At 31.9% G+C, this 71,763-nt stretch overlaps 7 protein-coding genes, 1 long non-coding RNA gene and 1 pseudogene across 31 annotated transcripts in view; 6 read left to right on the top strand and 3 right to left on the bottom strand.

Annotated features, from left to right (window-relative positions):
• The first annotated feature begins 872 nt into the window (after nt 1-872).
• On the top strand, nt 873-3,601 carry LOC107913248 (uncharacterized). The gene is made up of 2 exons (XR_001688438.2): nt 873-976; nt 3,186-3,601. It is a non-coding gene; the product is annotated as an uncharacterized lncRNA (long non-coding RNA).
• Nucleotides 3,602-14,839: 11,238 nt separating this feature from the next.
• LOC107913249 (uncharacterized) lies at nt 14,840-16,341 on the bottom strand. The gene has a single exon (XM_016841772.2). It carries the CDS (start codon nt 16,226-16,228, stop codon nt 15,029-15,031), a length of 1,200 nt encoding a protein of 399 aa, XP_016697261.2. The 5' UTR covers nt 16,229-16,341; the 3' UTR covers nt 14,840-15,028.
• A 10,302-nt stretch (nt 16,342-26,643) lies between these two features.
• LOC107913250 (CLK4-associating serine/arginine rich protein) lies at nt 26,644-30,923 on the bottom strand. Of its 2 annotated transcripts, XM_041103923.1 has the most exons (13): nt 30,606-30,923; nt 30,483-30,521; nt 30,242-30,390; nt 30,000-30,075; nt 29,075-29,357; nt 28,882-28,991; nt 28,744-28,791; nt 28,460-28,663; nt 28,090-28,191; nt 27,848-27,981; nt 27,536-27,674; nt 26,929-27,057; nt 26,644-26,841 (listed from the first exon to the last, which is right to left on the bottom strand). In XM_041103923.1, exons 1-13 carry the CDS (start codon nt 30,800-30,802, stop codon nt 26,817-26,819), a joined length of 1,635 nt encoding a protein of 544 aa, XP_040959857.1. In that variant the 5' UTR covers nt 30,803-30,923; the 3' UTR covers nt 26,644-26,816. The 2 variants fall into 2 exon arrangements, with proteins under 2 accessions (XP_040959857.1, XP_040959858.1); XM_041103924.1 differs by lacking the exon at nt 26,929-27,057.
• Nucleotides 30,924-36,957: 6,034 nt separating this feature from the next.
• Nucleotides 36,958-40,670, top strand: LOC107913251 (uncharacterized). Of its 21 annotated transcripts, none has more exons than XR_005920366.1 (5): nt 37,042-37,337; nt 37,468-37,625; nt 39,547-39,696; nt 40,231-40,296; nt 40,394-40,670. XR_005920366.1 is itself a non-coding variant. In XM_041103922.1 (5 exons), exons 2-5 carry the CDS (start codon nt 37,506-37,508, stop codon nt 40,395-40,397), a joined length of 336 nt encoding a protein of 111 aa, XP_040959856.1. In that variant the 5' UTR covers nt 37,044-37,337; nt 37,468-37,505; the 3' UTR covers nt 40,398-40,670. The 21 variants fall into 21 exon arrangements, 3 of the variants coding, with proteins under 3 accessions (XP_016697264.2, XP_040959856.1, XP_016697265.2); XR_005920364.1 differs by having other exon boundaries at nt 37,043-37,337; nt 39,547-39,676; nt 40,231-40,292; XR_005920368.1 differs by having other exon boundaries at nt 37,043-37,337; nt 39,547-39,676.
• A 7,379-nt stretch (nt 40,671-48,049) lies between these two features.
• LOC107913252 (uncharacterized) lies at nt 48,050-50,605 on the top strand. 3 transcript variants are annotated; one of them, XR_005920354.1, is made up of 4 exons: nt 48,050-48,698; nt 48,803-49,235; nt 49,577-49,637; nt 50,447-50,605. XR_005920354.1 is itself a non-coding variant. In XM_016841779.2 (4 exons), exons 1-4 carry the CDS (start codon nt 48,266-48,268, stop codon nt 50,545-50,547), a joined length of 657 nt encoding a protein of 218 aa, XP_016697268.1. In that variant the 5' UTR covers nt 48,050-48,265; the 3' UTR covers nt 50,548-50,605. The 3 variants fall into 3 exon arrangements, 2 of the variants coding, with proteins under 2 accessions (XP_016697268.1, XP_016697269.1); XM_016841779.2 differs by having other exon boundaries at nt 48,803-48,864; XM_016841780.2 differs by having other exon boundaries at nt 48,803-48,864; nt 49,567-49,637.
• A 1,884-nt stretch (nt 50,606-52,489) lies between these two features.
• LOC107911108 (U2 small nuclear ribonucleoprotein A'-like) lies at nt 52,490-55,227 on the bottom strand (annotated as a pseudogene).
• A 7,448-nt stretch (nt 55,228-62,675) lies between these two features.
• On the top strand, nt 62,676-65,221 carry LOC107913254 (red chlorophyll catabolite reductase). The gene is made up of 2 exons (XM_016841781.2): nt 62,676-63,168; nt 64,539-65,221. The coding sequence occupies exons 1-2, from the start codon at nt 62,830-62,832 to the stop codon at nt 65,157-65,159; spliced, it is 960 nt and encodes a 319-aa protein (XP_016697270.1). The 5' UTR covers nt 62,676-62,829; the 3' UTR covers nt 65,160-65,221.
• A 108-nt stretch (nt 65,222-65,329) lies between these two features.
• LOC107913255 (caltractin) lies at nt 65,330-66,933 on the top strand. Its single transcript, XM_016841782.2, has 7 exons — nt 65,330-65,486; nt 65,820-65,934; nt 66,025-66,061; nt 66,144-66,171; nt 66,266-66,418; nt 66,503-66,605; nt 66,758-66,933. The coding sequence occupies exons 1-7, from the start codon at nt 65,484-65,486 to the stop codon at nt 66,820-66,822; spliced, it is 504 nt and encodes a 167-aa protein (XP_016697271.1). The 5' UTR covers nt 65,330-65,483; the 3' UTR covers nt 66,823-66,933.
• Nucleotides 66,934-67,666: 733 nt separating this feature from the next.
• LOC107913256 (pentatricopeptide repeat-containing protein At4g19191, mitochondrial) overlaps nt 67,667-71,763 on the top strand; it is a 4,901-nt gene continuing 804 nt past the window's right edge. The window contains exon 1 of the mRNA XM_016841783.2: nt 67,667-71,763. This exon is cut by the window's right edge and continues 804 nt beyond it. Coding sequence (XP_016697272.2) covers nt 67,866-70,772 — 2,907 coding nt within the window. The 5' untranslated portion in view covers nt 67,667-67,865 and the 3' untranslated portion in view covers nt 70,773-71,763.

Genomic DNA, 71,763 nt, shown 5'->3' with positions numbered 1-71,763 from the left:
GGAACAATTTTGAACGGTTGATAGTTGTATAATTTAGCTTAATATTGAAGTAATGATAGATATATATATTTAATGAAATTTTAGCTATGCAAATTCGGTTGCTAATTGTAAGAAATTGGCATATTCTATAACTGTTTGGTTGATGGTTTTGTTTTGGATCTAAATAACAAAAGAGAGGATTGATTTAGGTATGCAATGGTTAAGTATGCTTATAATATATACTTGAATGATTGAGTTTTAGGTACAACTCAAGATGAAAATGGAATGAATTGCTTTTGGAGGTTGGATGTGATGACCGATTATGTGGTTTGGGATTGGTTATAGGTTTGTATCTTAAGCATGCAAATTAGGTGTAAATTAGATGTTATAAGTGTACATAATGGTTCAAGTTAACATGGTCACATGCGCACAAATTGGTAGTGAGAAAATAGATATATTTTTGTGTTATAATTTGATGTACTTGCAAATTCGGCTATAGATAGGTAAATTGAAACTATATATATGTAACAGCCCGATTTTGACCCTAGTCGGAATAGTGGTTTTGGGACCACGAATCCGAGTTAAAAAAATATTTTAAAAAATTATTTTCTGTGTTTATTAGGTATGAATTTACTTGTGTGAAAATTTCGTGCTTTAATTTTGTTGTTTGAGTGTCCGATTGAATAAAAGGATTAAATTGCGTAAAATAAAAATTTAGTGGTTATTTCAAAAAGGGTGAATAGTGGTTGTTCTTTAATTATAGGGGTTTTATGTTGCAATTTGACCATTGAAAAGATAGTGAACGGCATTATGTTTAAAATATATAGTTTTTATATTATTTATAAAGGTTATAATAATAATTTATATATTATAATGTTATTATAATAAAAACAAAACATAAGAAAGTGGCCATATTCATTATCTTTGTGCCGAATGAAAAGAGAAAGAAAATAAGAAAACCAAGCTAGGTATTCGGCCCTTGCTCAAGCAAATTAAGGTATGTTTCGGTTTCAGTTTTTGATGATTTTTATGTTTTTGAGATCGTTGTTTCGAATACTATTCGACCCATGCTTAAATTTTTGAATTTGATGATGATTTTGTGTTTTGCCATTGTTGAAAGCTTGTAATTTTGTTGTTTAATGATAGAAAATAAAATATATGAAATGGATATATATATGTTGAAATTGAATTTTTGATGATTTTGAGTAATTAAGGCTAAATTGCAAAAATAATAAATTGAGGGACTAAAATGTGAAATAAATGACATGCATGGATTTATATGAGCTTAGTGCATATTCAGCCAAGCTATTGTGCAAGGAAAGTTTGTTTATTTTGTATTTTTGTAAAATAGGGACTAATTTGTGAAAAATGTGAAATGTTAGGGGCAAAAGTATAATTTGCCCATTTATGTGTTTTTGGATTTTATTAAATGAATATGTGATTAAATTAGTTAAATTTGAACTTATTTAGATCAAGAACAGAAGAAAACGGAATTAGATCGGGGAAAGTCGAAAGTAGTCGACTATGTCCGTCGATATCCGAGGTAAGTCTATTAGCAATTTAAAAGTTAATAAATCAATATTTATACATGTATATCGATTGTATACTTGATGAGCTGTAATTAAATGTTTATAATTTGAAGTATAAGTATAAATTTTATATAAGTATCTGATAGTTTCGAATATACAAGTATAATCTTGTATAAGTTCATGAGTTAAATTATAGGTTTAAATTTTATATAAGTAAAGGTGAGATTCAGATAGGCATGTATATATATGAAAATCTATTGTAATGAAATTAGGTAAGAAATTATACTTGTATATGATAGATTCAAAAATATATGTAATAGCATGAATAAACCTTGAATTTAGATAAAGGTATGAATATATGTATATATATTTATAATTATATACATAATGATCGAATATATATACATATGTATATATATAGTTAGTTTTTGAATTTAGTGGAAGTATGAATGTTGTATATGTATAAATTCTTGGTTTTAATCCAAGGTAAGTATGATATATACATATATATGTATATTAGGTCCGAATATATGTATATAAATATATATATATGTATAAACTCTTAGATTTGATTAAGATATGTAACTTATATTTGTATATGTGAGTTGGTAATTATATATATATATTATATTTGAATGATCAGGTATACATACACGTATATGATTTTATAGTGAATTTAGGTATGACAATTATACAAGGTTACATGAGGTTCGATTATGCTAATATGCAAGTATATATTCATGTAAAGTTCTTGAATAGCATTGAAAGTATGAAATTATTAATTGCATTATTAAAAGATGATCGAATATATGATATTAGTAGTAGATTAATGCATTAAGTTATATATATATATAGGTTTGGATGTATAATTAAATTATTGAGCTGGAATTGATGTTTGAACTTTATACATCTATGTTATTTAAAGATAAAGTTTATAAATTATTGAGATGAATTTTATGTGGATTCTATATACAAATATGAGATACAACTTCTGTGAATTGAGATTTTTTTTAAAGCTTAGTACCAATCAGATTAATTGCCGGTGAAATATTTTGGACTTTACGTCTAGCAGGCTAAGTGCCGGTGAACTGAATCAGGCTATAGGTGAACTGAATCAGGCTATAAGCCTAGCAGGCTAAGTGCCGGTGAACTGAATCAGGCTATAAGTCTAGCAGGCTAAGTGCCAGTGAACTGAATCAGGCTATAAGCCTAGCAGGCTAAGTGTCGCTGAACTGAATCAGGCTATAAGCCTAGCAGGTGAAGTGCCAGTGAATCTGTTTAAATTAAGTGATTATATGCATTGGGTATATATATATATGATTTTGGTTATATGTAATGGATAAATATATGAACATTTGTTTCAATGTATTTGATGAGCATATAAACGTTCGGATCTTTGTGATTAGTGAGTATGTACATATATTGGTTGTCATGAAATTGTTGGATATATATATACATTCGGCCAAATGTTAAACTTATGTGTATTTGGTTAAATATGGATTTGATGTATAGTACGTGTTTGATAAATGTATTTTTTGATTATGGAATTGTATACGAATATTGAAAACATGATTTGATTTTGTTGTAACTAATTAAATGTTGTTAAGTTATCTATTTGCTTATGACTTACTAAGCTGTAATAGCTTACTCTGTGTGTTTTTCTTATGTTTTTTTTAGAGTTCTAAAGACTTGCTCGGGTTGGAAGACGTTGGAGTCATGATCACACTATCCGGTTATGGCTTCGGTAAATTAAAGCTTTTAGTTTTTGGTTATGTGGCATGTATAGGCTAGTTTTTAATTTAGTTTTTGTATATATATTTAGCCATGCGAAAATGGCTTGATCTAATGCTAATGATCCAAGGTTTAAGTAATTTTGGTCATAATAAAGGCGTGGGTATGCTTGGTATATGAATTTGATAAGACGTAATGATTATATGTGTGTGTGTGTGTGTGTGTGTGTGTGTGTGTGTGTGTGTGTGTGTGTGTGTTTGATAAGTTATTTGATAATTCGGTATGTAGAGGACTAATGGTTTTAATGCTTGAATTACAAAATGTGTTATATGTATACATAGTGGTATGATCGATTATGGTAATTGACTTATTATTGTAAGTATGAAATATTTGCATTGGGTGTGTATATGAAATTTTGATATGATTTATATTGTATGGAATTGGCATGTTTTGAATGGCTAAAGTACTTGGAAAATGGCTAATGTTAGTCAAGTGAATAAAGTATGTATTGGTTTTATATGTATTTTAGGCTTAATAATTAGCTTGCGAATTGAGTGTAAATTGTATGGTTAGTTTGCTAGCCAAATAGAAGATAAGATGAATGGCAAAGCATACACATGTTTTGTACTTAAATGGGAAGTTAGGCATGAATGACTTATTAGTTGAGTTTAAAAAAAATGGTGCATAGTTGATAAGGTTAAATGCATTAGTGGCTAAGATGTTTATATGCTAAACTTGACTATTTGGTGAAATTGATTATGTTGCATTTTCTAATGGACAATAAGCCGAGCGATATGGATTGTTTGGTTTTATGCACATGAATAGAAGTATGAATTGATATATTTAATATTCAGCTTAAGAAGTAAAATATGCTTGGATGTCTTAATGTATGTGCATGGAATTTGTAATGTGATGAGTCATCTTATAATTTGATTTTTGAATGATATGAGTAAGAGGTATATATGTTTCGAATGATGGGATTTTAAAGCATGTGTAATATGACTATTTTGAGCCGTGTTTTATATGGTAATGCCTTGTAACCTTATTCCAGCGATGGATACAGGTTATGGGTGTTACAATATATGCTTGTATGTCATGGTTGCTAATGTACGGATTGTTGGCTAATATTAGTTAGACGAACTGTGCATGAATTAGGTATGGTCGACTTATGGTAACAGTTAGCCGATTTGAAGAATGAATAAATGACAATAAGTGTTCATAAATTTTGTTTGGATGGTTCATATAGCTGTGGTTAAATAAGAATAAGATTTATTTATTTATTTTTAATGAAATATGCTTGATCATATTATGGAGTGATTAATGCCGCAATTGCTTGAAACTTTAAGCCGTGTATAAGCATGTGTAGAACACTGAAGTAAGGTGTTTAATTTATGCTTGGTATTCGAATATTATTAAGGTGATGTGCATATGATTCGAGTTATGTGTTTTGTAAAATATATCTATTGTATGGTTTTTGAGGCATGTTTATTTGTTTGAAAACATGATTATATTCATGGTATGGATTCGGGTAAATTTTCTGAGGTTTTGATTTGTATTTGTAATATGAGTAATAATGTATGTTTAACCTTTAATTAGTTATATGCTTTATATATATATGAATATGACTTGCATAAATGTTCGAATCTGTATTTGGGTTCGGTAATACCTCGTGACCCAAATCCGGCGACGGATATGGGTTAGGGGTGTTACATACAACACCCTTACGACACCCCGAACCGGTTTAGTCCAGGTCAATGATGACCTATCCGGTCTAGTCTAGCCACTGGTTGGACCATCGGCTCGATTCACATACCGAGCTTGGTTCGACCAGTTTTTGGGTCTTGGTCTCAGTTTTGGGCTCCCGGACCCAATTTACGGTCTCAAGTCCAATTTTCAAGTTCAATTACCCATTGGGTCAATTGTCTGACTTGAAAATTAACTTCCAAAAATATCATATTAATTTTAATTGATTTGATTAATTTAATTTTACTTGATCAAAATTAATTTTTCCAAAAATCACTTAGATTTTCCAAATTAATTTTTCAAGAAAATTCTTTAATCAAATTATCTAGTTGAACAATTCTCATGACCACCTAATTTAATTTCACATTGAATAAATCGACTCAGTTAAATTATTCCTAAACTCTTTAACTGAGATATGAATTTCACTGTTGCTATTAAAGCCATGCCATATATAAGTCATTTACCCAACATACCGGCTATGGGCTCGATCATCTTTAGAGCATAAGCCTCCACTTATGTTAAAACACATGAGTTGCATATGCATTGTCAGTGACTAACTCAGGATTTAGGTAAATCACACTATGAACGTCACAAGTGAATTAATTCACAAACGGATTCAAAATTAATTCATCTTGGGTCCAGTCCAATGTATCATTCTACCAATGAATACATCTATGTCTCTACTCATAGAGTCATCTGCTCTGATAGCCAAGACTAGTCATCTCCTCAATTGGAAATGTAGTCAACATAATAATCCTTCTAAGTATTTGAATCAAATGGCCACTTTAATTCTTTTACGGGATTACAGACTCATTTAGATTATCTATTGAATTAAATTATCTTTCTTGCAATGTAAACAGTATTTACAATGTCACTTATCTTCAGTTTAAACTTTAGACAATCAATGAACTAATGATTGCTTGTTACAATTTCGCTACGCGTGCAAAATATAAAATACATAAATACAAAAGACATTATAGTGAAATGTGAAATTAACTTTATTTATTTATTCACCATTTAAATAAATAGAAAACAATTGCACATTTAGGCTTCGTTTGTTTCACTGAAAATGACTTTCGGAAAATGATTTCTGGAAAATGATTTGCTTTTTTGGAAAAGCTAATCTTTTCTGGTGTTTGGATGAATCTATGTAAGATATTTTCTGTAGTTTGGTAGATTTCTTAAAAATATTTCATAAAAATTGTTTTTAATGAAACAAACATACATTTGACATTTTCTTATTTTTTTCATTGTTTAATTGAATTTATTTTTATATGTAATTTTATATTTTACATTATTTTTGCATATATTAAAAATATTATGTTAAATTCAAGTTCATTACAATGTCATTTTTTAATTACATGACTACCAAGTGAGTATTTTTTATTTAAAAATGTGACATTAATAAAATTGACAAAAAAATTTAACGATGTCAACAATTGGACTTGACTTTCAAATTTGAAAAGTAAATAGACTAAATTCTTGAAAATAAAAGTACAAAAACTAACTTGCAAATCTATGAAGTGTATATAGACTTATGACATATTTTAACCTTGATACTACAAAACATTTATTATTAATATATGTATAATTGTAATGAATATTTATTATTAAAATATTAATATTGAATATTTTCAATAATATGCGAATAATATTATTTAAAATTATCATTTTTAAAATTTATTATTACAATAAAATTGAAATATTAAATAATTTATTAAAATAATAAATTATATTTGTTATAGTAATAATTTATTATATGACTAAAAATGTGTACCTATTGTATCTATGGATTAAGATAGAGGTTTGGGCATGAAATGAATTTTCAAACTTGTGATTTTTGACTATCTGGATAAAAGTATCGATACCAAATGAATAATATTTTCAAATTTGCAGAATGCCAAAACAATATCGATACCTACAATAAAAGTATTGATATTTATTCCGTTGGTATCGATATCAAGTTCTAAATTTTTAAAAATTTATAGTTTGGTCCTTTTTCATGCCTGAATCTAATCTGTTGTATTTTAAAGCTCGATTTAGTTCCGTTTTCATTTGTAATAATTAATGTGTATTAATATAATCATTCAATGTTTTAAATTGCATGTGATTGTTCCAAAATTATTCAAAACATCTTGTAACTCGGATCCGACGATCAGACCGAGGTGTTACTCCAAAAGTGTTTTTGGAGCCATAATTTTGGAGTTATAAACAATGCTAAATAGACAGTTTTTGAGTTCAAAGGTGCTTTTGAACCCAAAAGCAAAAGTATTTTTGCCTAGCCTTTGCTTTTTTAAAAGCATTTTGGAGTCAAAGGGACATCTTTAATTTTTATTTATACTCTAAGATATTTTATATAATATTTATATTAAGTATATAATTATTTTTCTATTGGAATTTATTCCAAGTATATAAAATTATATATTTAAATCTATAATGGTTATACGTTAATAATTATTAAAATATAAGTTATATATTAATTAAATTTTACAATAACTTATTATTTAAATTTTTACTAAAATATCATAATATTAACGAATTTATTTTTTACTTGACAGCATTATATTTAAAATAAACATTTTATTTCTCAAAAATACTTTTTAACAATAATACTAAACATTTAAATTTTACACTAAACTATTTAAAATTATTTTCTATAAGATTTTCTATAATATTTTTCAAAAACAATGAGAAAATAATCCTAATTGGCTTAATTGGTCGAGAGAGATAAAAGTTACTGCAAGTTGGAACACAAACTACTCATTGTTTTGTCTCGTAAATGCTAAACAGGGAGAAGCTTTTGGCTTTAGGCATCAGTTTTTCTTTTGCGTCCAAACTGAACATCTCCTTCCCCCTACTTTTTTTTTCTCTAAAATTCCAAGAAAATTATAATTTTATATTTATATTTTAATATTTCAATATTATTACATGTGCTAAATTTTATTTGTTTATTTTAAGTACAATTAAATTTATATAAATGATACAAAATCATAACTTTGACATTTTCTTAATTGATTTGCATGAAGCAATAGTTAAGTCACTTATTAGACACTCATTTAATACAGATTCAAACTATATTATCCCATCTCTCATATAAAATAAAATAACCTTCTATCTAACCTTTTAAATTCAAATATATTCATAACTTTTTTAATTAAAAACCTTTGAAATATTCAAACTTGAATTAAAAAAGATTTTCAGTTTTATGTATTTTTGGTTCAACACTAAATATAGGACTAAAACATTACAAGCCATAACACATTTAATCACATTTAAATATGAATATTTTACAAATAGGTTGAAATATATTAAAAAAATTTAATTGCAATTAATATTAAAGGTAGTTATAATATTTTTCATTTAAGTTGACATTATTTTTTGTAAGCCACAATAATTTTCTTGCTCTTGAAATCAATTTGCAAACAAAGAAAAAAAAAGCATGCATATATAATCTAAATTTTATTTGCAAAAAAAAAAAACCATCTAAGCAAAATGGAATAGTATCCTATAAATGTATTAGTATATATATACACCCCATAGATAAAGGAATAATAATTAAATCTATGTTGTATTTTTAATCTAAAACAATGAATATAAATTGGATTTAAATATTTTTTTAGAGATAAAAGATAAAAGGATTGAATTTATTTTTATAAAATTAATAAGATAAAAGTCGTAATACATAAAATTCGTAATTCGATGAAAACTATTTAATGCAACGAGAACTTTACCCGTTGAAGACGCTCTCCAATGCAATTCTAGAAGCATCCATTTCAATAAAATTATGATTTTATTACTGTTGAAATACAATCAAACCAAATAAACAACACAGTTATAGTAAACAAAGTCTTTCAATTCTGCATCTCTCTTTGGCGATGAAGAAGAAGATGAAGACAATGAGCTCTTTTTGCTACTTCTCCACCTCTAGAGACGTGTTAAATGCTTTGAGGGTTTTATTGTAAATTAAAATTTCACTTTTTATCTTTTATTTCTTCCCATAAATTTAAACATTATTTTCTAAAATTTCAGAACCCAAAGAGTTCTTGTTAAGAACCTAGCAATTTATATTAAAAATTCAAAACCCAAAATTTATTAAACATAGTAACTTAGAGATTAAAGCTTCTTAGGGTATTAAAAACACCAGATCTTCAAATGGGAAAGTTTGTAATAGCTAAAGGGACGCAAAAATGAGTAATCAAAATTTTATAACGGTAATTACACATTATCAAGAGATTTGATAGGAGATACGAAAATGAGTATTCACTAAAGTAGAAAAGGCCTTAGAAAATAAGGCTTCAATTGTGTATGGGAAATCTTTTTTATTTTTCTGGGTTTTGTAAAATAGGGAAGAAAGTTTTGTAAAAAGTTGATTTTTGGGTTTCGACTCAAAACTCTGATAAAAATTTTTAAGATTTATTTAATTTTTTAAAGATTTTTTAAATATATATTTTGAATTTTTAGAAATTTTTATTTTAGAAAACTTTTAACATATTTCTACTAATTTATATTTATTTATTTTAAATATTTAGAATTACTGTTAAGAATATTTAAAAAAATCAAAATGATATTTTAGCTAGTTTAGGGACCAAATGAGTAATTACCATTTAAATTAACGTTCCATGTCATCTTTTAACAGATAAAATTTAATGGATGAGCAAATTTGCATGTTTTTTCAATAGAAAGGTTGAAACGCAATTCGACCCTAAGTGCAAGGCCTTACCTTGTACTTTTACCACCTAAAACGTTATAAAAGTAATTGTTAAAATAGTTAAAATAAGAGGAAAAAATAAGATATTTTTTATCATGGGAATAAAGCACATTTCATGACCAGTCGTTTACCTTTTCAGAGAGCACTCGCGACAAGAGGATTAGTTATTGTTACATGCAATGGATACCCTAGTTACGACAAAAAAATCATATAAATACCATTTTACCTTATAGAAAGTTCTCATGATTTTATAGAATATTCCATTAACACATTAAATCATATAAATGAAATATATCTATAGTCATCATAATAAAAAGTGTAACTCTATAACTCATACCTAATTTATGTTAGATTTGGTGTCCTAAGTGTAATATATTCATTTGTAAATTTGTATTATTTTAGAACATATTGCTTAATAAAATAATTCATGGATTACATTAATATTCTTTATATAATGTCTTCATGTGGTTTTTGCATGCAAAGAAAAATTGAAGCAAATATTGGCTCACTGGTTGTCTAATGTTTAAACTAATACTTAGCGGTATTACGTGGTCGGATCATAATAGGAAAGACAACTTGTACTAGTAGACGAATCTAAACATGTCCTTAGTCTAATTGGAAATGAGTAAACCGATTGAAAGACTAATATGTTGTCTATCAAGTCTAATTAAGGAGATGCATTGCCTTGAGCATCGGAGTGGACGACTCTGAAGATGAAGACATAAATGTGATTGACTGAACTGACAGTACATCAGACTGGACACAAGAAAAACAAATTTTGAATCTATTTATGGATTTATTCACTTGTGACATTCAAAGTGTGACATTTATTTTGGAAAATAGAAAAGCATTTATTGGGTTGGAGTGAATTATAAAGTGTTGAGTTAAAAATCTAGGAAGCAGCTATAATTGGACCCAATACAGGAGAGGCCCAAACGCCCCTCATGTTAAACACAAGGGATGATAAACCCTAGTATATTTAACTAGGGTTGTCACACCTCTCTATCCCAATTCAACTGGGAAGTTGTTTTTCTATTAAATACTAATTTAATTGGAGTTTTACTTTTTTTTCCCTATAAATTGATGTAACCGGTAGGGCTAAAAAAATAAGCTTTACGCAACTTTGAGATGTTATTCTGCTCAAAATAGTGATTAAATTTAATTACTAGTCATGTACTATGCGTACAATTGTGGATTTAGTCTATATTTAAGTTTGCAAATGAATAGACCATTCGATGAACAGTTCATGAAAATTTTAACTTCTATTCATTTATGAAGTTAAATAAACGAAAATGAAAAAAATTTTGAAGCTCATTTATAAAACGAACTAAACACGAAAAAAGCTTGTTTAGTTCATTTATGTTCTGAACAAGGTTATTTATGTTCATTTAAGGCTTCTTTTGTAACAGCCTGTTTTTAGTGATGTCAGAAACAGTGGTTTTGGGACAACAATTCTGACGATTAAATTATTATTTTATTATTTATTTAATTTTTATGAGATTATATTAAGGTCATATTAAAATTTCGTTGAGAAATTTTTATGTTTAAAAGGTTAATTAAGTAAAAAGAACTAAATTGTAAAAAGTGTAAAAGTTGAGTTCTATTAGCTAAAGGGGTCTAATGGCTTTGAAATCTTAAAATAAAAGACTTGAATGATAAATAGACCATTTAATGAGTTAGTGGATAGTTATGGACATGATTTTATTGAAATTTTGATTGTTTTTAAAAGGTAAAATGGTAAATAAAGTTAAAAACAAATAGGCTAAAATCATCATCTTCCTCACATTTGTTTCTTCTTAACTGATTCTTCAATGGATGAATAGTTAGGGTTCGGCCAAGCATTTTTTTCACTTGCATGGTATATGTTCAAGCTTCATTTTTAATGATTTTTATGTTTTTGAATCCGTTTTAGCTTAATCTAGCTAGCACGAGGATTAATTTGCAAAATTGTTAAAGGTTGAGAAACTTGCCATGGATGTTTTTGAATGAGTTTTGATGCTAGTTGATAGATTATGAATCCTTGTTGAAAAATAAACATGTTCTGTTAAATAATTTTTGATGAATTTTAGAATTAGGAATTAAATTGTTAAAGGTGTAAATCTATAGGTTTTATTGCAAATTTTTGATAAATATGAGTTGCTTTGAGGTTCATTGTAACATGGGTTGAGTTGGAACTAAGTTGAAATGGTTAGATTCTAAGTTATGAGCTTAAGGACTAAATTGTAAAAAGTCAAAATGTTAGGGGTAAATTTATAATTTTATATAAATATGAATTATGGATTAAATTAAATTTTATAAGTACTTAATTGAATGGAATTATTTATTTAGATCAGGTTAAACCACCATTAGACCTAAATCGAGGAAAAACTAAAGCTTCAGATTAGTTCGATATTACTTCTATGCCCTAGTTATCGAGGTAAGTTCATAAGAACTGTAATCGTTTTAGTTTTATCAAAATTGAATTTTTATTATGTCATTTTAATGTGAATGAATCAATATATAAATGTCTCAATGCTATGATGAATTGACGGATATCGAGTCCCGGTTGAACCTTAAGAATTCTTAGGATACAAATGACATGTCATTAGGGATTTCATGTTTTGGGTGTTGGTCTTAAATGTCCTACCGATGGCTGAGGTCCTGCATTTTTTGCGGATTCTCTGCAGCTTGTGTGAGCAACATCGTGTAGCTTACATTTCAACCCACAGCTCGTGTGAGCAAGCCCATTTCACAGCTCATGTGATCATTGATGTAAAAGAAAGGTTACGTTTATATGTAAAGTTAGACTATGTGTGAGCTCAAACTATGTGTGAGCTTTCCCGAGTATCCGATATAATTTAGATGGTTCAACGGGTAAGAAAAGGAAATAAAATGGTAAGTATGTAAATGGATTAAATCATGACTTGTGAAAAGGATTTATGAGCTAAATGATGTATTTACCTATGGGAATTTACATAACTTATGGTTGATTTCATTTGTGTCATGGACAAGTATACTAACTTGTGAGTTGGTGATGTTGTATAGGCTTTTACTAAGCTTATGGCATTGGTGATGATTTATGTTTAATCTTTGAATTGTATAATGACATGGTAAGTTATGTTTTGGTTTATATTAGCTTACTAAGCACTTGTTGCTTACGTAGTTTCTTTCCTTTCTTTTATAGATTATCGGAAGCTCGATTTGGTTGGAAGCTTGTTGGATACCTATCACACTATCCATCAATCATTTCGATAGCTTTTGAGTATTTTGGCCAAGGTTAATAATGGCATGTATAGGTCTTTTGTATTGGTAGTTCATGGATGTGTAATGGATGTTTTTGGTATGTTTAAACTTTTAATGTTATGTTTGATTGGTGATTTACAATGCTTTACCAAATTGTGTCATTTTTGTCACTTATAAGTGTTTGTATATAAGGCTCATTTTTGGTATGTTTATGAGAGCTTGAAAATGGTCAATTGAGACATGATTTGGTAGATGTTTAAACCAAGTTATTATGCTTGAAATAAGGTAAAATTGACATGTTTAGGTAAACGATGTTTGGATGCAATTGTTGTGTCTTTGAATGGTATATTAGTTAGGTGAATTAGGTTGTTGAAATGACATGATTATGTGTAATTGAATGATGCTTTAGTCCCTTGAAAGTGTGCACAAATGGGTTGGTTAGTTATGCATGAATTGGGTATGAAATGGTTTAATTTTAGGTAAATTTTGGGTTCACACAGCCTGGGACACGGGCTGTCACACGGCCGTATGTCATTTGAAATTTCTTAAGGTTCTAAGTTAGTGAGTTACACGGCCTAACACACGACCTGGCACATGGGCGTGTGACACGGCCATGTGACCCTACTGAGTGAGTTACACAGGTAAGGACACGGGTTGAGACACGGTTGTGTGTCCCTTGTTCGAAAGTTACATGGCCTAAGGTGATTTCACACTGTTTGGCCAGACGGCCGTGTGACCCCTGTTTTCTAAATTTTGCAACTTTTTCTAAGAGCTTCTGTTTTGTTTCAAATTAGTCCTGAATTGCTTCAAAGCTATTTTAGGGCCTCGATGGATCGATTTAGGGACAAAATGCATGTGATTGAATGGATTATAATATGTTTAGATTATTTAAATGTTAAGATGTTAAATGTTTTCGGTTGTACTGTAATGCTCTGTAACCCTAATCCAGCAATGAAGACGAGTTAGGGGTGTTACACATTTAACAAATTATTTAAAGCTTGTTTAAAACTCATTTATTATTCAATTATTATATATTAACACAATTATTTTTATTTTTTGTGTAGTTTATTTTATTTATTTATAATATAGTTACTGTTGAGGATCGACCCGTATAAACAATGAATAAGAACGAAGAAAATTGAGCACAAAAATATTTATGTGGAAAAACTGCTCCGAAGAAGAGGATAAAAAACCACAGGCAAAGAAAACTTCACTAATCGGCAAACCAACGAATAGTACAAGATGAAGAAAGTAAACCCTAAAAGAGCAAAATCCAAAACCATAATACAAAGCTCTCTCAAAAACTCTCCATCAAATCTCACATAAGAGATATTCTATCAACTCTCTAAAATAGAATTACAAAGACCCTTTAAATAGGTTAATAATATGACTACAATATTCCCAGATTAATTAGAGTTTAACTAGAAAAATATAGCAGAGTTTAACTAGGAGAAAATACATGGTTTATGTGGGAACATGTCGCCTCGATGTCCACTCTGTTTCGTTCAAAATGCGAGCCACACTCCACAATTACTATTAATATTTAACTATTTTATGTCTAAAAATTAAGATATATGATTATTTATTGTTTGTTTGTTTATTGTTTATGAACATATTGAATTATATTTTCACAAACATGGTCATTTAATGTTCGAGAACATGTTCGTTTAACTTAAATAAATGGATATGGGTACGCATAAATTTGAATAAATGAACATGAATAATTTTGAAATTCTGAATGAGCACTAAACAAAAACGAACAAGCTTAAAAATAAACCGTTCATAAACAATCCTTGGATGATTTTAGAATTTATTCAAAGTTAATTATCCAAGTAGAAAGGAAAAGAAGGTTAGGTGTAGTGCAGTGGTGCGGATTTAGAGAACAGCGCCAGTTCAGCAAACATTTGTATGGAAAGAAGCAAGTGAGTTGCAAGCAAAAGAAAATACCTATTCATTATTTGATATTATGAACAACAACAATGTGATTTAATTTTTTTACACTTCCTTTCTCTTCTTCTCTGTTTTTCAAGGTACAACGGGGCACCCCATATTTTTACTATTTTTTATCTTAATCCAAACCCCCAGGAAATTTTTATAACACAAACTAGAAGCTGTGTCATGACCGGGTAACCGATTCAGCAAGTTTCCCAATTTTTTCTACTAGCTGAGGGGATAATTTCTTTGCAGGTTTCTTTTCCTTCTCCAGTCGGTAATCAAACCCCAGTGCATCCGAAACTTCTTCGGAGCTCCATCCGGCTTTTCGGAGCGAATCTGAGAACCGATCCACTTTTAAAAGAAGCGCATCAAGAACAGCTTGATTATCCAATAAAACCATCTCTTCTTCGAAGAACCCAGATGCTGACACGTGTCTGATTTCCGCTACATCACATTCCGCCCACCCGCCTTCTCTAAGAACACACCCGATTTGATCAATGTAATCGTCGACCCATTTCGGGATTTTGGTTCTCGGCATATCCAAGTACCTGTCAGGCGACGAATTCGACGAGGACGACGACGAGAATCTCCGGCGCCGATCAACCGCGGCGTCGCTCCAGAACTCGACCCATCTAGGGGTTCTCGTCCCGGTTACCAAACCCGCATCCAAACTACGCCTTGAAAAATGAGTGGACGACCCAGCTGATTTTTCACTAACCGATCTCTGCTTCTTCAATGATCCCGGGTCGGGTTCGGAACCTCGGAACAAAGATTCCCTCTCAAAAAAATCAGATAGATCGAATCCGCAACAGAAAACCCGGGTTTCGTCAATGAAGAAAATTGGATTACCGGCTAAAGACGGATTGCAGGGAATATAGCAGTGATTAAAAATGGGGATCAAAAGGGGAGCTCGTTTAAGGGCATTCCTTGCGACCCGTAAAGCTTTCTCGGGGTCAGAGGGTCTGGGCCCCCAAGATTTGGACCATAAAGTGTTGCGCGCTATTTGAAAGGAAATTGCAGCGATGGGAAGATCAAACGAAGCCCGAAGATGGAGTCGGGCTCCAACAGATCGCCAATCGGGAAAACCAGGACCCACAGGTAACCCGGCTGATAATATGGCTCGGAGGTCAGGTGGGAAAACGAAACCGAACTCGGCTTCGGCTCGGGCGAACTCAGCGTCCAATAAACCTGGCTGGACTTGGAAACCCGAATCTCGTAAATGGGTTATAACTTTATCAGCTAGAGAAGAGAGAGACTGAAGACCGTTGCGAAGAGGAAGAGAAGTCGGAGTTGAAGGAGCGGAAGCACGAGCAGAGAGACGGCGTAAACCAGCTACATGAGCCGGATTCAGACCGGACATCCGCCGGTCGACGTCAACCATTGTTGCTTTAGTAACAAACAATCTGTGACTGTTGTTTTGATTCACTGAAAATAGAGAAAAATGAAGAAGAGGAGCAGCAGAGTTAGGGGAGCTTAATTACAACTTCGAAAGAGTAAAGGGACGATACATACTTATAGCTGTTTCAAAGTGGAGCCCAGCTTGGAGATACTGGTAATGTTTTACTCCATCAATTTCTTTAAACCTTTTTGATTATGACAACTCACTTTGAAATGCCTCACCAACAACAAAATTACATTGGTGCCCTTTCTTCAAATATTACCAAAATTAAATCATTTAAATAAAAAGTAAAAATCATTCAATATTTTCTTTAAATTATTCACCTAATTCCAACTCTAAATTACTTATCATGCAAAATCCACTTTAGTGCCGGTAAGTATTTAACTTTTCTTTTGGCATTAAGAGTTGATGGTATCTTTTTAATTATATTTTAATGATAAATTTGGTCACTAACGTTTTTATGTTTTGTTAAAATAATTTTAATTGTATTTTTTTAATCATTTTTTACCATCAACCTTTATTTTTTTAACAGATTTGATAAAAGTACCGTTAAAAACGTTAGCAGGATGATGTAGAATTTCATATGTGGAATGTTTTTAATGACATATAATTTATTACTTAAATAACCCAATAAAATAATTACATGTGGAAAATAATACAATAAATAAATAACTCATGAAGTTAAAAAATAACTCTTAATTTAAAGAAAATAAATGTAATTATCTAAAAAAAATTTCAAAATGAATGCACACACTTAATATTTCCGGTTTGATTTATTGAGAAAGGATGGTTCCTCTTTTCCAATAAGAGAATTACAAATCAGGTTTTTTTCTCCTGATTTTCAACCTTTTTCTCTTGAAAAAATTTAAATTCAACTAAAAATGCTAAAAACCAGGAAGAAATATTTGATTTGTCATTCTCCTATTGGAAAGGGATAAGGATCATGAAATTAAGAGATCTTTTTGGAACCTCTCAGTAAACAAATATATGCATTTATTTTGAAACATGTTTTTAGAGAATTACGTTTATTTTTTTAAAAATTAAGAGTTATTTTTAAATTTTATGTATGATTTATTTATTTTATTATTTTTCACATGTAATTATCTTATTGGGTTATCTAATTAATAAATTAAACCTTATTACAAATATTCCACATCATCCCTATTAATTTACTTTCATCAAATTTGTTAGAAAAAATAATTTGAAAAAAAAAACAAAAATTAATGATTAAAAAAGAAATAGGATTATTTTGACAGTGGTCAAATTTATGATTAAGTGTTTAATCATCAACTAACTTTATGGAATTCCGTAGTAAAATCATCAATTTAACCCTTAAATAGCAAAGGTGGGTTTGGTTTTAGGTGGATAGAAGGCCAATTTGGGGTCCCATTAGCAATCACGAATTTAGGTTGACAGCTTATACACATAAAGCAAGGGATACAATTATAATTCCACATTGTAGACTAACCTTAACATACATTTCTTTTTTATATATAAAAAGGAATTGTGGAGTAATGATTGGTGATGAGCATGAGATTGGTGTTGGTGACACTTAAAACAGGATTAACACCCACGCCTAACGACAGTTATTGTTTCGTAAGGTTAATTAAAAAAAAATCTGAAAATTTGTAACAAGAGTTTTAACGCAATGAAAGCATAATGGGGAGCAGTGAACCTCACGTACTTTTAGGCGAGGGATTTGGTAGCCTCACGTGGGGGGTTCACCTCTTCCCAAGTTTCCCCCTCATTTAGCATCTTCCATTGGCAATTAAAAATATAAAATATTTAAACTTTATTTTACTATAGAGTTGAAAAAGTCTAGTGGGTTGTACATCTAATACGATAAATAGAATGAAACTCGCTTGGAAATAGACATCTCCAACAATTATTTAGTTGTTATAAACGGTAAAGCTGATGTGGTTAAAAAGGGAAGTTTGTGTTGGCGACGGCCGGCTCTGAAATTCCAACGTCTCTTTTTACATGGATTTACATACACAATGCCCCCCCCCTCTCTCTCTCTGCTAACTCACACCTATGCTATGCTATATCAACCATTAACAACATGCCATGTGTAATCATTTCTTAATTACAAACATTTCAAATTTGAAAGAACACATACATTAATCAGATTTCTTAAATACAATTAAAGAAGGTTGTGTATTTTAAAATCACCAAAAAATAGGAATGAGATTCAATAAACGTGTAATGCTGGCAGAATTGAAACAAAATATCAGTATAAAGATAACTACCCATTGTAAGAAGTAGATGTTAAGATTGTTTTAAACTTTTCCAATTTCAACGGATCCGTTTAAGTTCTCAGAAATGGAGCTTGTAGATGATGATGATGATATTGCCACATTGATCGCAATTTATTTCCCCCCTAAGATCGAGAATCCCCGATTGGTTGAGTTATTCGCAAAGTTAGCCAATCCGAAACCCATTCAAGTTGTACATCCAATAAGTCAGTATTATGAATTTGATTTTGATCTTAATGTCTGCTGTGAAGATCAGTTGAGTTGCGGAGGGACATCGCAAACACCTGAAAATCCAAACTACGATGAATATTAGTACAACAACCCAATCCCGCATCCCCGTCTAGAGATACATCCAGAGGTGTTGGCCCCCATAGCAAATGGTGATGAAGGGTCGGATAATGAAGATCAGTCCCACCTTGATTTTGAAGATTTTAGTGACCTCGATTTGGATGAGGTCCCTGAAGATATAGATGATGAAGGCGCAGTGGAGGGTTAGGATGTGCACCCTCATTCAGTCGAGAACACAAGATGTGACTTGACGGTCGTGACGGTAGTGTTCCTTTAAAAAAGACGCTAACTTTTAATTTTTTTTCTCTCTTTATTTTTTTAAAAAACCATAACACTAACAAATCTTTTGTATTCAATTAATACATTTGTTCAACATTATTTAATACGGTTTTTCTGAATATTTGTTTAGTATTATATTTCGTATTTAAAAAAATAACAAAATTTGTATAATATTAGTTTTTTAACCTTTTTTATATTTTTAAAATATTATATCACCACTCTTTTATTATTTTCAATTTATACCGGTTCGGTTGCAGATAAAATTTACGAATTTATGAACAATATTTTTTTTATAACTTAAAAACAACTCCATTTATTTTTGTCATACTAATATTTACATTAAAAATTACTCAAAAATTTATTTACCTCAACTATTGTCGTTTTTTTATAAAATTTAGCTAACTAATATCATAATTTATGAAAATTCTATAGGTGCAATAATACTAACTAAATTTGGGTTAATCAAACTACACAATTTGCTAATGTATTTTGAAAAATATTTTCTCCAGCATTTTCATTTTTGCTTGAATCAGGTCTATCATTGCGCAGAAATCGCAATGACTTCTGTAATTCGAGCTTCTGACCAAACAATCTTAAGTCGATCTTCAAATGGCTCCATTGAGAATCTTGTGATACAAGGTTCAGTCCATGAAGACTGCCACCTACTCGTATAAATTGTAACTGGCATCTTCACCCCTTAATAGCATACCCTTTGCAGTTATTGTGACAATATATAATTCAACTCTCTTAATGAATCACTACCAATACATAATAGAAATCTTCAATTGATGATACACTCCCCAAACAGATAAAAACAATTTCAATCTCTCTCTCCCCCCCCCCATTTTTTTCTTTTCAGCAAGTCAAAAAATATATTTTTCCTCACTTCTCGTTTTATCAGAACCCAAAGTGCATCCACAACTGATATATATAGCCTATTGGTGCCGGCAAAGAAAAAGCCAGCACCAGAAAACATTAATATTTTACTGGGGCGCCAGCCACTAGAAACACGACACCCAAAAAAAATGTACTGACGTGGGTGCTGGCACCAAAAATTACCGAAAAGAATTGTACAGGGTAGTGGCGGTGTCAGCCACTTGGACGTTGACACCTAATATTTTTTTACCAATTAATAATGCATTTTACAAAATACAAATGAAAAAATACATATGGGTGCCAGCCATTGCAGTGTCGACACCAGAAAAATATATTTTTTAAACCTCTAATAATAATCAGGTAATGATTACCATGTAATTGAATTGGGTGTTAGCCATGGGGTGCTGGCACCACATGCACTATTTATTTTAAATCATTCTCGTAATTGTTTTTAAACCTAAATCATTCTTGTAAATATTAAATGTTTTTGAGTTAATTTAGTAAAAAGCGGATAATTAAAGGTGATTATTAATATATATATATATATGATTAAAAAACTTACCTTCTAATTAACATGTATTCTAAAGATATAACAATTTCTTTTCATTTTATTAATAAAGTAAATTATTCTCAAAATATTAAAATTCAAATTGCGAACCACAAGTAAATAGTAAACAACTTGTATTGAAACATTAATTAAAAGCAATCCCAAATGAATTGTTACTCCCAAAGAAAAAAAAAGGAACATATTTCTTGGACCCCCAACGGTCCAATTGACATAACTCACAATAAAATAAGATGATACATGTGATGGTGGCCTTGATTTTCGTTGCTCCATCAGGATTCAGGCGAAAAATACTAATAATAGATTTTGGACTAAAGTTTTAATCATTAGGTCGGTAAAGATGTAATTGGTCAACGGTTGATTGTTAGTGAATCCTTTTACCACCTTTCACATTTAATTTTTGCAACTTAATTCCAAATTTAATCTTAATTTTGTATTACATTTTGGTCTTTAGACTATTAGACATCTCTAATGTTGTTAACTATTACTTCTAAATTTTAAATCATTTTTTATTGATTTTTTTAAAAAATAAAATATCTATTTGCTTTTATATCCATGACGAGAGTTTTAGTCACTATTAAGCATGCATACAGACACACATGTTTTGTACAATCAAATATAGGGGGCTTTCAAAGAAAAAAAGATTAGATGTCGTTACATGATTAGATACCTATAGATTAAATGCTTGACACAATGTAATCATGAACATGATAAAAATAAATAAAAACATGATATGATATAATACATAATCCTTAAAAGTACAAAATACTAACTTATCAAAAAAGTTATATAAATATAAAAGGAATCTAAGTGTAGTTTAGAGGGGAAGGTTGAAACAAATGGCATGGTCACCATTCACCAAGTAGAGCCATGAAGCTACAAAAAAAAGGTGTAGGAAGGAAAGTAAGGAAATGGGAGGATAGATAGGTGGGGACACTGCGTAGCATTGTTTGGGTGGAAGAGCAAGAAAATCGAGCGTCCTGATTTGGTTCAACACAAAGTAGTGGGCAGCTTCGCTAACTTGGTCAGCCCCACACATATGTTCCCTACCTCCAAAAGCACCCATTTGTCAACCCATCTTCTACCTTGGGTTCATTTACGTTCACAAAAAGGAAACTCTGAATGGATCCATCCATTGACTATTATGTCCTCCGTATCTGTTTCAATAATCAACTCATTAGCTTGATTGGTAGAGACAAATCATATGCTTAATTGGATATTGATTGATTCAAGTTTTTGAATAATGGACAAAATTCATCATCATCGTCGATCACTTTGTTTCTTTCTATGCCCACCAAGTGGATCAAATCCCAGAGTTTAATTCAACATAACCAATCACTGTAGTGATAATGCCAAGATGAAAGAGATTTGGCATACGAGGATGATTATTCTAGCTAGTACTTACCAACTTCTTACCCTATGTATGCATCAAGTGAAAAAGGCATATTCGACTTAACATTATCAAAGGGAATTAGAGTTACCTATCAAGGAATTAGGGGTGTCATTATGTCAAGCCAAGCTCAAATACTGACAAGTTCGACTCGAAATTTGGAGTTCAAATTGAGTTTGATCAAACATCTATTCTAAACTTGAGCTTAACTCAAAATATAATCATGCCAACTCAAGCTCGATTAAGCTCATACATATTCAATTGCTTGAGCTCGGCTCAATAATTAAGTTTAAGATTAATAATATATATTAAGGGCAATAACATAATTTAACCACATAAAAATATTTAAAATATATATTAAAAAAGAAAAACTTGATAAGGTTCACTAGTCATTTGAGCCAAGTATTACTAAGCTCTAATTAGGCATGACCGATAGGTCAAACTACTTAAATTTAGTTCGATAATTACTGAATCGAATTTAAAAAAAATTAAAATAAATTCAAATAGTTTACAAGTCTCATTTATACTCCTATATTTGCGAATGTATAAATTCAGACTCTCAAAAAATTTCAATTATTAATCATAATTTTCTCTTGTAGCAATATCAAATTATATGGTATTTGCAATGCAATCGAACATAAATTTCTTCTTATCGATGTATTTTGATGATATCTTTTCAAAATGTTGGACACAACCATTTCATAAACAAAAATAGTCCCATTGATTAATTATATTATTTTATGCTTTTCAATTCCAGACAGAAATTATCTTTGTCTTCTGACCCATGAAATCTCATTGCCATCATGTTTCAACTTCATAACCAAATTTCAGGCATGGCAATGCATATGCACAAGTAGGATGTGCCACCATTTTTGACTAGACAAAGAGAGAGAGAGAGAGAGAATTCATCTCATTTGTGGAATTTTAAAATTTTATAAATAAATTAATACAGTTATGCATATCTCTTGAAAATAATAAATGTGTTAATATTTAATTCCTATTTGTAAAGTGAAAAAAAAAAGTAGTAAGAAAGCAACATTGGTGGTGATTATAATGGGTATATGTAAGATATGCATAAAATTGTAGGACAAGGATCTCATCTAACCTACTGATTAATTCAATTAGTAATTAGCTTGATTAAATTAATCAAATAAAAGATACACTCCTCCATGTGCTTCCCCTATAATTATTTATTAATTAAGCAATTTAAACTCAAGTGGGGTTTGGAGAAGCTTAATTTATAGGAGTAATGTGTGCAGGTAAACCCTACGTCAAGTGCTTCATTTAACTATCAAATTTCTACATGCTTCCTTCTCTTATCTACGATTTCAGTGAAAAACAAAGCAATCTTCTTTATCATGGTTTTTTTCTTAGTTAGAATAAAGTAAAGGAAATTTTAAATTTACAAAAGGGTAATCCTAATATTTCTTAAAATTAAAGAGTAGACTTTTATTTTTTATTTTCATCAAATTATTATTGAATTAAAATAAGCGTCTATCACTCAATGGGCTTACAAAATACCAAGAATTAATCAGTGAATTTACTCCAATAATTACGTTATGAGAAAAAAAAAAGTGTGATTAAAGTGATCCCGATATTTTGGATTAAACCATGAGGGGTAAGAACTGTAAGTTTTTTATTTTTATTTTTATGGATTGCTTTACTTTATCTCATTGAAAAGATATATGTAAAATTAAAGAGAAGGGAAAGATGATATCTTCAAGGCCAAGTTGGATTCTTCCGAATTACAAAACTTCAATCCGATTTCATTAAATGTTGAACTTTTTGATTAAATTTTAATTCAATTAACACTACCAAAAGAAAAAAGGATGAATGAATGCGTGTATGATTTAATGAAGAGTTGGAAGTAGAATCAGTGTTGAGTGTGGATGAAAAAGAAAGTCAAGATTAAGATTAGTGTGAAAGACAAGGGCGGTTTGGCACTTAGAACCGACGTGTGGGGCATCCTATGTTGTCCAACCACAAGACATGACATCCTCCTTTGCAACTCACCCAATGCTACAAGTGAGCCACCACCATCCTCTTCTCTAAACATTTCATACCTTCACTTATTCTTCTTAAAATATCATAAACAAAACTGGTTTAACTTCACAAATATCTTAAGGCTCGAGTTAATATTACAATAATTAAGATTTTGTTTGCTCAATTTCAGGATTTAAGATGATGAGATTAGCATTCATTTTTGTTTCACTCCCAATAATATAATTCCACTGCCCCCATGATCTTTTCCTACCTCTAGAGGTGGTAAAAATGAGTTCTAATTTGAGTACATCATAAAGTCAAAAATTGAAAATATAAAAAAAAAAGTTTTAATTTAGAAAAATTCGACCCCGACTCATAAATAATTTAATCTAGTTTTTTAATTTTAATGTCGTACATATTTCATGTATTATTATTAATTAGTTTCAAGCCATACGTGTTATTATTTATTATATGTTATTTTTAAACACACATCTGCGGTCTATTTTTTGTGATTTTTTCACATACACACATGTGATAGGATTTCTACTTTATATTAAACTCTTGATTAAGTTAGTATCACAAATTAATTGGGCTCCAACTTAATTGCGAAATTACTAAAATACTTTTTTTTACGTACAAAGTAAGTATATTGTTATGAGAGTATTTTTATTTTTTATTTTTACATTTTATAAATCAATTAAAACTCATTCATAATAAAGTTTCAACCTATTACACAATAAATTTTTAATATTTAACTTTATCATTTCAACTCAAACATTATTTAATTTTTGTATAAATGTTTATTAAGTATATTTGTCGCGTAATTTTTTCCACCGATAATATCATAATCTAGTATTTTATTAAATGATTAGTATTATTTATTTATCATTTATTAAAAGTTGAATGTCAAATTATATTTGCATCAAACTTTTCCATTGCACAAATATATATATATAAACTTCTTTTATTTACTAAATTTTTCTTATTTCAATAATATAAATCATAATGCACTGTAATTAGGTTTATCTAATTAATTAACTTGTGATATATCGTATTTTATGATAAAATTATTTAATGCTATTGGTTCTATATAACTAATAAATGTTATATTATTTTGATGATAACAAATCACAATACAAATATATAATTACAATTTATATTTTTATTACTTTAAAATATAATAAATTAATAATTATATCTACATGCAAAAATTTAAATTATATAAATATATAATTACATTCAATATAAAATAAATCCGAATTAAATTCAAACCCAAAACATCTTAATTGTCACCTTTAAAATTTTGCTTCTTATTACTTTTACTTTTAAGGTCAACTGTGCTTTTGGGAGTCATAAGCAACGTTAAACAAACATCTTTTAAAATTAAATGTGCTTATGAATCCAAAAGTAAGAGCATTTTTTTAAGTTTTGTTTTTGAGGAAAGCACTTCAATGAGGTAATGTTTTTTCAACTCTCTCAAAACGGAATATATTTCAAACATATATACCATGGTTTTTTACTTACTTCGACAGAATATAAATATCTAAATTTAATATTTTTAGTTACTTTTTTAGACCTATTATCGATACTAAGTAGTAGTAAAAAATTTGTACCCATTTTTCATGATATTATGCATGGATTAGATATATCATGGTGAATTCTTCAAAAAAAAATTGTCTTCCACAATAAAATCTGATAAGTGAGGTTTTAAGTAAGTGTTTACATAATTTTCTTTTTGCCCGAAGAAATGGTAAATTTTTAATCCTTATTTATGTATTTTATGTAATATTTATATTGGATATACAATTATTTTTCTATTGAAATTTATTTCAAATATAAAACATTATATATTTAAATTTGTAAGGGTTATATTTTAATAATATTTAAAATATAGATTATATATTTAAATTAATATTAATTGTTTACAAATATTTAAAATTTATATTTTTTTCAAAATATTAATAATTAGTTAAAATAAATTATTTTTATACTTACTATAATATCATAATATTAACGAATTTAAATATATCTCTACTGATTAAAATCATGTTTAAAATGAATATTTTATTTTTTAAAAGCACTTTTTTGGACAAATCTTAAACCAAACCATTTTTTTAGAAAGCAATTAGACATCTCCCAACTAGGCTTGATTATAAATCGGACCACTCACCTAGACTCGAAAGCCTGCCCGAAAAGTGAGAGTTTGAGCAAAAATGTAGGCTCAAAAAATAAACTTAGATAAAAAAATAATAACCATTTTTCAAATAGACCGGGCCTCAGTTAGGTTTCTTTTTGCTTAGGCTCGGCCCTACCCAAACAAATCTAAACTTTTTTACATGTTTTGTTACTGTTATGTTGTTGTTTACTGTTGTTATGTTGTTTTGATGCAATCTCACTATTATATTGCTACTATTTTGTACTTATGGTTTGAATATTATATAATTGTTATTTTATTGTTAATTTTACTATCAAGTTGAAACAATGCTAGTATTATTTAAGCATAAATTTTTTTAAATATATTCTCAATTTATTAAGAAACATTTATTTTAATGTTTTTAATGTATTTAATATATTATATTTTTAAATTTAATTTTATATAAATAATAGTACTAAACAAAATTTTAATACAAATGGACCGAATCGGGCTCGGGTTATCATTTTTAATTCGAAGACATCTTACCCTTTAAAAAGTGATGACATAAGTCAACAAATTATTTAACTGGCTTATTAGCAGTATTTATAAGAGTCAAATTTCAATTGCTGAATTAAAAATTACTTATTTATATTACATACAATGCAAAAGTCCAATAGATTGATAAGAAGATACCGCAACTCAAAAACACCCTACAACATTTCGCATATATATTGACACTAGCATCGCCTTACATTATATATCAAATAGCTTTGCCTGCAACATTTATGGCAATCACCTTCTCAGTACCTTGAACGGCTTCTTACCCTGCATTTTACAAAGCCCTTGATCAGCATCCAACTACTACACATCAAGCAACACAAAAATTTCTGACTAACAGCACAGTGCCACAACCTGGGTGAACGGGAATTTGAGCGTGAACGTGAACGAGAGTAAGAGTGGGACCTAGATCGTGATCGTGACCGAGAATAATATCTTCTAGAACTCCTACTCCTACTTGGACTTCTACTCCGCCGATATCTTCTGCAGTAAAGAAATAATTCCCCAGACAAACATTACATCTAATAAGAGAGCAAACACCAAGTTTAATCACCCTAAATACATAGTTTCCCTGTAAATATCAGAAATGACCCCATGGAATATGTTATTTACAGCAGTTTAAGAGAAAATAATAACACGCTTAAGTCTTTGACCAGATGGCCAAAGCAAAAAGGACCAAAAAACATCTTATGGTCTAAACTGAGGCACATATCATAAGTTCTATGGATTTCTATTTTGTTTAAACTTCAACCAGCAACTCCTCTTTGCATATCAGGCTACTAAAGCATCTTATTACTCCAAGTTCCCTCACAACAATAAATAAATTAAACACCACATGGACTCCTAAAAACTCATTCTATTTGGTTGCTTTCCATGGAGACGTTATTCTACTGCAAAAAGCATTCACCGTCAGCCATATGGATTGGAGGACATAGTAATACAAATAGTCCAGGACATATACCTTGGAGGAGAGCGACTGTAACTCCTACTGCGGCTGCGATGCCTTTGACGACTTAAACGGCTTGTTTCTGCAAGTTTTTCCAGTCTTTGGCGCTCCTGCTCTTGCTTCTTAGCCATTTCCGCAGCAGTGTCTTTCTTAACTATAGAGACATCGGCTTATCAGGCCATGAATGCAAGTAACCCCAGAAAACGCATGAAACTAAAACTCTGAAACCCTCTTTGTAACAACTTACTGCCTCACTTTTCTTCCAAGTATACAAATAAATAGCTAAAAAGAACTAGGAAAAACCAAGATGAGAATGCGTATGCATACTTTGCTTGTTTAACTGTCTGTTCATAATCCTTTTTAGCCGCTCTTGAGGAGTTTCTTTCTTCTCAATCTGCCCCTGTTTTGAGGGTCCTCCGGAGGCACTTGCTTTTGTCAACTTGGCTAATGTTGGTAATCCACTGACAGAAAAGAAATAAAACTGTTAAACTCGAGGCAACTCCAAAAAATAGAATTAAATAACCCTTTCTTGACAAATAAAATAATAAAAGCATAAATTATAGTGATACCTTACTGCTGGTTTTGACACTTTATTGCTCTTTTCTTTATCAAGAGACACACCAGATGCAGGGTCAACATGTAGTGCCTCAAGTATGGGACCAGATGATAGCCTGCAGGAAAGGAAAAGCATCAGATACGTCCATGGTCATGATTTTGTGATACTGGGAAGCATTCACACAAATTCCATTTCAGGAAACATATGAGCTTCATAAGGGAAGCCTCCTTCTGACTCCCTCTTTCCAGTTATGCTGATAACCCTAGGGCAGGTCTATTTTAAACCAGAAAAGTTTGCCTCAGGCAACAAAATGGGGATAAGCTGCAGCAGAGTAAAGACTGTCCAATCTATCTTTGCAAGAATTAAAGGTCGAGTGCTCCGACCGATTTGACATGTCAGCCTGAGATGGAGGAGATGATGGCGGAGAAAATCCTTCAAGCTTTGGTCCATCCCTGTCTCCAGAGCCTCCAAACTCCGTTATATACTCTATTTTGGGAGTCCTTGGTTTACTTCTATAAGAATCATCAGAATAACCACCACGCGCATGGCGCCTTGAGTATGATGGAGAGTATGAACGTGATCTTGACCTGAATAGGATAACCTATACATAAATTCCTTTTCTACTACTCAAATAATTGCTTCAAGAGAAACATAGATCAGACTATACCTCCTAGAACGTGGATAAGCATCATAGGTTGGACTCCGCCTGGATTCCCTGTATGTGGCAAAAGAAAACATCAACACTTAAAAATGACGTCATACCCAGTTCTACCAGTTTGTAATGGAGATCTTCCAAATTTTGTACCGGTAGGGATCATTATGAAGTACTCGTGATCCAGTTATCCGAGCAGCTTCTCTTTCTTTCTCCCTTTCTATTTGAGAAGCTTTCCTCCTTTCTTTGCGACTCAGTTTCCTCTAAAAATTCAGAATTTCTGATTTGTTATCAACAATGCTAATAATAAAACGAAACAACAAACAAGGTGTCTTAGCCAACTTACAATTGCAGGATCGCCTTTGATTACTTCCTTCTGTCTTTTTTCCTCCTCTTTTGCTTTTTTATCCATGTAAACAAGCCAGCCATACCTTTTCACTCCAAATTCTTTTGCTATTACATCCATTCCTTCATCATTACTATCATCACTGTTGAAATCATCATCATCTTCTTCCTCCTCATCTTCTTCATCAGCATCTGAAAACTGAGCTTCCTCTTTCCCATTTCCATCATAAGAGAATCCAACTTGAGAATATGAACCTTTATTAGTTGGTTGAGCCAGCTGTGATCTGCCAAATATACCAAAAAGAAGAATAACCAAGATAACCACAAAAAGCAGTCAGATGTATCAGCATTAGTAAAACCAGCAAACTTGAAACCAAGGAATAAATTTTATTGTATACGCCAAAAGAAACCAAAATGAAGCACACTCATCTCTTCTAGAAACAGTCTAAACAAAACCTTATAAAAGCAGGCTAACTGAATGATCTTCATCACATATATGAACTGAACAAAAAAAAGCTTTTTTCCTGCTTTAAAAGAAGTTAACTACTAAAACAAATAATAAACCTATCAAAGTTAATTTATAAATAGCTAAAAACCATATGAGAGAAAGTAAAATGCAAGACAAGTCTATAAATTGGATCTTTTATAAAAACTAACGCAGCTCAACATTTATTTCCAAATAGAATAAATCTTGGAAAATATATCTCCTGCAACCACCATCTTATCTCCATGTCTAAGATCACCCTAAAGCCCTATGCAGCATGCAAAAAAAAAAAATTGAAAAGAGCAAGACACTGTTGGAAACTTATATAATGCAGATGGCATGCCAATAATTTTTTATTTTTCGGAAAAGCTTTGAGCACCATCACATGCATCACCTATCTTATCAAACCGGCACAAATAGCTGAGAAAAGAATATACTAAACCTGTCTGATTGGAACGGTGCGATTACTTTTGCCTCCATTTCTAAATTCACATGTTGTAAACCATCCTCGTCGGTAACTGTCAAAAGATACAAACCTCAGCACATAAAGCTTATTTGAAAACTAATCGCTATTCTTACAACAGACTTTTTCCGTTATAACCAAAAAATAGGAGGGATACGAAACAAGCAAAAGTGAACCAAAAACAGAATTTATCAATTCCAAGAAATAAAAAAAGTACCGACATCCTCTACGGCGATGCTTAATTAAATCCCGATAACGCTCGAAATTAACAAACTCTTCTACTTCTTCTTCCTCTTCAGATTTCTCTTGATTCCTAAAATGTCGTGTCCCCGGCTCCCGAATAAAATCAAGAAGGGCTCGGCCATCGAATCTAAAATATAAGCAAATGCTAATCAGTAAAAAAAAAGCATCGTCTAAAAGGATCTTAGAAATGAAGATAAATGAGAAATAAAAAATATATACCTATCGATTAAAATATCTTGTTTTCCATTCCAAGGAATCCTGCAAGCAAAAGGAATAAATTTGAGATAATTAATGGAAGGCTAAGAAGGTAATCTTTAACGGAAAATTGATAAATCGACTTACAAGCCTTGCTGATCTTGTGTGGCATGATAAAGAGCGTCGTCACGGTGGATACGGCAGCGAGAGCCGACGACTTGAATGGATTGTTGAGGATCGCCGCGTCTTTTGGCAAGGAAGATGGCCCGTCTTTGTGCTCTCTTTCGAGCCGCGTCCATCATGTCGTGGACCTTCCTTTCCGATCTCCGAGCTTCGTGCCACATCTCTGATAATAGAATCGGAGTGTCGAAACCCTAAAGAGAGAAAGAGGAAATATAAAACAACGATCTCTGGATCAATAATCTGTGTGTTAGGTAAGTGGAAAGCTTTGTTTTGTTATGGACCCTTTTTTTTTTTATGGATAAATGGTCTGTCATTTTATTTATCCAAAAAGGCCCAACTTTGAGCCTTGAGATTTGGGCTAGTAAGCCCCTTTCGTCTTTCTCTGATTTTTACTCTGGTTAAAAGCTTTTTTTATAGATTAATGGTTTCAATGCGAACTTACTTTAAACAAAGTTATATGCGATTATTATTTTATTTAGGATAAATATTAAAGTTATACATAATTTTTTAATTTTATGCATAATTTAATACATAAATTTTAATTTGATGTAATTATACGCATGAAATTTAAATTTCATTTCAATTGTACACATTTAAATAAATGAATGCATACATTTATTTTTTATATTTGATTAATAAAATTATTTGTGTATACAATATCTCGAACGTAAAACGGTATTAATTTGATAATATTGTTAGTGATTCGTGAAAATAGGATCAAATCAAATTTTTATGTATAAAATCACACAATATTAAAGTTCATGTATGACATTGCATATTAAATCAGAGTTCATATATAATTTTGATATTTATTATCCCTTTTAATTAATCTTGTAAAAATAATATAGTAAATATAAATATTTAAAGAATAATAATTAAACAAGGGTTTTGTTAACCTGTGTTTTTAAGACTTTTAAAAGTAATTTTTTGAGAAAAGAATAACACAGAGCGTGGTACCAATTATAGTTGGCTTTATCAACCATAAAAACAGAATATTGAAATAGACAACATATCATTAAAAAGTTCTAAAACTGACCTTAATCCTAGATGGACTAAAACTATCGTCCTCCTTTGCAAGTGAGTAGTGCATCTATTCCCTTCACACAAGATATGTTGCAATCAACTAAGCTAAAATGTCTTCAAAATAGTCCTGCTCAAGCATAATGTTACCAGTTGCAGTACTCTTCATTTGACTAATGACAGACGAGGCATCAAGCTCAATAATTGAGGGATGCTCAAATCCTTTACAAGTAAAACATCGTATTGAAGATTGGATTAGATCTCAAACAACCCCATTCTCCTCCCTCAATTATGAAAAAATATATCATATCATAATACCCATATTTCAACAATCATATTGGTTGCAAAAAAACTTATAAATGGTGACTACCTGTCACCTGATTGCCTAAAGAAAGCCATCACAATTCAATGTGTTGAGGCAGTTTTTGAGCTGTGCCAAGACCAATGCCAACCAATGTCTAGCACTACCTGCTCAGAAAACTTACCATATTTAAGTTGGAAAATTTTAGCAACAAAATCTTTGGGCTTTGATTCTAAATGATTCGTTGGACAACAACTGAAACATCCTTCAAATCCAAACTACACAAAACAAGATATCTTAAAGATTGATTTGGATTTAGATCGAAGTTGTAACACCCCTAACCTACATCCTTCGCTAGAACAGGGTTATAGGATGTTACCGAAGTTTACAGAATAATTGCACATAATTCCACTATTTACTTTGTTCATATCAAAGCAGTCCATGCGAGTCATAGTCATTAAATTATTTATATCTTGAGCTAGGGAACTCCGAATTAAGATCTGCTAAATTTTTCTGAAACTAGGCTCACATATCTTCTTACCATAAAATTTTCAGAATTTATGGTTTAGCCAATAAATACAGTTTATTCTTTAAAGTCGTCCCTATTCTGCTGTCTAACAGTTTCGACCCTTCTTCACTAAAAATTAATTATCTCCTCATACGGGATTTGGATGATGTTCTCGTTTGTTTCTATTGAAAATAGACTCATTAAGAATTTTAAACATATAAATTCTAACCCTTAATTATTTTTGTACAATTTTTAATGATTTTCCAAAGTTAAAATAGGGAATTCCGAAATCACTCTAACCCTATCTCATAAAATTTCAAATATCTCATAATATGAAATTCTCTTACTTACACCGTTTCTTCTCTGTAAAACTAGACTCAATAAGCTTTAATTTCATATCTTATTCAACTTTCACAATTTTTGGTGATTTTTGGTGATTTATTATTTTTATATTCTTAGCAAAACGTAGGAAAACATTCGACAATTCGCCATAATAAAACAGTTTAAACCACTGAGTAATAATTGACAAAGTAGTGTACTCCAAAACTATTCGCCAAACAGGATATTCAGAGTGGCCACACAATTCATATAATATATTTATAGTAAGAAACATATTCATCATTTCAAAATACAAAACTGATACATCAAGGTACCCCAAATTATACATATGCATGTTACAAAACAAACATAGGCGAGGTTCACAACAAAGATCGCTTTTTTTTTGGCTGAGTCCCTTCCACAAACCCTTACGTCATGGTACCATGTGGAAAAGGGAAAGAAATAGGGTAAGTTTAAAAGAACTTAGTGACCTCTAGAAATTGAAATGTTCAACCCTTTCCAAATCAAATTTCATAAGAAGGAATAATTGGGCGTATATGTACATATATAAATAACAACAAGTTAACAAACTTCACACAGAGACAATTGGGCTTATACCCTCTTACATACAACAATGACGGATACTTATCCTTGGCGGACAATATCTCTTGACGGACACTATCGTCTGGCGAACATAGGTTGCAGTTACATTCTCAGAGAACAATTCCATTAACATCGACAAATACTTCACCTGGACAGACACAATACTATCAACTTCTGCCACTATCATCCCAGACATATTGGTTGACAGGTACTATACGTCTACTAAGCATAACACCCCCTTGACGATTAACATACGCCAAGTACATATCCTACTGATGGATGCACTCCATCCAAAATATAATAACAAGATTAAGACTTAACACTTATCATGAAATACAGGTACATATTCAAACATTCCTTTTTGGCGATCTCATTCCTCACTTCAAATATACATAGCATGCACTACATGCAATAAGGCGAGTGCTCACATTTTCTTACTCTTTTTACACCCTTCATTGTGCTAGCCTCGGATCCCATACACGCATCAGAACCAGTACCTCAATCCTTATTATTTTGAACACATGCGTGTTCCCTTGCAAGGTCAGGGCATTCCGCCATGGTTAATAAATAACATGCCTTACCAATGGCAAAACCCAAATCGCCAGACTGGTTAACAAATAACATGCCCTACTAGAGACCATGCATATCTGTCATTATGGTTAACAATTAACATCCCTACTAGTGGCCTATTTTATCTTCCAATCTAGTTAGCAACTAACATGCCCTACTAGCGGCCCGTCTTATCTGCCAATCTTTTTAGCAACTAATATGCCTTACCAGCGGCCTATCTTACTTTTTCGGGTACCTAGCTTTTTTATGCGAACCCGATCGCATCATGTTTTGACACAACTCGCCGACATCAAAATTGGCCTAAACTTGAAGGGCCCAAGTGCAAGATGAAACATCTCATAGGCCTGATTGATTATTGGGCCAATATTTTTTTAAGGACTTTTTAATTTAATATAGTTTTATTTAAATTAATAAGTTTGCATATTTTTAACTTTTAGACTTTTTCTAAACTTTTTGCCAATTTGTTTAATGAAACTTTGTTTCTGTGAGGTTAACTTCCTCTCCAATTTCGTAGGAGTCTCGAGTGACTTATCTAGTGAGCTAGTGGCATCATCCTGAACTTGTTTCTGAACTTATCACCAACCCTGGTGTGGCGTTCATCCATCTAAATATACCTTTGGTTCCTACTTTCACTACACCAAAACAGGTTTTTAGTGGCATTTTTAGCGGCGTTTGGATAAAAAACGCCACTAAAGATCGAGTATTAATGGTGCTTTTTGGAAAACGCCGCTAAAGATCGAACATTTTAACGGTGTTTTCCATAAAGCGCCGCAAAAAACCTATGCCCAACGACGCCATTTTTTGAGCTTTCGGGGTTTTAGCGGCGTTTTTGAGAAAACGCCGCTAATGCTCAAGGCTTTAGCATCGTTTTTGAGGAAGCGCCGCTGATGCTTAGGGCTTCAGCGGCGTTTTTGAGAAAGCGCCGTTAATGATCAGGGCTTTAGCGGCATTTTTGAGGAAGCGCCGCTAATGATCAGGGCTTTAGCGGGGTTTTCGAGAAAGCGCCGCTAATGCTCAGGGCTTTAGCGGCGTTTTTGAGAAAGCGCCGCTAATGCTTAGGGCTTTAGCGACGTTTTTGTGGAAGCGCCGCTAACCTAATGATCAAGGCTTTAGCGGCGTTTTTAAGGAAGCGCCGCTAATGACAGGGCTTTAGCGGCGTTTTTGAAGTAGCATCGCTAATGCTCTATTTTTAGCGGCGTGTTCTAAAAAGCGCCGCTAATGCTCAGGGATTTAAAATATTTGTTAAAAATGGAAAAATTAAAATACTATAAGTTCTTTTAAACATAATATATGGCATAACCTTATATATGGAATAAAAGGCGGCATCACGTGTTAAACTAATTCAATTATTATTTAAAAATTTATATAAATAAAATAGACATAATGATTTATTTATCTTTCTGACTTTACAAAAAAATCATTACAACCCTTCATTTAATTTTTATCTTTTTAACCTTTAAATTTATATTATTTATTAAATCAGCTCAAAATAGATGGGAAAAATTATTCTTTATTAACTTTACTAAACATGGAAGCCAAAGGCCCTGAAATGCAAACAATTTTCACCTAAGTGTTTTTATAACTTATACACTTTTAAATTAATAATGGTAAAATTACATGTTAATCCCCTAAAAATGATAAAAAATTTATTTAATCCTTATAAAAATATAATTAAAATGGTAAAATTACATTTTTAACTATCCTAAAATATACAATTTAATTCCATCTCCTCCAAAAAATAAAAATAAAAGAAAAAAATTACTGTTAATCCAGTTCATAGGAGGCTGAAATTGATACCCGGTTTGATGAAGTTGTTTTACAGTAAGTGCAGTTTTAGATTGTAAATGTGGATGAACCTTATGAAATGCTTCCACGACGCCACTCTTACTTATTATCTCACAAAAACACCCAATTATTAAATAAACTAACAAAATATTTTCTGTAAACTCTATTGAAATTTCGAAAGCCGAATGTTGAAACAGGATGGTGATTCATTTATATAGGACTGAAATTTAACAATTTCAAAATATATATATATTTAAAATGTTTAGATAAGATAGATTTTTATTTGAATTTACCAGTAATTTATAATATCAACATTAAATCTACAATTCTTGATTTTCTTTTTTTAAAATAATTAAAATTTTATTCTTATAGTATTTAAATAATTAGGGATTATGGATTATGGTTTGTGGTTTAAGGGTTGGGGTTTAAGGTTTAGGGGTTAGATGTTAGGGGTTAAGGGTTAGGGGTTAGGGTTTATATTTTATAATTTAAGGCTTAAGAGATAGGGGTTAGGGTTTAGGGTTTAGATTAATTAGTATTATTTAATTTATATATTAAATAATTTCTTATATAATTATAAAAGAGATCATATTAATTTTAATATATTAAAATTATGATTATAGTTTAAATTATTTAAGAGATAATAGATAAACTTTATATATATTAAATGGTTTAAGTTTTAAGGTTTACTTGAGATTTGTTAAATGACACATAGAAAATATTTGAAAGTAAAAACATAGAAAAATATTTTTAAAAATGGAAAAAAAATTAAAATACTATTATTTAAAATAATTTTAAAGTGTTTTGGGGATATGATTGATTCGGTTTTTTAATTTATATATTAAATAATTTATTATATAATTGTAGAAGAGATAATATGAATTTTAATTTATTAAAATTATCATTAATATAGTTTTTTAAAGTTTTTTTTCATATTTTAAAATTTTTTTGTTTTTGTTTTTGTTTTTGTTTTCTTACATAAAAAATTATATAAAAATTTTAAAATTTATCTAATTCTTTTAAATATTACTTAAATTTTCAAAATTTATTTATTTAAAATTGATATGAATTATATAATAATTAAATATAAAATTGTAAAAAAAATCAATCATTAGTGACGTTTATGAGAAAAACGCTGCAAAAGGTAAGCAATAGCGTCCTTTGGATGAAAAATACCGCAAATATGTATTGAATTTTTTTCAAAACATACCATTTCACTACAGAAATATAATTTTTTAGTCGCATTTTTTTTAAAAACGCCGCAAAATCCATAATTAATTGTAAAAAAAGGGGGGAAACATAAGGGGGAAAGATATTTCAACAAAAATAATTAAAATTAAATCAACAAAGAAATCCCTAGAAGCCTAAAGAAAAGGGGGGAAAGATGAGGCCGATGCCGGTGGAATTCGTGACGGACACAGACGACCAAGGTTCAGCCATGGAAGTCGACGATGTTGACACACCGGAGATCTTCGGTGAAGGCGTCATCGCTTCCGACAACAAGCTCACCTATGTCGATTTCTTCAACAACTTCGAAGACGATTTTGATGACTCCGATATCGACTAAAAAAACAAAGAAGAATCGTTTCTAGTACTCATCTATCTTTTTTTCCCTTCTTACTTTCGCTTTTTAGGGTCTGAAATTTCTTAAAACTTTGTTCAATTTAGTCGAATCTGAACTGCACTATAGATAGTTTATATTTTGATTTATCAATCCGAAGAAATTCTGCAGAAGGTATCAGGGGTTATAAAAAAGTCTATGCAAGGAGCTCAGGAAGTAGGGAAATCTGCGACAATAGATAATGGACTTGGGATGCATACCATGTCAGATAGTACACAAAGGAAAGGAATCGCTGCAGTTCAAGGGTCTCAAACTAAGGTACCAACTTTTAGAACTTCTTTTTTCCTCTTTTAACAGTTGGTATTTTTAAAAAAAAAAGTCAAGGATGTTTATATGTTGAGGATGAAATGGTTTTGGAGTTTCACTGATATTCATAAATACAATTCTTGTAACAATTTCTCGTTTATCTGGTAAACCTTGGTAACTATTTAAGCACATGTTGCATGGTTTTTTTTTATCTTGTTTAAGGTGTAGTGTTTCTTGGTAGTGATAGCTATATTCATGGCTGACAGTATATATTACATGCTGATGAAGTAATTAGAATCTGTGTAAGAGACATAGGTATGTTTTATACTTGTTTAATTTCATTTTTCTTTTAAGTAAATGGGAATCATTTCTTGCGTCAGTAATTTCATATTTCTCTCGAAAAACTCAATCTCTTCCTCATCCCTACCCTTTTTCAAGAAACCAATCCCAATTTTCCAAAGCTTCAACTTCTCTTCTTCTTCTTCTCTTCAAGTTTCAGCTTCCTCCACCTCTGGTCTATTTGATTTTCCCTTTTGCTTTCTTTTTACAAATTGCGGTGACTTTTCTTTTATTTAATCTGTGATTTTCATTTTTTTTTGTTATGTTTTCTGGGTTTTGCTTATAATGTCTGCATTAATATTCATTTCACATTTTTGTTTTCCCCCCTTTGTAAAGATATTTGCTTTTGTTTCTTTTTCCCATCACATTCAAAGTTCTAAACTAATTTTTCCCCTGTAATTTCATTTTTAGATTCAAAGTTTTTTTTAATTTTTTTATTAACTGACTTTTAATATTTATTTTGATAGTTTTTTTAGGGGAGGTGTGGGGGGGGGGGCAGGTAAGCACATTTGCTTTTGAACATAAGATTGATTCTGCCTGTGTTATGTATTTGCCAAATTCCAGTTTTGGATTCAAAGTTTGTATGTGTTTCTGACCATTTTCTAAGAAATAAAAAATATGTTATTAATATTTTCTTTGTTAAGTCTTTTTCACATAATTTTCTTTGAAGTTTGAACATTGTTTTGCTCCTTTTCATTATGGAAAAACAAATCTTTTTTCCAATTTAGTCTTTTTTTTTAATTATTTTATATAATTAAATTACTCAAAGTTTATTTCCCTTTTTTTGATCCAAACTTTTCTTTTGTACAAAATTACTCTTTTTCTTAACTTTTTATATTATATATATATGTTTTATAAGATTAGCTTTAGCTCTCAGTTTTCACTTTCACATTGAGTTATTTGAGCATTTTTCATATTTCTTTCTAATGTGGGACAGATTTCATTTTCTTAAAAAGAAAAAATTATATTGTTTTTGTTCCTCAATCCTCTTTATTTGTCTCTTTAACCTCATTGGATATGGAGTCTATGTTGTCTTTTCTTTTCAGTTTTTCCATTTTAGATTTATAGTTAAACTTCAAAGTGGTTCTGCTTCAAGTTAAAACAGTGGGGTTTTTTACATTGATCATCTTAAGTTTTCAGAAAATATTTTTCCTGTTGATTTGATTTTTTTAAGGATATTTTTGTTTTTCCTTCCTAAAATGCTTTTTTTTGGATGATTTAATGAATATGGCAGGATTAAACTTCAGAAATCCATGATTAACTGAGGACTTTATATTGGGTCCTCAGTTCAGTTGTTTAAAATCTATATTTTTTTTATAATATGCTATGCTATTCAGACTTGGATATGTCCTTGGAGGATCATATCCCGATAACTTTGTTTGCATATGTGCTGGACACGGGTGCTTTAAATAAAATGAAGAGTGCTTGCTGTCAACTAGGAGTTTTGATGATTATGATCATGATTGTTTCATATATATATATTCAACTATAGTAACATTAATTTTGTAAAGATATTTTCTTCAATTCTGAAACTGCTTTAATATCTCTTATTATCTTAAAAGTTCTGTTTATCTTGGTAAACTTAATTTTGCAGTTGCTACTGGATTTTTTGAGCTTCTCTGCTTCTAGCTTTTCATCTATGGCCAGATACTCAGTTGTGACTGATAAGGTCTCAATGGAGGTTGTTGAAGAATTCATTCTAGAACAGTTGAATCTGACAAAAGGTACAATATTTGAAATTAAGGTACCTAATTCTTTTTTTTCCCTCTTAGCCATTAATCATTATTGAGTGTTGACATGGGGGATCTATGCTACTATATCTATGTTACTCTAACTCATCATTTTTTCTGAAGTGTTCATGTTTGACACTTGTGTTTGATGCATATTTAGACATGGATACATGAACATGATCCTCCAAATATATGAAAATCCTTAAAAAAGTTGAGCATACCTATGTGGGATATATACCTTATCTGAAAATAAAGGTTATGCCTTTTTAAAAACCTATTTAATACATTATATAAATGTCTTCTTAAAAGTTTGTTAGGGCTGAAGCATGCATTAGTCTACTATAATTTGCTGCATAAATGGAAATTAGCTAGGTGTCCACTGCACAACCTTCAATTAGACTTTACATAAAAAAATTCATTATTGAAGGCAAACTGCCTGGCTTGCTAAAAAATGATGAGTTACAAACTGCCTTCATTTCTCCCATAAAGATCTGCCGAAATATGTTTCATCTAACAAGATTTTGATTGACAGCACATTCATTTGACAGGATAATTTGGAAACCCTGTTGCAAGAGGACATTCAGGCTGATCTAGTCTGTTTGCATCATTTGTAGGTATTTTGTGTAGTTTAAGTTGTGAACATTGGGTTTTGATTTGTCATGTGAACAAATATGATGAATTTGAAATGCATTTCTATTCTTCTATTTGCAGTTAAGATTTGAAACTGAAGACAAAGCGAGGAGACTTCTAAGTAATGTGTCATTTTTGTTGAAACCAGGGGGTTATTTTTTTGGTATTACTCCTGAAAAAGTGATTGCCAAAAACTGTTGTTTCTGGATTTGTGTATTTTCCTCCTTTTTTTTCTTGTGGTTACTGTTGCACCTGTTTCAGAAAGGTGATTGTGTAAACATTTTAGTGTGCTTTAGTTATTGTAAGAATATTTTTAACATTGTTAATTTTAATATTATTGTAAGAATATTTTGAATTATAATTCAGTTATCAATTTATATCATATATCTTTCATTGAATTTGAAGTATCATTTAAATTTGTCGTTTTTGGTTGGATTTTATGTTACAAGAAGGATTTGTATATGGATGAAAATCAGATGTTACAAATTTGCCAAAATTAGGGGCGTTTTTCTATAAACGCCGCTAAAGAACGTACTTTTAGCGACGTTTGTGATAAAAGCGCCGGTAAAGATCATGTTCTTTAGCGGCGTTTGTGGGTAAAGCGCCGCTAAAGATCATGTTCTTTAGCGGCATTTTTTCACATAAACGCCGCAAAAGTTAGCGACGTTGTCAATAGCTGCATTTTTTGCGGCTCTAGTGAAAGTGCCGCAAATACTTTAGCATCGCTAAAGGCCTAAAAAAAGGCCGCTAAAAGCCTGTTTTGGTGTAGTGTTTGCTAAGTAACGGGTCGAGGTCCATCAACCTATTCCCAACTATTACCTTAAACCATATAAGATTTGGGGCGATACTCATTATAGTATCGAATCTTTCTTGATGTTTAAGTTCTATTATTCATCTCCATCACTTACTTTTTCTATCCGACTTCTTTGTTAAACTGAGCCCATCCAAAGTTATTCCATCTAAAATCCATCTATCTTTTAGCCACCTTGAACTTATTCCAATGTACAATTCCATACTTAACCAAAATTCATCCATTTTCGAAACTGAACGAAACTTCCTCGTCGACGATCGGGTAACTCAAATACGAATCGACTTAACACCGAGGTGGATCGTATCACTTTTGCACTAAGGAAGTCATGTCTATTTCCTATCACTTATATGCACATGCAAATGATTACATGCAACATCTTACAATACTTCAAAAAAGATGGTTCTACTTGTACTCATAACATTTAACTTTGATAAACCATAAACTAACAGTATACAGGGACATGAAGGAGACTTATAGAAGGTCTCAAGGAAGTTGGTTACCTCATGAAGTCTTTCGCTACGCTTTACAGCCTTTTCTTGCTTCCCAGACTGCTCACTTGTCCTTCTCTGACCAAGAACTCCCTCTTACACAGGGTACAAGAATAAAATAGAAACAGAAGGAACCCTCACATCGCCAGCCATGCCGTTATTTATATTCCAAATGGCCCTGACAATTACCCTACACGTGGCCAACAATTCAGAGTTGATTCAACACCCCTTGGTGGCCAGTATATCAATCTATAGACACTCCGTTCTACCAAACACCACTACTACCACTAATTAGAGTGGTAAACTTTGCTTGTACTCATAGGCAACCAAATAAACAAGTCATTCAGCTACCTAAACACATCAAGCTATCATCTACAATACTCTAGTTCAATTTTAACTAGATCTCAACTAAACTCTAACGATACTCACCGAGCCACAAGCAAGCATAGTAAACTGTTCAACAACTGCGGCCTTACCCGTCGCGCTCACAAAGAAAGCTATCGGGTCTAACAATCCGCCACTAGTAGACTCTACATACCAAATGAAACAGACTACTTGACAGATACTAACAGAAGGGTCTGTCAACACAAAGCTCACCAAGAGAATCCGCTAATTGGTAGGTTCTCCACATCGATTACGTCAAGACGTATAAATTAGTAACCTACACTTTGCCAAAAGACGAACCTTCAACCAAGTCTTTACAAACTTACCTAGTTAGCCAAACAATTTGCCAATCATGAAGCGACAACCAACACTAATATAACCTACGAATAGGGCGTAAATCAACCTTCCCTGGCTTATACTTAGCCAACAATCCATCCATACAAACCACCAATTAGGACTATGTCGGGCGGGGTGTTACAATTATAAATGAGTATATGGTCAAAAAGCACTTTAGTCCCCCCAAAATGATAAAATTTTAGTGTAATCCTTTTAAAATTATAAACATATAATCTAATATAATGATGAAATTGTATTTCAGCTCAAAAATATATATAACTTAATTTCGCCCCCCAATAATATCTGGCTTCGCTCTTAGATGGAGGTTGCCATATTCGTTTTGGGGATCAAGAAAACAAGGATTTTATTAAGGTTATTCAAGATCTGTTTGATCATTCTGCTAAATTCTTTTTTATAACTTGCCAACATCTTTGGAGAAAAGAAAATAGTGATGTTCATTAGGACTCGGGCCTTTGACAGGATGTAATGCGTGAGAGGTGGAGTTTTTTACTATCCGAGAGGTTTGGCCAACTAAAGGTAGTGAGAGGTGTGATACATGAAACCAAAGTTTGTTTGGAGGGAAAAAAAGAGTGCTACTGAAAAAGTTTTGGAAGATGTATTAAAAATTTTGTATACTAAATATATATCTAATTTATATAGAGAATTTAAAAAACAAAAACAAAAAGAACAAATCTAGTAAGGCGCTAAATCATGATGTCATTAAAAGAAAAAGAAAAACCTAGTAAAATTGTTTAAGAAAATGAGTGCCCGATTGGGTTTGGCCGACCAAAGATAAGAAATGGGGTATTGGACCCCTTCACGAGTGGAACAACCATTGTCTAATTCACCATGTTTTGCATGTAATATCATCAACAACATGACCATACGATGTTTTAATATTTGAGTCCCAAATATATTTGGTGGCAGCCACCCTACCCTAGATCATGCTGTTTGCCAAATTCATCAAAAACTAGATTAAGGCCCCCAACATAATTCCTAATCGGATACCTCAAATGTACATTTGGATGCTTAGTAAAATAAATAAATAAATTTAGTGTTTAATGTTTATATCTTTTGTTATAAAATTTATTCATTAATTTTTTAAAAAGAGTCAAATAATATTTTAAAATTTTAAAATAAAAATATCAATGTTCACAAAACAACCAGCATTGCAGTTCATGTATACTTCATGTTGACATTACACTATTTATTATATAAATTAAATACTGTAATATACATCTTAAAATCCCAATACATTAATATATAAAATTTGAAAAAGTGATGAAAAAATATCTTGCATAAAAAACAGATGCAAGGAAGGAAAGCATAAAAAAAGGTACATTAAAGAAAGTTGAAGTGGTGAGAATGATGGTAGCAGCAAATTCAAAGACCTCCAATTTCAACTTGCCACTAAACTATAAATTGATGTTTAAAGCAAGTCGGCGTCAGAAAACTACTACCACACTCAAACATGATACTTAATGTTAAAAAGAAAGAAATTTGTTTGTCTTCAATTATTGTATGTAATGTATAATTAGTAAGTGATAAGCAAGAACTTAATTAAACATAAAGTTGACAATTTTGTATTGTTTGAGTTGATAGACTTTAGTGGCATATGGTCGGAATTATTGTGAGTGGGTGGTGGTGGGCCTTACAGCTTAACAAGCCTTGTTCTTACCCCCAACCTATTCCAATTATTTTTAAACCCACAAAATTATTATATTTCTTTTTTACTAATCAATTTTAAATGTTTGAAAATTATTTTATTAAAGTCAAAATTATATTTTGTATCCACGAAGGTGATGTGGCGAATGGGTTAAGCCTGGGGACGATGATGACGAGAGACGGAGGATTAAAATTAGATCTCAATGGTCAGGGTGCTTACTGTCGGATGTTTCTATCACCATCTGCAACTAGCAACGAATGTGGACATACGTGAATTTAGGAGCTTTTCAATTTATTAGTATTCTGATTTTTAGACGAAATAAGCTCAAGTGTGGTTGGAATCTATATTTTTCTTTTAAAGTCATAGGATTTGTATTTTATTTTTTTATTTCCATTTATTTGTTGTCTTGCTCCAATAAAGAAGTTCAGCTTTGTTTCAAAAGAAATATTCACTTTTGCGTTATACTGACATTTTTTCTCGTACTTATCCCAATAAAATATATGCATTAACCTTCAAATTTTAAAATTTTGTAATTAAAATATCACAAGAAATCATGGTTTGAAAATTTTATTATTGTAATATTTTAATTATTAGAATAGTTAATATGTTTTAATTATTTCAACATTTTGATGACTAATAATTTCTTGATTTCGTGAAAAGTATTTATGTTGTTTGGCATAAAAAATTTAGGTTTAGTTACACGTATTAAAAAAATAAATAACGCAAAATTATATGCAACGATATTAAAAATTAATTTAAAAAAAACAATGATGGAGTATTTGTAAAATAAAAATTAAAATTTTTGAATATTTGGAAAGTCTTTTTCTATGCTTGATAAATTATTAAAATAGTCACTTTTGTTAACTTTAGGTTACATTTTAGTCACATTGTAACATTTTAGTTACTGAGTCATTAATTATCGTTAACGGTGTAATAGTATACTGATGTGACATGTTAAATCATCATTTCAAACAAAAAAATAGGTTAATTAATACAATCGGTCCCCATATTTTTCATTTTGAGCAATTTAACTTTTTTCTTTTTTTCCATTCTCTTATGCTTCTCCCTCTGTTTTCCTCCCTTCTCCATTTCTTTTAACGTAGTGTTTTTTTTTTATGTTTTCCATTTGTTAAAACTAGTCCTTATACTTTTATTTTTTTAAAACAATTTAATTTTTTCGAGTGAGGCGAGCTTGTGGTCTAGTTCTAACAAATAGAAAACATAGAAAAAAAAAAGGAAAGTTAAAAGAACATAAAAGAAAAAAATTAGATTGCCCAAAATGAAAAAAATATAAGGACCAATTGTAGAATTTAACCTAAAATTTTCTTTTGAAATGATTATGTCAGCATACCGTTGCACCGTTAACGGCTCAGTGACAAAAATGTTAGAACACGATAACATAAGTGACTAAAACGTAATATTTCAAACATAAATGACTAAAATGTAAGGTGAGGCAAACAAAAGTGGCTATTTGGTAGTTTGCCCTTGATGATGTGAATATAGTTCCGACTTTATTATTCACATGCATCAGGCATGTGGTAATTATTGATTAATAGCTTCCCATAATATCATAATAATCATTATTAAATTTATAAGTCATACCTTAACTTAAAGAAACCTCCAATTATCATTGTATGCAAGATATTACCTATAAATTGTGTATTGTAAGATAAGTATACATTTTCATTATACGCAACATAAATAACTATTTTAAAATTAAATTGTATGGATATCATTATATTTCCAAAATTTACTAATAGTTTTAATAAAATAAGTTTGTTATCTTAATATCAAATCAAATAAAATTATGTAGATTTTTGAAAATTCACCTATTTAGATGGGATTTTAAAAATATTTTGAAATCTCCTTTTGAAATTCCTCACAAATTTTAATATAGTAAATTTATTCTTAAAATTTTAAAAATTCGACATCGTGCCTGGGACTTTAAGATTTTCTTTTTGGAATTCATTCAATTTTCAAATATCATCCATACCGTTTATATCTAACAAATGACATTTGGATGGTGGTTGCTTCATGGGTCGAATTAGATTAGGTTCGGGTTGAATTTTAATAAAGTTCTAGGTCCGTTTGATAGGTTCAAGTTTGGTCTGGCCCAAAAAACAAGTTTAAATTTTTATTCAAGCCCGGTTAGGATTATATATGCTAAACCTAGTCTCGACCCGACCCTTATATTTTTTTACTTTATTTTTTATATAAAAGAATTAAAAATATATAATACATCAAAAACTCTAAAAACATTAAAATAAATATTTCCTAAGAAATTGAAAATAAATTAAAAAAAGTCTTTATACTTAAATAACACTAATATAGGTGCAACTTTAACAAACAAATACCTCTAAAATAGTAACAAAATTAACAATAAAACAAGATATATACAATATCCAAACAATAACAACAAAATAGTAGCAACATAATAGTGAAATAACAGCAAAACAGTGGAAAAACAGCAACAAAACAATAATTTTTTTTTTTGCAAATTTGGGCTGGGTCAAGCTTGGGCCAAAAAAATTTACCTGAGGCCCGACCTGTATTCTACACGAACCTTTTTTTTTTTTTTGCCCAAACTCATTTTTCGAATTTATATTTTTATTCAAACCCTCTCACTTTTTGGACTAGCCTTCAAGCCGGGCCAAATATCCCAACTCATGGACATATAAGTATTTTACCCATTGCAAAATTGAAGAATTTACAAGAAATTAACTAAATAATTAGATGTAAGTCAACTTGAAATATATACGCAAAATTCGAATATAACATTTCTTAGTTAAGTACATTATATGCAATTGAGATTAGATTTAGTAAATTTGAATGCGATTAGAAAATATGCAAGGGGGAATTTAGAGGAGGAGGAAGAAGCTTTGGTCTTCTAAATAGAAAAATTGTATAGAGGTTCTTTAAATAATATTTAAATTATAAATTAATATATAATTAAATTATATTTTGACCCCTTCAAAAATTAAAAAAAAATCTTTAAATCCCTTCAAAAAATAATGAAATCATTAATTAATACATGATAAAATTACATTTTCATCTCTTAAAATTTATAACAATTTTGCTCCTAAGAAAGTTTCTAGATTTGCCATTGAAAAAATTACATAAGTTTAACAATTATTAAAAATAATTAGTTCGTATGGATACAGCAATTTCTAATTTAACTTTGTATCCAAAATAAATATGGTCAATACCAGGGGCGAAGTTAAGAAATTCTTTTAGGGGAGACTGAAATTAAATTGTAATTTTTACTATAGTAAAAATGCAATTTCACAATTCTAATGGTTTATATCTTTATAATTTTGAAAGGATTAAATCAAATTTTTATTATTTTTAGGGGTCAAAGTGTAAATTTACTTTTATTAATTTAAAATTTTAAAAATTTTAAAAGAGGTAAATGAAAATTTTTTTTATTTTGTTAGCATTTAGTTAATGCAATTAATGTGATATTTTGAATATAACAAATAGCGTCTAAGATATTGATATGTTTTAATAATTGACTAACATGAACGTGCATGTATGAAATGCAATTCTAACTAAAATAAATAGTAAACAAATCACTATTTATTATTCAAAATAAAAAAAGTTATATAATTATTATTAATTTCACTAAAATAAAAATGTGAGGACCAAATTAGTAGAATTAAGAAAGTAGTTGATATATTTGATTTATAATACATGGATTGATAATTATTTAAATAATAAGTATAATGTTATTCTTTAAGTAAATTGAAGTTTTTGATTATATATATTGTCTTTAGTATAAGATCTAAAGTTTCTCCTCAACTCATAAATAAGAGAATAATGTACTTAAATACACATTTTCCTACTCATACTAATTAACTAAGACTCAATCCCCACGATTACTAAATGTAGAGTAACAACAAAACTTCATAAGCCAAACTATGAATTCTCGTATTTTATTTTTAATTGTTAATTTGGATATTGCTTCAATCATATGCTATATTGGTAAGCAAATATAAATTACTAATACAAATCTTATAAGAAACACTTAGCCATTCTTTAAAAACAAATAAACAAGGAAAAGACAGGTCATCCTGACTCGAACCAACTAATCCCCCAAGGTCTCCTTAGCCTCACCCACGCCCCCCACCACCTCACCACCTTATATCCCACCTCACCATTACCCTCACCTCTTCACATCCACAATTTATCCCAAACACACACACCCCACCCATAGAGCTCCCCACACCCGCGGGAGAGGTCCCCCGGGCCTCCTCGGGGCTGCTATATCTATGTCCCTTCCTCATCACGCGCCACCACCACCACCCCCAGAAAAAGCAGTGCAGGTCCTGGAGTCACCCCCACCAACGATGACGATGACGCCATCTCAGCTACCGGCGCTTTATAAGCACCGATCGTTGTCGCCAGACATTTTCCGCGACGAGGCATGGCTTAGAAGGAAAGGGAACAGCAAGAACAGGGGGAGCAAGAGCGTGACGGACGAAGACCTTGATGAACTCAAGGCTTGTATTGAGTTGGGGTTCGGGTTCGAGTTTGACTCACACGAGGTGGATCAACGTTTGTCCGATACTTTGCCTGCTCTTGGCCTCTACTATGCTGTTAACAAGAACTACAACGACATCGTTTCCAAGTCTTTTTCAGTTGCATCGGATTGTGATAGTATTCCCTCCCCTATAGGCAGCCCCAACTCCATCTTTGGTCCCGGTAAGTAGTAAATTAAATTCAAGTGAGTCAGATCCATTCACCCTAGCTTTTTTGTTTTATTTTGATTGTATTGAAATTGGTTTGGTTTTGGGTGATTGGTGAAGGTGATAATCCACAGACGGTGAAGATAAGGCTGAGACAATGGGCGCAGGTGGTTGCTTGTTCGGTGAGGCAATGCTCATGATGGACATAAGGATCTGTTGTGTCATATAACTTTGATATTATTATCACCGTCATCAGTGTTTCAGGGTTAACTACTGAGAAATCAAGACAAATTAAAAGAACCAGAGTTGTAATCAATGTAACAAACATCAACAACCAACAAATAACTTGTTTTATAATTGCTATGATATTCCCACCACTCCTCACCCACCGACTTTGGTTTTGCCAGACGTGAAAACTCAGAAGAAGAAGAAAAACCCCACTGTAAAAAAGAAATTCCCACGTTAAACGACTGCTAATATATTGGCTTTTTCTAACATGAATCAGGCCATCTTGGATTGCTGTCTCAAGTACGGTGTCAAAAGATATTCGCAGGTTTTTGAAAAACTTGCATATTTTTTAAATAATGGGAATGAGGATTTTTGCTTTGAATACAGTAGTAGAGCTTGCTTCGGTTGGTGGCAAACAGATTAATCATTTGCTTTGGCGAAAAGAAAGGCAAATTGGAGTAATAAAGTTTTATGCTTATTCCTTAAAGCCAGACATAATTAAAGACTCTTTGTTTGACAGATAATTTGCACTTCTCCTGCGATTCTGATTCGAAAAAATTTTACAAAATTTTTCGTCCAAATTTCATTTGTTTCTATATGAATAGAGAAACGGACTATTTTCGTAAACACACTTGAGTAAACTTATAGGTTTATAGCTATTTTCAGAAGGCTGTGTCGATGACGTGGGTAAGGAAACTCAGACATGCCCTTTGCCAGAAGTGGAAAGGTAGATTGATTATTTATTTTTTAATTAAATTATAATTTTTGTATTATTTGGCACCAATTTAATCTCTAAATTTTTATTTTTAGATATTTAATTTTTTTATTTAAAAATTTAGATCTATTTGATAATACTTCTAGAATTTTTTTGTGTTGGAGTGACATTTTAGAAAAAAAACATAATAAATTTAGTATCCATGTAATAAAAAATAATAAATTAATAGACCTGAATTTAATAAAGAATTTTAATGGTGTTAACAATTCTTAAAAATTCACACCATTAATTTAATTAGAATAAAATATTTAGACTAACTAATGATATTATAAAAATTGAGGTATCAAATTATGCCAAAATTAAAGTTTATAAATTAAATCTTAAATTTGAGTAAAATATAGGGGTAAAATTAAAATTTAATCATTCTTATAATCTAAAAAGCAGGGCAGCTACTTTGCAAACCGGACTGGCAGATCACGATAAAACATGCTAATCTAAATGAAAACGATATGAGGAGTTAAGGGGGAGTATGTATGTGAATGAGACTGAATGATATGCTTCTGATTCTAAATTCTGGTACATGGCTGGCGTGAAATGGGTTGTCTGAGTTATGTTAAGTTGGCATACAGTATACACCCATGTGTTAACTAAGTTAGCGTACTAAGTTTGTCGGTGTTCTTTATATGCCATTGGCGTACTATAACTATTGTGTGTAAGTCACTCTGAAAGGTTTAGTTGTATTGTAAGTAAAGATATGTATAATTTCTTTTTGGAACCCACTAAATTTATATGAACTTACTCTAATATCTTTTCCTTCTTAGGCTTGCTGAGTGAAGGAAGACTGTTCGTTAGAAGGACTACGTCAGAGTGTTGCTGCTATTGTGAACTGACAGTTTTATTATGTATTATGCATGACTCTTAGGGGTGGCACATATTTGTATTTTGGAAATGATCAATATTAAGAATTACTATTTTGACAATACTTTGTTTTTACGGGATTTTATTTAAATATCAATGTTTGGATTTGAATTATTATATTTTGTTCAATGAAATTTACTTATTTAAAACTTATACGCCAAGTTGTTTGTACATTATTTTAAACTACCAATGATGGCAATCAACTATAGTAAGCAACAACCATTATATGTTTTTTATCTATAACTTTGTAAAAATTTATAAAGCTTCTGCCGTATGCTTTGAAGTTAGTCTGATTTTATTTATGACACATTATACTCAAATCCAATTATCAGGTTGGGTTTGGTGTGTTACAAGCAAACTGATTGAAAGACTAATACGTCATCTGTCAAGTCCAATTGGGGACACTACACCAAAATAGACCTTTAGCGGCGTTTTTTTAGGCCTTTAGCGGCGCTTTTACAAACGCCGCAAAAAACGCCGCTATTGAACACGTCGCTAACTTTTGCGGCGTTTTTACCCACAAGCGCCGCTAAAGACCACGACCTTTAGCGGCGCTTTACCAACAAACGCTGCTAAAGACCATGACCTTTAACAACGCTTTTATCACAAACGCCACTAAAGCTCATGAGACCATGACCTTTAGCGGCGCTTTTGTTAAAAACGCCGCTATAGAACAAACCTTTAGCGGTGCTTCTCGCAAAAACGCCGCTAAAAACATATCATGCAAAAAAATTACTTTAATCAAATAATATTTATTTTTATGATAAATATTATATTATGTTTTTTTTTAATTTGAACTTTAAATATACTTTTAAGGATAAATAAAAAAAATATTATTTAAATTAAATTTTCTATGAAAATGATAAAAGAAGGCAAATAAAGGAAGTTTAAATAATAATAAAAATTAATAAAAGTGAGAAAACGTAAATAATTAATAAAAATTAAAAATTGTAAACCTCAAAATTTAGGTAAAATCAACACCAATGGAAGGCAAGCCATTGTTGAGTCTAATACAAGTGAAGAAACTAAGATCCTAACAAGAGAATCCTATTTTACTAACAGCAGTAAATGCAACTGACAAGAAATATCCATACTTTGTCCAGTATTTATATCAAAAAATCAGATCAGAAGAAGCAATCTCTTTGCACACCATTTCAATTCCTAGTAAGGCCTTCGAAAGTAGTTGATGAAAGCCGGCATACACATCCAATCAATCAGCTTTCAGTTTCAGAATTTCCTTGGCGGTCCTTAAACGAAAATAGGGCATAGGGCATTATTCCTACATAAGCATGGAAAAATCCAACTCAGTTCAAAGACAAAAAACTAGATATCGTGTTTCAAACGAATGAATGTGCATGTGAGAGTATCTCCAATATGTACTTCTGCATTTTGTCATATATTTAGGCAGATAGACAATAGATTTTACATCCCAACAACTACTGCCCTGAGTACTAGAGTTTAATCACAGAAAAATCAAAATAAAACATGGACTACAAGGATAAAAAATTGTTCCATGGACTTACCTGCTCAAAACAAAGACTTAAGCCTCTGCTATAGAAGGATAATTCTAATAAAAGATTTAAAGATCTAATACATAATATTCAAAAAGTATATGATGATCAAGTCCAAAAAAACCAAACTACCACTAACTTAACCAAAATTTTTGTATAAACAATCAGCCCTCACCTAAGGACATGTTAAGGCATAAATAAATAGTTAAATACCGGGAAATATGTGAACTGTCAAGTAAAGAACTATCTCCATCTTGATCCTTAGACTTATTTGCTTCAAGTGCAAGGGCTTCACGATTAGGCGATGAGCCAAAGGCAAGTGGTGGATGTATGCTGACAATTGAAAAGCCAGCTAGAATTGTCAGCATCATTAACAATACAGTTAATGTACAAAGTGAAAATAAAAGCAAACATCTGTCTATTAGAGTATTTTGAAGAATTTTGAGCAGACTCCTCGCATAGGGGGTTTGATAGAGTGGAATAAGCTCCCTTAGATGTAGATTGGACCTACACAAGTAGGCAACCATCATGAGACATTTGACTATAAACAAAGTACAGTACATTTAAGAACAATCAAGAGCTGGAACCAATAGATTATGACATTTAGATGACACATTATTTCAAATTCAGAACTTGAATGTTTAGAAGAAACCAGCAAGATGCTCGCATGAATATATCTAGAGATTGCATGGTTAGGGTTTACATAGTAAGAAAAAAGGAAGGGAAAATGTGTTTGGAAATCATAAAAGTTAAACTGCTAACTGTGTTGACTATGCACATTATACCAAATAGAACATTTTACAATCGGTTAGCTTCATAACTTCATTCATACTTTTAGCCCCATTTATTTATTTATTTATTAAAAAAATGTCAAAAAAATGTACATTTCCTTGAAATGTAGCTCAGTTGATAAAGTTTGTTTGCTACCTGTGTAATATAAACATAGGAAAGTGAGAAAAGACAAGACTTTGCAACAGAAAGTCAAAACATTTAACATTTAATGAGGAATAAATCAAGGAAAATATAACAAAGGTATCCACTTACGATTCTTCTAAATCAATAACTTTAATAGCAACTAATTAGCTTCCAGAAAAAAAGAAGGCCTCTATCAACTACTCTTACTCGGTAAAATGTAGTGCTTGTGATGTCTTGGGATAAATGCCAACAACTGCTGCTGTCTGATACCTTCTTTATCCGTGTATGTTTGGCACGTAAGAGGTTTCTGACATTAAAAAGCCTAAATTAGCTAAGCCTCTCCATTCAATAAATTTCTTGTACTAGCTTATTAAACCAGAGAAGTACAAAGAGCATTATGGTATTGCTTGCATGAACATGAAAAACAAGTTGCCATGACAAAATGAAAACATGAGTATAGGTCTTAAAAAAATAATAAGATAAATAAATAAATATATTATAGTAAACATTATTTTTATATTTTGGATAAGCTAGAATATATAATATCAAAAAATAAAAATGCTATAATAATATTGGATGCGCATTACTTATCTTTTGAGTTGTTAACTATGAATTATCTTGTAATTTAGAATTTAACAGTAATTAAAATCAAAAGGTTCATAATTCATAAATATAATAATTTTTTAATAGTAAAAATAAATAAAAACTAAATCTTATATGCCAATTTTAAGCTTTTTGACTCTATATTTTATTTTTAATAGTTCAAAAGAAAGTTATATTTTGATAATGAAAAACTATTGCTAATGTATTAAATAATAAAAGTATTATTAAATATAATATAATATTAAAATAATAATATAGTAAACATTAAACATATTTTGACTAGGCCAGAAACGAATAAGATACCATTCTAACATCTAATAGTGTTCCATCGATTATCTTATTCTCAATCAGTCACCACATAACAGCATTACGTGAACCTACACTTGCTGCTACCAAATATATATTCAAACCAAACCATGAAGTTATTAAACAATGTCAAAAAGGAAGTTCAGATTTACAAAGCTAAAGGCTTAGTCAGGCAAATACTATTAGGAGAATAAATACAGGTATGCCGCCAGAAGTTTCTCAATTAAACACATCAATTTCATATAGGCAACATCATATGCATAACATAACAGATTAAAACCGTATAAAAGGACAAAATAATAGTTTAGCATATCCAATCACCTTAGCTTTGACTTTCTTGAAATCCAGAACACGAAGTGATTTGAGTTTGTGAATCACATATAACCTATAATTAGGTTTTTTTTGTAATATTGTTATCCAACAGGCTAAGGAATTGCAGCTTAGGAAGTGATGAAAGAGGGTCAATCTTCACTAAGTTCACCAGCCGGTTATTTGTGAGAACCAACGTATGTAAACTTGGCAAGAACTCTGCAAGAAAGGGAAATGTGAACAACATAAGAGCCTTCCTACCAAGAGACAACACCAAAAGGCAAAGGGCACATGCTAAAGTACAAGGGAAATTGAAGTGTTGATTCAAAGCTTACCCCCAATATTGGGATTGATACGAGTAACTCGGTTGTTGTTTATAAGTAAAGTACCCAAGCGTTTAAGATAAATGAAGTTTTCCAGCTTCACAATCTCATTGTCAGATAAATATCTATGGTACCGAATTGGTCCTATCAATTTAGCAAATGTAACAAAAAAAAGAACCCACCAGTAAATTAAAGCTACGAATGCACTAAAAACTGGCACAAACAAAGTAATACACACCTCGGTAGCACCTAAGTTTTCGATTACAACAATTTTGTTACCTGAAAGGGGAAAAAGGAAAGAAAGGGAATTTTGAGAACATTATTATGATGAGGGTTAGGGTTGGAGCGAAAGAAGGGCGAAGCAGCACCTCGAAGATCCAATTCTCGCTTCTTGAGGGCATTGAAGAAGTGAGGACACTTCCAAATCAAGTCGGCCGTGAGCTTCACCATGCCTACCTACTTCCTCCTTTCTATGTTTTTGCTATGCTAAAACCCTAAACCACCGCCGCTTTCTTTGTTCAATGAACCCTAAACTTGGAATCATCTCTTAATCTACCATCGTAAGTAAACCGAGACAAAAGAGCCTATCATGTGACGAACTAACAAAGAGTACCAAGAAGAAGAAATTGGGAGAGGCACAGTTTAGGGTTTGGATTTGGTTGAAAAATGAGAGCTTTTTAACTATGTTTACGCGATTTTCTTTAAAGTAAAATGATTTTTTTGTGGCGTTTCACTAAAAATTACTGTTTTATTAAATTTTAATGCATAATTCTGGCGTTTTTTTGTAAAAATGCCACTAAAAAATTAATTTATTGAAGTTAAGCAGTGACGTTTTGATAAAAGTTTTAAATAAATAATTCTAAAATTTTTAAGTAATATTTATAAGAATTAGATAAAATTATAATTTTTATTTTTTTATTTCATTTTTATTTTTGTATTTTAATTTTATTTCTTATAATTTGGTCCTCTTCAAAATAAATAATTATACCTAAATATCCATATCAATCTATTACTTTTTTTAACTTATTTATTAATTCTATTTAAACTAATATTTAAATATATCAAATGATTTAGATTAAAATTTTTTAAATATAAAAGCATTAATTAATTGTATAAAATTTTATCATTTAACAAATCTCAAGTAAACCTTAACCTTAAACCCTAAATTAACCATTCAATACATATAAAGTCTATCTATTATATATCTCTTAAATAATTTAAACTATACTCATAATTTCAATATATTAAATTTATTATTATCTCTTTTACAATTATATAAGAACATATTTAAAATATAAATTAAAAAACTAATTAATCTAAACCCAAACCTAAACCCTAAATCCCTAACTATTAACCCCAAAACATCTAACCCTTAAACCCCTAAACCTTAAATCCCAACCCTTAAACTATATTCCCTAATCCATAATCCCTAAATCCATACTCCCTAAACCTTAAAATAGTAACTCCTAAATCGGCCTTAAATCTTAAATTAATCATATACCCTAAACTAAAAACCCTAAATAAATTTATTATTATTTCTTTTACAATTATATATATAAGAACACATTTAAAATATAAATTAAAAAAACTAATTAATCTACACCCAAAAACCTAACCCGACCCCTGAATCCCTAACTCTTAACCCCATAACCTCTAACCTTTAAACCTTTAAACCCTTAACCCCTAAATTCCAACCTTTAAACCATAATCCCTAATCCATAATCCTTAAATTCATACTCCCTAAACCTTAAAATAGTATCTCTTAAACCGGCCTTAAATCTTAAATTAATCATATACCCTAAAACAAAAACACAAAACCCTAAACTACAGTGATAATTAATTTAATATTTTAAAATTAATACTATTTTATATAATTAATTATATATAAAAAATTTAATATATAAATTACAAAAACAATCAGTAATCATATACCCAAAAAACTTTAAAATTATTTTAAATAATAGTATTTTGCATTAGCGGGGCTTTTGCAAAAACCCCGCTAAAGACCAGAGCATTAGCGGTGCTTTTCCAAAAAACACCGCTAAAGGCCAGATCATTAGCGGCGCTTTTTTAAAAACGCCGCTAAAGGCCAGAGCATTAGTGGCGCTTATCCAAAAACACCGCTAAAGACCAGAGCATTAGCGGCGCTTTGCCAAAAACGCCGCTAAAGACCAGAGCATTTGCGGCGCTTTTTCGAAAACGCCACTAAATACCAGAGCATTAGCGTCGCTTTTCCAAAAACGCCGCTAAAGACCAGAGCATTAGCGGCGTTTTTCTAAAAACGCCGCCAAAGACCAGATCATTAGTGGCGTTTTTCTAATCCAAAAACCCCGCTAAAGACCACGAAAGTTCTGAAAACGACGCCGTTGGGCTTAGATTTTTTGCGGCGTTTTCTGAAAACGCCGCTAATGCTCATTTTTAAACGCCGCTATTGCTCAATCTTTAGTGGCGATTTTCATAAAGCGCCGCTAATGTTCGATTTTTAGCAACGTTTTTTATCCAAACGCCTCTAAAAGTGCCGCTAAAAGCCTGTTTTGGTGTAGTGTGAGATGCTTTATCTTTGGCATAGAAGTGGATGACTACTAGAAGATAGAGACATAGATGTGACTGACTAGACTGACAGTACATCGAACATGACCCAAGAAGAATAAATTTTGAATTCGTTTATTGATTTATTCACTTGTGACGTTCATAGTATGGCATGCCTAAATCTTGAGTGGATGATGGACTATGTAAACATGACTCGTACACTTTGATGTAAGTAAAATCCTAAGTTCTAATAGATAAGAAACTGAAAGCTAGTGCGTTGGGTGTACGACATCTGCAGTATGTAGTGTCATTTACAACAGTGGAGTTCATATCCCAAAACATGGGTAAATGATATCCTCTTATTGACATTACATGATTGATGGAAAGTAAACATGGTCACGGGTCGTTCGTCTTTGTGATGGATGACTTGATCACTATTTGATAGTGATTAACTTTTCATAAAAGAAGATGTAATGGTTACCATGAGATAAAATAGAATTATTTTGGGAGAACAAATATTATCCCCAAAAGACCAAGGATATCCTATGAAGGTAACACACTTATGACAAGGTCATTGGACGAGCATTAATCGAGTTATTTTTATAATGGTATGCCATTGAGGAGAGCTCAGTTACGATATTATAGAAGAATGACTTCGTAACTAAATAAGTTTATAAATAATAGGAGAAAACCATAAACTTAATTATAAATCATTTGAACTTCAATTGCATATGTCCAATTGGTCCCTCTATGTAACACACTCACCTGACTCAATCGCCGAATCTAGGTATGGAGTGTCACAATTGAACCCGATTGAACTAAGAACCAAAATTTTAACTTGAAAATTTTACAACGGACTTTGTCAATTAATAAATATACCTCTTACAACAAAAGCCCTAAATTAGAACAAAGATACAATATCAAAACTCTAAACTCTGTGGAAATTTACTTAGTTACAGTATTTTGATCCTTAAGCAAAGCCTATGAAGATACCTACTTCCTACGTGCATGACACCATACTATCATTGATTTTTGATTCAACACTATTTAGCCTGGTTCCTCCTCGAGATCCTTAACCCACGAATCCTGCAAAACACAGGCCAACACTTTGGTAAGTTCAATGAACTTAATGAGTTTATTCGCTACCAAATTGCATAGCTTGCTCTTTCTTTACTGGGGTAAAATTTTAAAAGAAAAGAAAATACTTTAACTCCCTGCTTTTACTCATATTTTAGCACTTTATTTGGATTGGCAGACTTTTATATACCTTTTGTTGTTCTTTAATGGCAGTTCGACTACTAATACCTTAATTTCTTAGTTGAACCTATGTCTCGACAACAGGGTTTTGGTGGTTTCTAGATGTCTTATTATCTTGGCGGGTTCTCACTTTACCCTTAACACCTTTTTATCAAGAATACCCTTTTTAGTTTTGTTCTAGATCGTAAGAGCTATAGTCCCGATGAATATATTGATATTATACCCATGAGGTTATCTACTCATAAGGCCTACGAGAAAGGACCATGCATATTGGTGATCTTTCTAAATCTGTTTAGTCCATGGTAGACTCTATTTTCCTACCATAGTCCTAAAGAACTTACTAACATTCCCTCTGTTAGGATAACTAATAAGGTTCCCCGCCATTCTGGTGGGCTAGGTCCTACTTGAAATGAATAGTGGTTGGATTACTTATTTGTAATCCACCTTATTCGAGATGTCATGCTTATAAGTGTAACATTTTCCTGAATGACCATTTGAGTTTATGGTTTCTCTTATGTGATGGTTCCCTACAAAACTAGCCTTTGGCAGGTACGTCGTAATATAATCTCCTTAAAGAGGAATAGCCTTGACAGACATATATGTCAATCGGTTCATCCTTTCTAGTACACTTTCTTGTACATTTTCTTGTCAATGAGTTCTATCCAACCCCTTCTTTACCGATTAGTCTATTTGGAGTACCGACGATTAATCTTTTAGCATAACTTTGGCATCAACAAGCCTTATATTGGGGTAGGACTCCTGTTAACCTTCCGAGGTTTTCTTTTAACATACAAAGCTTTCTTGAACACTTTCTTTGATAGCTTTTACTAGTAGTTCCTTATCCACAATCCACGAATAAGTCCTTATCCTTTTCCTGTATATAAGGCGTTACTGACGCGTCATTTCCCCATGTTTGATTTCTATTAAGGTTACCACCCTTATGCCCTTCCGGCTTCTTTGTTCACTGTTTTAGCAGACTACTTCCCTTTTCTACTACTTTTCTAATTCTGCGAATTCCTCACAACCCACTTGCTGGCTTTCTCTTTTATTATTTTTAACCTTATTTCCATATCTAAGATTTTTCCATCATTATCGTCTTGGCGAATTACCCAGTGTTTAGTGTCCCAATGGACTTTGTTGGTTTCCATAGTCGAGCTATGGTCTTACACCCTTTTACCCCATATTTAATGTCCTAGCGGACTACCTCAAGTTTACTGTCATAATGGACTACCCCGTATTTACTATCTTGATAGACTATCTCGTGTTTATTGTCCCAACAGGCTATATTGGTTGCCATAGTTAAGTTATGGTCTTACATGTTAGACCTCTTTTGAGGTGTCGTCCTGTAGGACTTTACGTCATCGCAGTGTTACCCCATAGATCCTGTTGACCATCGTTGCAGTGTTGCTCTATGAAACCTTATAACCGTCGACATCGACATATCTCATGTCTACCTTGATGCTCGAACACCAAAGTGTCCCCCTACAAAGCCCGGAGTATCGCACATTATGGTTTGAACTCAACAACACCGTATGGCAATATCTAATAGGAATTTCATCTTCCTTATTCCTCCATCCATTCCTTCATTTCACCATTCCTAACATTGATGCTTGAACATCGTAGTGCCCCCTCCGCAAGGCCCAAAGCTTCACACGTCATGGTTTGCACTCAATAATACTGTACAACGATATCTAACAGAAGTTTCCATTCCCAAATCCTAATTTCATCTATCCTGTAACATCTCATTTTTTAGTGGTGTTGGAAATAGTTGTTTTGGGGACCACAAATCCGACGAGCGAGTCCATAAATATTATTATTTAATATTTACTAGTTAAGTATAGTATTATTATAAATTTTGATTTGATAATTTATGTTATTTGAATGAATAATTAGGTTTTTAAATGGTAAATCCTTAAAGTCAATTGATTTTAGAAAATGAGGTATCAAGACCTCATTTCTATCAACCAAGCCCGCAAATATTTAAATATTTAAGGAGTGCTATTAGGGTCATATTAAAAATTGGTTAAGAAATTTTAATGTTTAGATAATTAATTAATTGAAAAGGACTAAATTGTAAAAGCTGCAAAAATTGATTTCTATTAGTTAAATGGATCAAATAACAATGAAAAGGTGAATTAATGGACTTGGATGGTAATTATACCATATTTGTGGTTAGTGGATGATATTGGTTGGTTTTTGGTGTAATTTTAATAGTTTAAAATGGTTAATTTTGTAATTTGATAATTAAATTAAAATGTTAAAACAAACTAAAAGACAAAAAGGCTATCATCTTCTTCAATTTGCTATTTTGCAAACTGAAAACCATTGTTAGGTGAAGAAAACTTTCAGCCACAACTTATATCTCATGCATGGTATTAGCCCCGTTTTTGGTGATTTTTATGTTTTTGAGCTTGTATTAGCTTAATCTAGCTAGCCCGGAGGTCAATTTGTAAAACTGTTAAAGGTTTAGGGATTTTCCATGAATGATTTTGGGGTGTTACATATCTTGTCAATAATTTTCCTCCATACCAACGGTTATAAACATGCAATACATGCATTTCACTTACATACTAGCATGGAGTACGCTATTCTTTTAAACATAGATTTTTAACTATCTCATGCATACTAAATTATGTAGCGGATACCATATATCAAACAATCTTATGCATGCTTGACATTTGAAATTAGCAAAATTCATGCATCATTATAGAATCATGCCAGCCACACATCATTCCAAGGATAGAGTATAGAAACTCACTTGACATTTCTTTGCCTTCTTCGCTTAGCCTTTCTGAATGCCAGAGCTTCCACTTTCCTAGCAGCTAAGCATGACAACCTAGAATTGTGAGTTAAACTTGATATTCTCAACTTAAAATTCAGGTTTTCAGAAACATGTAGAACCCCTATAGAGGTTTCTGGAAATCCTTACCTTCATTCTCTCAATTTTACATATACAAAAAGACCAAGAACCTTAGTAGATTCTTTTATTTTTGACTTAAACCTCTTGATCATCGCTCCCATAGTTATCTCTTCTTCAGAGCAACCAAGGAAGATGAAGAAGAGAGAATGAAATAGAATTGAGAGGAATCCCCCTGAGAATTCACTTCTCGGCTATTTATAGTCCTTCATGCACGGTCTTCAATCATATAGAAAACATCCATTGGTAATCATTTTGCCTCCCACTAACAAATCAGTTGATTTTAATCCAACCGGACCAAAATTAAATCTCAACTATATCCAAACTTTTATAATTTTATTACTGTTTAAAATTTGTATTAAATGTTATAAAAAAAACTTTGAAAACTAGTATACATGAGTTTATTAATCAAATAAAAAAATTTCACACACCCAACTTCCAACTCTCAACATCCCCAACCCCAAGTCAAAAACTTTTTAACCCTAATTTTTATTTTTCATTTTAAGACTAAAATCTCTCAAATTGGCATAGAATATTTAATTGAAGATTGACTTTTTTTTAAAGGTTACTTGGAAATGTGAATAATGGTGATGAATGAATTTGTGTGGGTTGATCCTTTATAAAACTTTAATTGTTTAGTGAGCTAGTATTAGATAATTTTGTGGTTGAATGTATGAGATAATTTTTTTGCTTATTTATGTTGTATTTATCAATTAATTGTTAAATGCTTAGAATGAAATAATTTTTTTGTTTAATGCATGAGATGATTTGTTTTTTTTGTTGTTGTTTATGTTGGATTTATTGAATGGTAAATTATATTTGTGAATTTATTATTAATATTTACATTATTGATGAGTATTTTTTATTTGAAATTGATTTACTCTTATTTATTTAATATTTATAAACATATTTTGTATACACATATTAAATATTTTTAAAAAATAATGGTTAGTCCAAAACGATATATAGACAAATCAATATTAATATGGCTAAATGTTATATTCCTAAAGTTTCAAGTTTGTAAGTATACGACAATCCTCAAGATTCAGTGAAAATTTTGCTATTAGCCGATTTAACTCGATGAATGCCGAGTTAAGATGTAACTAGTTGATATCTTATTTTATGTTGTTATTTAACTCGATGATGTAATTACTAACTACTTTGACAAGTGGCATAGCACAATTGAAGTAGGACATCCTCTCTACTCTCTTACCTCATCCAGTTTCTCAAGCCCCTCCCTTAATCATCAAAAGCTCTCTTTAACCTTATACCATCAACAACATTTATGATAAAATTAAAATTTTTTTTCCTTAACCACGTATTAATCTTAATAGAACGATTGATGTTTCATAGGTCGTGCTATTAAATAGTTTCTTTATGATCGTACGTTTAATTTTATTACTAATTAAATATTAAAAAAGAATATTAATATTTATATAGTTTTTGGAATAAATTTAAAAAAAATCGATATTAAGACATCAATCCGTCGTAGGCTACGGGGTTAGGATCCTGATGTCGTGTCCGCCTGTTCTTTCAAGTTCCGTAACGGAGTAACTTGTATTCTTCCTTAACCTCTGTGCATTAACAAAGGGGCAGCCATCCGACAACTGGAACTAATGGCTGTCGTTTTCCCACACTTCCCACTTCCTTCACTCTCATCTTCACCTTCACCTTCACCTTCTTCTTCTTCTTCTTTCTCTCAACCTTCACCCAGACCCCAATTTTTTGCATTCTCTGCATCTCCCATGGACAATTCCCCCAAAAAGTTCATGGATTTCCCATTCGTCACTGCCCCGCGTAGGAACTTGATGATCGATCTCGTATCCACGATAGAGAACCGTCTACACTCTCAACTCAAACCATGCACTTTACCTTCCGATTTACAACAGTACTACAATCCAAGTAAAACCTCCCATGGCTCACTGTATATCCGATCAGGCCATACCTCTTCTCAGGTATTTACTTTACTTTCTAAACATTTTAATTTCAATATTTTAGTTGCTTGTTTAATTGCATGGAACAAACACTAAATTAAGCTCACCTGAGTTGACAATTTCTTAAGTGAGCTCAAATTGAGTGGAAATTGCATCTTTTTGATGACTAACTGCTTCACGAGTTGCTATTGCAAGGGTATAGCGTTGAATTGTTGATTAATTCCATGCCTAAAACTTTTAGGTTCATGTGGCTGAGTTTCTCCAACTTCTGTTTCAACAGGCCGAAATGGTTTGGTTTATTGGTCATAAGACGTGTTCAAAACTTTCCACACTAGGTTATGTTATATGCATTATCTCAAACTTGTATAGTGAAGTTAAAGCAAAATGATTTTGCATAGTGGCTTGTGGTCGTGTATTGGACTTGTGCATATTGGTATATTATTCAGACTAGTCAGTGTTTTGAGGTTTTAGTGTGGTTGGTAACAAAAAGACCTTGCAAAAGTTCGTCATATGATTCCATATAATCTTAGCTTAGGGTGAGTTTGGATGGGCGGTGCGTTTATCTGCGGTTAGTGTAAAACCTGCGGTGGCGGTGAGATTAGATGTAGCGATACTGTAGCGTGAGACAAAAAATAAGCTAAACGTACCGCACCGCACCCAATTGCCCATCCAAACCCACCCTTAGCCTGTTTTGTTTTATGAAGATCTTATGGACACACACAGAGTCATAGAAATGCATGCCTAATAAAGTTTTTACAAGGCAAAATGAATTGCATTCACCATTATTTCCCCCGAGAAAGTAAATCAAATGAATTGTAAGGAGGATGACATGTTTGCCAAAATTGGTATGATCAATGAATTTGGAAGTGCTTTTATGTGATTTTAAGTTCTTCCTACTTCTTAGTTTTAACTTCTGTGTGCATGCTGCACCCGGCTTGTTTTCTGGTTAAAATTTTAGATGGATCTTTACTGTAAGGATGCTTAAAGTAACATCCCAGGCCCCAAACTCCTGTTTTTAAAGGCTTAAATTTACCAGAGTTGGTTGTTGCCGCCGAAAGGTAGAGATGATATTGATCTAAGGATATTGTGTTTGCTCTCTGGCTATTAGAACACTTAATGAAGGTGCATAGGTTCTTTCTCTTCAGTAACACTGTTGTACCATTGCCATTACACTAAAATTTAGCACCATCCACTGCTGTTCTCATTATGTTAATACACTATATTGCTTCATATACCATCTGAGAGTGGTCATCTGGTATCCATTTTGCTAACTCGCAACACTGCCATTCTGTATTTATGTGTTGCCACTTGGGAATTAATTTATTTTATTAAACTTATTGTTTAATGTCCCCTTTTCGGGATTCTGAACATATGGAATGTGGTTTCTTCAGGTTGATTTCATGCTAGGAAGTTGGTTACACTGTGAGCTGCCAACAGGGGGAGCAGTGGACATAACAAGCCTTTCAGCTTATCTGAATGCTTCCACAGATGCACCGAATTTCCTGATTGAGCTCATACAGAATAGCCCAACGTCACTTGTTCTCATTCTGGATTTGCCACCTCGAAAGGACCCAGTCTTATATCCTGAATACCTTCAAACTTTTTATGAGAACACCCGGCTTGAATCACTTAGGCAAACGCTTGAGAAACTCCCAGAAGTTCGACCGTACTACTCCTCAGCACTTTACATTCGATGTCTCACCTCTCCCACGTCGATCATGATCCGAATCAACACGGAGGGAACTGAGGGAGACGGACCAGGACGCATGGAGGAGATTATAAAGGATCACATAGATCCTGTGGCGAAAGAAGCATTGGGGATATGGTTGGATCAATGTGCTTGTGGAAACAGAAATGTGGATGAGGCGGAAAAGGCATATTTGGAGAAGAGGGATGGATTGGTTAGGAACAAGACAATTGAGATTGATATAGGCTCAAGCTTCCCAAGATTGTTTGGACCCGACGTAGCAAATCGTATATTAGAGGTGATAAGGGAAGCATTTAGTGGATGACTGCTAAACAATTGTATGCTCCTTGTTGTACCTCAGTATATATGAAACATGGAATTTTCTTACTCTTTTCTCTCTTTCATGGAATTTTCTTTTCAAAATGAGCCCGAAATTATCAGCCCAATGGCCTATAATTAGATTAGGCAAGTCAATTTTACAACGGGCCTATCATGACTCATTTACTTGCAATTTTTGATTCTGGCGATGAAGATCAAACAACTGCCTATATATTGATGGCTTCGGCTTCCAATCTTAAAAAGTTAAACCAAAACAAAATTCCTATATTTGTTCAAAATTCAATATTCAAATCAAGTATCTGAGTTAGCCATGGTATGTTCTTCGTAGTAATCGTTCAGATCAGTTTGCTTTAATTGATAATAATCATCTATTAAAAATAATTGTTGAAGATTGGATTTTTGATATATATTTTTCCGATTCTTCTTGCGTGTGTGCTTTCATTTACTGTCTACTATTGGTAGATTTAATTTGGGATTAATTTTGAAATTCGGGGTTTTTATAATAAAACCATAAAGTTAATTTAACTTTTGTTTATTTATGGTTTACTGAGATTGCATATATGAGTGGAATAGTGTTTTGAATCTTTTAGAGAACTTGAACTGTGCTCATTATGTGTTCTAATGGATGTTTTGATTACACCATTAGGCTTATGGAAGGGCATCGCAGAAAGGCAAGCATAAGGGACGTCACCAGGGATTAAGCCAACAAAAGAGGCAAGAGATTAAGGAAGCATTTGAATTATTTGACACTGATGGCTCAGGTATGGGAATGGCTTGTTATTATGGGGTTTATTTATCCACGATACATGTGCTCGGCATTATGCTAAGTTATAGTTCAAATTTGCTTACAGGTACCATTGATGCTAAAGAGCTGAATGTGGCCATGAGGTATGAACATTTTTGTCTCTGCTGTTTCGCATTTATGAATGAAAATATCGACGATCGGAACTAAAAGTATTTAGCATTGCAGGGCTCTTGGTTTCGAGATGACAGAAGAGGTAATTGTTGAGATGTTTGCCATTATCCTTTAATAGATAGATAGCATATGAAGTTGATATATTCTTCAAATCCTTCTGTGCTGTATCGCAACAGGAAATCAAACAAATGATCGCGGATGTGGACAGGAATGGCAGTGGTGCTATTGATTTTGATGAGTTTGTGCACATGATGACTGCCAAGATTGGGGAGAGGGACACTAACGAAGAGCTTATGAAAGCATTCCAAATCATCGATCAAGATAACAATGTAAGTACCTGTGTTTTCTGTATATTTGGAATTGATGGGGGTGTAAGCTGTTCATGTTTTGATTCTTCCTTTACTTGGATCCAGGGAAAGATTTCTGTCCAAGACATTAATCGCATTTCAAAGGACCTTGGTGAACTCTTATCCCAGAAAGAGATTCAAGACATGATCGAGGAAGCCGACCGAGATTGTAAGCTCTTCTTGAATCTTTATATAGTATAATATGATGTTGGTGCAGCCATAGGCTTCATATGCCATTGCGTTCTTCACTTAATTTGTTGAACACTTTGCTATCTAAATCCAAGCAAAAACATTATTAATTAGTGCCAATTCTGGATGCAGGTGATGGTGAGGTAAACATAGATGAGTTCATGAGGGTGATGAAGAGAACAACATATGGCTACTAGAAGTTACATTTAATGCTCAAGCGAGGGTTGATTGAAGTCATGCTATAGCAGTAGATTTTGTAAATAAAAAAGAAAACCATGTTTTGGATGTTCTAAATACTGAATTTAATATTTCATCATATTAAATACCATGCTGTTTTTTTTTATGAAGTATTTATGTTTTCTAACACACAAATATAGAAATATCACTTAATTTTTTTTTCTAGAAATCAAACCTCCAATTTAACGATATGATTTGAATTCGTAAAATTTTTAAAAAATTAATTATATATGTCTAAGTTTTTACCACTTATTTTATGAATGATAAGAAATGATACTCAAATTTATTACAAAAACTAACTTGTCCCCCTAGCGGGGGATCTCATACAAGCACACATCATATGAATTATGGTGAGTAAATTTAACTTGTCTATTTGTATCTTGATTTCCCTCCCTAGAGAAGTGGCAAATATACCAGTGGCTAAAGTACTCTAGCAGTTATAAATTCTTCGAACCAATACAGAATTAGAACCTGCCAGCGTCTTCTCCTGAATAGTTTGTACCCCTCAAAATTATTAGATAAGATTAAAACTCTATCATAACCTTGATCAAATAAGAGAATCAATCTATTCAAAATGCCTCACATCTTAACAAAGCAAATACCCAAATATGTATTGTAGCCCAAAATCCACTAGCCACTTGTGAAAAATTTTCAAATACATTCTCGTAACCTAAACCGAAGACATTGACTTTATTTTGAACGTTGATTAATTAATATATTTTATCTCCATCCATAATCAAGCCCAAGATTTTCTTATAAATGGGTTCTATGAATCCTTAAACAAAAGCAAAGTTTTTCCCCACTTTTTACTTTTATCCATAATACTACTGAGATATTGCTTAAATAGCTTACAACTCACCCCAGTATTGGTTCTATTCTTATGGTTGATGGTTGGTATATACAATGATCATAATTCAACCATTTTTACACCTAAAAAAAAAACCTTACAAATAATCTCAAAGGCTTGTCCGAATTCGGAACTCCAGATGATGAACAATTATTAATGGCGGGAAACCTATTGACCACCACCATGGTTTTAAAACTTCCATGTGGTTCCTTTTCAAGTTTCATGCATCTCTTAAAGCACTGTCAAAGCATCCAAGACTTAAAGCCGCTTAAATCTCTTCTCATCGTACAAGGTCTCATAAGAAACAACTTACTGCTAGGACATTTTCTTAAATCTTGCTTTTATCTGGGTGCTCCAAATTTGGCTCTCTCCACCTTTTACAAAATTCAAAACCCAAATTTATTCTGCCAAAACTTAATGCTGAAAGGTCTTTCTAGTTATGGTCTATATGGAGATCTTTTGTCTGTTTATACAAAATGCCGGGTCTTGAATTGCCCATCTGATGATTTTACATTTCCTTTCGTGATTAAGGCTTGTTCAGCTTTAGGTGCTTCTGGGATTGGACAGCAGATTCATTGCGTTGTTTTGAGAAAAGGGTATGAAAGAAATGTTGTCATTATGACTTCTTTTATTGATTTTTATGCAAGAAATGTCGATATAGGGATTGCGCGGAAACTGTTTGATAGAATTTCTGACCCTGACTTGGTTTCATGGAATGCTTTGCTTTCTGGTTACTGTTTTAATGGACTTGATAAAGAAGCATTGGGGGTTTTCGGGGAAATTCAGGGAATGAACATAAAGCCTAATGTCAGTACTTTGGCAAGTATAATCCCTGCATGTACGCGGTTGGGGTATTTTTATTTTGGTAAATCTCTGCATGGTTTGGCTGTTAAATGTGGATACTTCTTCAACGATTTTTTGGTTCCTGCTTTTATTTCAATGTATAAAAGTGAAGTGGATTTATCTAGTGCTAGGAAACTGTTTTACTTTGCTGTGGAAAGGAATGTTTCTGTTTGGAATGCTCTGATCAATAGTTATACGCAGAATGAGAGGTTTTTCGAAGGTTTTGAGATGTTTCGGGAAATGCTTCGAAATGATGTGCAGCCTAACTCAGTGACGTTTGTGTCTACTGTTCCCTTCTGTGAGAACTATTTTGATATTAGCTATGGCGGATCTCTCCATTGTTGTGTTATTAAACATGGATTTGGAAGTCAGGTTTCTGTATTGACAGCTCTCATGTCAACGTATGCTAAGCTTGGGGAAATAAGTTCATCTGAAATTTTGTTTGATCAGATACCAAACAAAACACAGCTGTCATGGAATGTGCTGATTTCTGGTTATGTAAATAATGGACTACCGGATGAAAGTTTGGTTGCATTTCGCAAAATGCAATTGGAATGGTTCAGTCCTGATGCAATTTCAATTGTTAGCATCCTTTCTGCCTGCTCGAATCTAGGTGACATTTTACTTGGTCAGTCGATACATGCATTTGTAGTTAGAAGAAGTTTTGAAACAAATATTAATGTTTCAAATGCAGTCCTGGCATTTTACTCTGACTGTCCTTTACTCTCCACTTGTTTTAGGCTATTTAAAAGAATGGCAACTAAGAATACAGTATCATGGAATACTTTGATATCTGGGTATGTACACAGTGGACAAAAGGATAAGGCAAATGTGATTCTTCACCAGATGCAGAAAGAGGGAGGGAAGTTGGGTTCTGTGACTTTGCTAAGTATCCTTTCTTCTTACAGTGAGAGTGAAAATTTCAGGAAAGGAACAATCCTTCATGGTTATGCAATCAAAACTGGGTGGGACTCTGATGTTTCATTGACAAATGCACTAATTAGTATGTATTGTAACTGTGGAGAGCTTGATGCTGGATCACTATTGTTTGATGCCATGCCTGAAAGAAGTGTAGTTTCTTGGAATTCATTAATGACTGGCTTCCGGCATTACAACTTATCAAATGATGTTCTAGTCTTGTTTGCTCAAATGGTGAAGGAGAACCAAAGACCAAATCAAGTAAGTATACTAAATTTATTGCCCATGTGCAGCATGTTGTCACAGGGTAAGTCCATCCATGCGTTTGCACTCAGAACAGGGATGATAGAGGAAACAACTGTTCTTACATCTCTTATCTTCATGTATGCTAGATTTGGTAAAATAAAATTGAGCCTCCTAGTTTTTCAGACGGGGAAAAGATGTGATATTTCTTTGTGGAATGCTATCATGTCTGTGCATGTTGATACCAAAAATGCCAAACAAGCAGTTGCTTTTTTTTGTGAAATGCTCCAGATAAGTTTGGAACCTGACAATATAACAGTTTTAAGTTTAATCTCCTCATGTGTTCTACTAAACAGCCTGAATCTAGCGGATTCTGTGATGGCCTATATCATATGCAAGGGCTTTGACAAAGATGTGGTAGTTAGTAATGCCCTCATAGACCTATATGCAAGGTGTGGAAGCATTGTTGTCGCGAGATTGCTATTTGACTACTTGTTTGAAAAAGATGCTGTCTCTTGGAGTGTGATGATTAATGGATACAGATTGCATGGAGATGCCGAAGGTGCCCTCAAGCTTTTCTCGAGGATGCGACTTTCAGGGGTGAGCCATGATGCCATTACTTATTTAAGTCTTTTATCGGCTTGTAGCCATGCTGGTTTAGTTGAGGAAGGCCAGAGGGTATTCAACTGTATGGTTGAAGATGGGTTATCTCCAAGAACAGAGCATTATGCTTGTATGGTTGACCTTCTTGCGCGAGCTGGTCATTTGCATGAAGCTTATAATATAGTCAATAGACAGCCATTCAAACCTTCTCTAGGCATGCTTGAATCCCTGTTAGGTGCTTGTAAAATGTACGGGAACATTGAAATTGGACAGAGAATTTTTCAGATGCTCTTCGAAATGTATCCACAAAACTCAGAATCTTATGTGATGCTTCACAATATATACGCAGCAGCTGGAAAGTGGGAAGACGCCAACACAGTCAGGTCTATTATGGAAGGAAGACTGCTAAGAAAACTCCCTGGTTTTAGTCTAGTTGGAGATAACTTCACATATTAGCAGTCCTCTAAAATGTGCTAACGGGGAATGAATGTCAAGGCAAGTAGACAGCTCCATGTGACCATGTTCGAAGAGACCCACTGAGCTCCATGTTAACTAATGGTAGCCAATAAAGCAGTTATCTGAAGCATATATGCTAACAGTAAATGAATGTCAATCCAAGCCATGAAGGAGGTGATCTCGATTTTCCACTGTGTGCAATGTGAACCACTGCTAGCTAAGGACCTGGTCGAATAACACTGTTATCCGTTGTTTAGAAGATAACAAACCTACTCGGATGGGAGTTATTCAATGCAAATTGCCGCATTAGAGAACTAAGAACTAGCTGGTGAGGTATCGACCAACATCCTCATATACTTTGGGGAACCAGCTTTTGTTTTCTTTCTGAAACTAGAAATCAAAACGATCCATAAGGTGAAATGGCGACAGGAAGTTATTAAAAGAAGTAATAAATGATGCAGCCTGGAGAAAAATAAAGCAAATCTTTACTTACAGTTGCAGACACCGGTAAGCGACTGGTGGAGAACAAAACATGAAGAATCTTCATGAAGATTCCTATATGCTTTGTGGAGCCGGTGGTACTTTACTGTTATATGCTGCCAGACCAAATGGTCTAGCTACGTCAAATGGTACCAGAGTTGTGAACTAGACTCTTATATGCGTAGAGGAAAGACCCTCGAATTTGGGGAGGCACACCTTAGAGTCGAGGCTTGAGAGCTCTATTTAAAGGGGGGGGGGATTTGAAGGGCTTGAGAGTGTCACGCGTTGTGAGCATTGAGGGTGAGGGTGAATTGAGGGGTTTGGTGAGAGCTCTATTTTGGTAAAAACAGAAGAGCTTGTGAGCATTTTGCGAGTGGACTGAGGCTGAAGGGAAAACATTCATAAAATCTTTCAAAAATTATATTTCAGATGTGACTAAGGATCATTAGGGACCATTTGTTTGTTTTAAAGATAGCTTCCTCCAAAAGATGCTTCTAATACTTTCATCTTA

This window comes from Gossypium hirsutum, chromosome D11, assembly GCF_007990345.1.
Source record: "Gossypium hirsutum isolate 1008001.06 chromosome D11, Gossypium_hirsutum_v2.1, whole genome shotgun sequence".
In the NCBI taxonomy this organism is placed as follows: domain Eukaryota; kingdom Viridiplantae; phylum Streptophyta; class Magnoliopsida; order Malvales; family Malvaceae; genus Gossypium; species Gossypium hirsutum.
This window is presented reverse-complemented; position numbering and strand designations above follow the sequence as displayed.

Bases quoted from the DNA above. Each gene is read 5' to 3' on its own strand.
- LOC107913249 (XM_016841772.2), bottom strand. From the start codon at position 16,228: ATGGTTGACGTCGACCGGCGGATGTCCGGTCTGAATCCGGCTCATGTA.
- LOC107913250 (XM_041103923.1), bottom strand. From the start codon at position 30,802: ATGTGGCACGAAGCTCGGAGATCGGAAAGGAAGGTCCACGACATGATG. The intron at 30,522-30,605 runs GTAAGTCGATTT...TTTTGCTTGCAG, and splicing joins ACACAAGATCAGCAAGGCTT to GATTCCTTGGAATGGAAAAC. The intron at 28,192-28,459 runs GTCGGAGCACTC...CCTTTCCTGCAG, and splicing joins CAGGCTGACATGTCAAATCG to GCTATCATCTGGTCCCATAC.
- LOC107913251 (XM_016841775.2), top strand. From the start codon at position 37,506: ATGCAAGGAGCTCAGGAAGTAGGGAAATCTGCGACAATAGATAATGGA. The intron at 37,626-39,546 runs GTACCAACTTTT...TTAATTTTGCAG, and splicing joins TTCAAGGGTCTCAAACTAAG to TTGCTACTGGATTTTTTGAG. The intron at 39,697-40,230 runs GTACCTAATTCT...TTCATTTGACAG, and splicing joins GTACAATATTTGAAATTAAG to GATAATTTGGAAACCCTGTT.
- LOC107913252 (XM_016841779.2), top strand. From the start codon at position 48,266: ATGTCCCTTCCTCATCACGCGCCACCACCACCACCCCCAGAAAAAGCA. The intron at 48,865-49,576 runs GTGAGGCAATGC...AGCTATTTTCAG, and splicing joins CGCAGGTGGTTGCTTGTTCG to AAGGCTGTGTCGATGACGTG. The intron at 49,638-50,446 runs GTAGATTGATTA...TTTCCTTCTTAG, and splicing joins CCTTTGCCAGAAGTGGAAAG to GCTTGCTGAGTGAAGGAAGA.
- LOC107913254 (XM_016841781.2), top strand. From the start codon at position 62,830: ATGGCTGTCGTTTTCCCACACTTCCCACTTCCTTCACTCTCATCTTCA. The intron at 63,169-64,538 runs GTATTTACTTTA...TGGTTTCTTCAG, and splicing joins CAGGCCATACCTCTTCTCAG to GTTGATTTCATGCTAGGAAG.
- LOC107913255 (XM_016841782.2), top strand. The intron at 65,935-66,024 runs GTATGGGAATGG...ATTTGCTTACAG, and splicing joins ATTTGACACTGATGGCTCAG to GTACCATTGATGCTAAAGAG. The intron at 66,172-66,265 runs GTAATTGTTGAG...GTATCGCAACAG, and splicing joins GTTTCGAGATGACAGAAGAG to GAAATCAAACAAATGATCGC.